We start from the raw sequence: 72,089 nt of genomic DNA, 5'->3' as shown, positions 1-72,089 counted from the left end.
CGCAGCGTACCTGTTCGTCCAGTAGTTGACTTTGTAGACAATGCCAGAATGCCAGGAGTCTTGAGTAGGTGTGCTGGGTGACGCGGGGAACCAGCCCAACTCCTGCCCAAATAGGAACTGGACTGGAGGTGAACCAGCTCCCAACGCCACGGGTGCGCTCTCCCCTGATTAGTGTGGCGTCAGGACAGTGCAAGCACTGACAGGGGGAGCCTTGTTGTTTAGGTTCAAAGTTCTCGGATGACAGCTGGATCAAGATGAAGGCGAGCCGAATTCCAGTGGTAAACTTCCAGGATGATAGCAGACAGCAATGAAGGAGCAGGCCAGAGGCAGGGACACAGGAAGGACTAAGGAACCCAGAGAAGCAGAAAATGAGGGGAACCACCCCAGGCAGAGAGGCGGAAAGCCCAAAAACAAGGAAGCAGGAGGACCCCCAACCCAGGCAGGGAAGGACAGGACCAAGGACAGAAGGAGGGAACCGGGAGCGGGCAGGGCAGACAGGAACAGGAACAAGCTGATACAGGAGCGAAAAACGACGATCCGAATCAAACCGCGTTAAGACGCAATTTGATTGAACTGCCGGCCTCCTTAAATATGGCCCCCAACACCTGGGAGGCTTGGAAAGCAAGCAGTGTTGTTCCCCAGCTGTTGGGAGGCCCAAGGTGAGGCTTGGACAGCAGACCTGTCACAGCCGAGTGCATTAAACACCGCGCATGCGCGGAAAACGGTCGACCGCGCACGCGTGGAACGGCACGCCCCGGGAACCCGGAAGTGTCCGGAACCCGGAGCGGCCGTCCGCGCAGACGCGAGGCTATGCATCCCAAAGGCCCGGCAGCACCTGGTGCCCAAGACCGCCCAGTACTTCCCAGGCGAAAGCGGGGGTACATCCTCCAGGATGTGGCACGCCGCGTCAGGTAAGTGGACTGCGACGAGCCCGGGATGGAAGGCGTGACACCATGCCCCCTCCCAGAAAGACCCGGGGCCCCAGGCTTCCATGGATACCGGAGAAAAAAGTCACGGACTGTCAGAACACTCTGGTCCTAGGCGCAGGAGCGACGCAGTACCAACCACCCCCACTATGGTCGTGGAGCCTGCAAGTCGAAGCTTACGCAGGCCACCCGGACCAGAGCAGGGAAGGAGGGTTAGGGTCTCGTTGATTGGATAGGTTGGGGGGTTTTAGGGAAACCGGATTGAGGATTGGGTAGTGGTTGGACGGGGTATTATAGGGAAAAGGGTTGATTGTTGCACACTTTAGATTGTACTTGGTACCAAGTAGCTATTTGCACACCACCTCCACATAGTCAGACTTAGGCCCCCTTACTGATTAATCTAACGTACGAGTCTAAGCCATGCACCTAATTCTGTCCACAACTAATTAGCATTTTTCAGCATGCACACTTAGCTCTGGTTTTCAGTGTCCTGTCCATGATGAAGCCGTCAAGTCTTGTGGCAGGTCCGTAATGTTCAGTGCTGGTCCAAGAAGCTTAAAAGAAATAACACGAGTTAGGGTTTTGCCTCTGCATTCCCATAACCTTCTCATTCATTCCTCACACACATGCAAACACACAACATTCCTTGCTGCCACCCAAGCTCAGATCACGGGCTTTTGAGTGTGCCAAAGTTTGCCACTCTTCTGAGGCTTTTCCACTTGTTCCCGATGTGGAAAAAATGCCAGTGTTAACTTCCACGGGGGTCTTCCTTCAGACCGCCGCGGTAACTTCTGCCCATGTGTTTTCGCCTCCCGTGCGCCTAGTTCTCCCTGGTCCCAGGAGGCGGGAACACACGTACTAGCGTTTCGTACGCTTCACTTCCCCACTACAAATACAAGCGCGGATTAGCGACGCGCCTAGGAAACACGCCCACTCTTTCCAGTAGGCGCAGGGGCTAGGAATGGGCGGGCTAAAGCCCCCTGCGCTTCTCCCCCAATCCCTCTGATCCCCAAGATGGATTTAAAGACTTATCTTGCGGGAGCGAGGGGCCGAACTGCTTCTCCGGCGGGGCAGGGCCCCTTGCGAATGATTCTGGAGGAGCTGGGCTCTGCACGTCCTCTCCTTCCGAAGTCTCAAGCGCAAGCCCCGTGATGTGCCACACCGTGCTGGACTCCTGATTGGCCCGTGGCGCACCCGAGCATGCTAGGAGTTGTAGGCAGGAGACTGCTTCTGCTGGGAGCTGTAGTTTTTGAAGGCTGCTTTTCTGTAGAAGGGGCACAGCAACCTTTTAAATGGATACAACTTTCTGGACCCAACTCGTACGCTCATCACCGCCCCCACCATGCCCCTCAGCACCCCTTGTCTTGGTCTGGTCTTGGCTTTGGCCCTGACAGCACTCCCCCCTCCCACGGAAGGTAGGCCCTCCGGGTTTATCTGGATAATTCTTATGGAAAGTGCGCAACAATCTCGGAGCATGAACGTGATGTGAGGGCTCCCACGAGCGCTCTTCAGGTCCATACCCCACCCAGTCCACTAAATAATACAATTGGCCGTTAGTGCTCTTTTTGGAGTTCAAAATTGCACGTACTTCATATTCAGGCTCTCCGTGAACAATTATCGGGGGGTTTTTCTTAACGGGAGTTCCATACGGGGCAGGTTTTAGCAGGGACGTGTGGAACGTGGGATGAATTTTCATTTGGGATGGTAATTCCAATCGAATTGCAACTGGATTCACGATTCGTACAATTGGGAATGGGCCTAAGTAACGGGGCTGTAATTTCCTGGGACCATCCAATCGAATATTGCGGGTGGAAAGCCACACTTTGTCACCCACACGATAGGAAGGACTGGCACGGCGATTTTTGTCTGCATAATACTTATAAGAGTCTTTTGCTCTAGCGAGATTACCTTGTACCTCCTTCCATACTTGCTCAATTTCAATTTGCTGTCCCGCTAGTGTGGGCAATTCCACTCCTAAGGACGGGACAGCTACGGGAAGAATACGTGGATGTCGTCCATAAAGACAGTAAAAAGGAGTCTTTTTGGTGGACGTGTGTACGGCATTATTATAGGCCAGTTCAGCTAACCAAGTATGCTGGACCCAAGTGGTTTCCCTGCTTGCAGCAAAGCAACGCAAGTATTGCTCGAGCCCCTGATTCACACGCTCGGTTTGGCCGTCGGTCTCTGGATGATACCCGGATGACAAATGGACTTCCATCCCAATAATCCTACAAAATTCACGCCAAAATCGTGAAATGAATTGTGGGCCTCTGTCGGTAATAACATGGTGTGGAAGCCCGTGTAGGCGAATGACGTTTTGCAGGAAGAGTTCCGCAATTGTACTAGCGGTTGGGACTCCCTTGCAAGGAATAAAATGGGCCATTTTTGAAAAGGTATCTACTATAACCAATATTTAAGTGTGACCTTGTATAGGCGGGAGATCCACAATGAGGTCCATGGTTACAGTGTGCCATGGTACGTCCGGGGTTGGTAAGGGACGCAGAAGGCCTGCAGGTCTTTGGTGACTGGCCTTATTGCGGGCACAGATGTCACACTTCAATACGTGTTGTTGAACATCTTGTCGCCACTTTGGCCACCAAAAATATCTAGCCACCAGTTCTTGTGTTTTTGATCTTCCTGGATGACCTACAAGGGGTGAATCGTGACACCACAACATGGCCTTTTCCCGGAGTGCCGTAGTAGGCAAATACAGAGCATGAGCGTGGTAGGGAAGCCCTGTAAGAACTACGTTCTGAGGGTCCTGTTTGCACCAATGGTGCAGTTCTTACATAGAGATTTCTTTCTGAATTGCTTCAAAGAAGTCAGAGGTCGCTCCAATAATATGAGCGGGAGGGATTATTGACTGGGGCGTGGGGTTCGCCTCTCGAATTGTCGGCTCGGGATAGCGTGATAAGATGTCAGCTTTCTGGTTGCTGTTTCCGGGCCTATATGTGATGATAAAGTCGAACTCCGCGAAATACATGGCCCAACGCAACTGACGCGGGCTCAGGGTCTTGGCGGTTTTGATAAATTGTAGGTTTCGGTGGTCTGTGATTACTGTTATCGTATGACGTGCTCCCATCAGATAGTGCCGCCATTCACTAAATGCTGCCTTTATTGCCAGCAGTTCTCGATCTGCGATGATTTAATTCACCTCGGCTGGCAGCAGCTTCCTTGAATAATAGGCCACCGGATGTAATAAACCCGTCATGGGATCTCTTTGGGACAGAACGGCCCCCAAAGCATAACTGGAGGCGTCCGTTTCAACCACAAATGGTCTGGACAAGTCTGGGTGTTTTAGTACCGGAGCGTCGGTGAAGGCCTTTTTGAGCTGATTAAAACCCTGTTCGGCTGAGGCATCCCAAACAAACGGGCAACCCTTACGAAGAAGCTTCGTGATTGGAGTAACCAATGCTGAAAAATTCTTAACAAAGCGTCTGTAAAAGTTTGCAAACCCTAGAAAGGATTGTATATCCTTTACATTAGCCGGAGGTGCCCAATCTAAAATTGCCTGCACCTTTTTGGTATCCATTTGTTCGCCGGTTGGGGTTAGGAAATAACCTAAGAACTCCACAGTGGTACGATGAAACTCGCACTTTTCCAGCTTTGCGTAGAGATGATGTTCTTGCAATTTCTGCAGCACCGCACAAACATGTCGGACATGTTCCTGGAGACTACTGGAATAGATGAGGATGTCATCAATGTACACAACGGCACATACATCTAAATATTCTCGAAGTACCTCATCCAGGAAATGTTGGAAGGCGGCGGGGGCGTTACAGAGGCCGAATGGCATGACCTGATATTCATACAATCCGAACTTGGTTCGGAAGGCGGTCTTCCACTCGTCTCCTTCACGTACCCGTACCAAGTGGTATGCGCCTCGAAGGTCCAACTTGGTATAGATGACCGCATCCCTAACTTGGTCAAGAAGTACAGGGATTAAAGGGAGCGGATAACGGTTTTTAATGGTTATCCGGTTCACTCCGCGGTAATCAATACAAGTCCGGAGCTCCCCAGACTTCTTCGGTACGAAGAACAGAGGTGACGAAACCGGAGAATTGGAGTGCCGAATAAAACCACTCTTGAGGTTTGATGGTATATATTCCTGGAGGTGGTCATTTTCAGCCTCGGTCAAAGCGTAGATGCGGCTGCATGGCAATACCGCTCCTGGCTCCAGGTCTATCCGGCAATCAAAGGGCCGGTGTGGAGGTAAAGACTCAGCAGCCTGTTTATTGAACACATCCACAAAGTCAGCATATTCTTGGGGCAGATCTTCAGGATGTACCGCTGGTTGACTATTAGCAATGCAGATGGAGCGTATGTCCGGCAAAGCCTTTTTTAAGCAATGTTCTCTGCAATATGGAGAATTCAGGTCTATCGACCCTGAGGTCCATTGAATGTGTGGGTCATGCTTCTTTAACCATGGCAATCCCAGGATAAGCCCAAATTGCGGGGCGGCAATAATGTCAAAGGCAATCTTTTCTGTATGCCCATCTCCACACTGAAGGATCATAACACAGGTACTATGGGTAACGGGACCTGAACTAAGGGGGGTACCGTCTACAGCATGTACCAGTTCTGACTTAGGTTTACATTGCACCGGAATTCCTAGAGTACCCACAAACTGGGCATCGATGAAATTACCAGTCACCCCCGAGTCGATTAACAGTGTAACCTGTTTCTTTTTGGTCAAGAACTCTAAGCAACCCTTCTGAGTGATATATGGGCCATGATTCGAATAGCTTGCAATTGGGGCCCTGCTGACTAGGCTCGACCGGGTGACCCCCACTACCGGCGAGCCGAGGCGTTTCCCTGGGTTTTTGGTTTGGCGGGGCATTCGCGAACGAAATGCCCAGCCTTACCGCAATACATACAGACCCCGTCTTTTCTTCTCTGCTCTTTCTCTTCTTTTGTTAGGGGGCCCCGGATGGAGCCGATTTGCATCGGCTCATCCCCCTCAGATTTGTCCACCGTCCCACGAGATCCTTTAAATTGGTCTAACCGTGGTACAGGACGAGATTCTCCTCTTCTCTTGTCGCCTCGCCTTTCCGCCAAGCGGTGGTCAAGACGCAAGGCTAAGTTTATCATATCCGAACACACTCTTGGCTGTGGATCAACCTGAGCTATAAGATCCTTTAACTCATCTTTCAATACCTGATAAAATAGGGACATCCTTTTTTCTCTGGGCCATTCGGCTTCTGCCACTAGCCGGTTGAACTGTGTGACATAAGTCACCAGTTCCCTATTGCCTTGCCTTAAACTCAGCAATTCCCGATCTTTACAGAGGATAGCTGCCTGTCGATTAAAGATTTTCTCAAATTCCCCTAGGAACTCATCCCAGTCATACAGGACGGCATCGTCCTTTTGAACCAAAGGATTCGCCCAAGAGGCGGCGTCCCCTGTAAGGTACGATATCACAAAGGCAGTACGTGCTTGAGCAGACCGAAAGGCTGACGCCTTGGTGAGAAAGTGGAGACGACATTGGGTCAAAAACGTAGAGAATTTTTGCGGATCCCCTGCATATCGCTCTGGAGGTGCAAGGGGAACTATGGCTTCCGGGGTTACATGTACCTGTAACTGGGTAGACGGTTGACCAGGTAAGGGCGATGCTTGGGCAGCTAGACTCCGTACTTGCGCGGACAAAGTTGCATATTCTTGCCTGGATGCGGCTAACTCCCCTTGCAAATCCTGCAAGGCTTTAGCAATGTCTTCCATGACTGTTGTGAGGGTTGGCTGTGCAGCTCAGGCGCCCGGAAAATACGTGGGCTTGCGCTTCTGTCAGAACACTCTGGTGCTAGGCGCAGGAGCGACGCAGTACCAACCACCCCCACTATGGTTGTGGCGCCTGCAAGTCGAAGCTTACGCAGGCCACCCGGACCAGAGCAGGGAAGGAGGGTTAGGGTCTCGTTGATTGGATAGGTTGGGGGGTTTTAGGGAAACCGGATTGAGGATTGGGTAGTGGTTGTGGATAGGACGGGGTATTATAGGGAAAAGGGTTGATTGTTGCACACTTTAGATTGTACTTGGTACCAAGTAGCTATTTGCACACCACCTCCACATAGTCAGACTTAGGCCCCCTTACTGATTAATCTAACGTACGAGTCTAAGCCATGCACCTAATTCTGTCCACAACTAATTAGCATTTTTCAGCATGCACACTTAGCTCTGGTTTTCAGTATCCTGTCCATGATGAAGCCGTCAAGTCTTGTGGAAGGTCCGTAATGTTCAGTGCTGGTCCAAGAAGCTAAAAGAAATAACACGAGTTAGGGTTTTGCCTCTGCATTCCCATAACCTTCTCATTCATTCCTCACACACATACAAACACACAACATTCCTTGCTGCCACCCGAGCTCAGATCACAGGCTTTTGAGTGTGCCAAAGTTCGCCATTCTTCTGAGGCTTTTCCACTTGTTCCCGATGTGGAAAAAATGCCAGTGTTAACTTCCACGGGGGTCTTCCTTCAGACCGCCGCGGTAACTTCTGCCCATGTGTTTTCGCCTCCCGTGCGCTTAGTTCTCCCTGGTCCCAGGAGGCGGGAACACACGTACTAGCATTTCGTACGCTTCACTTCCCCACGACAAATACAAGCGCAGATTAGCGACGCGCCTAGGAAACACGCCCACTTATCTTTCCAGTAGGCGCAGGGGCCAGTAATGGGCGGGCTAAAGCCCCCTGCGCTTCTCCCACAATCCCTCTGATCCCCAAGATGGGTTTAAAGACTTTTCTTGCGGGAGCGAGGGGCCGAACTACTTCTCCGGCGGGGCGGGGCCCCTTGCGAATGATTCTGGAGGAGCTGGGCTCTGCACGTCCTCTCCTTCCGAAGTCTCAAGCGCAAGCCCCGTGCCTCGGGGCTTGCGCATGCGCGTTGATGTGCCACACCCTGCTGGACTCCTGATTGGCCCGTGGCGCCCCCGAGCATGCTGGCAGTTGTAGGCAGGAGACTGCTTCTGCTGGGAGCTGTAGTTTCTGAAGGCTGCTTTTCTGCAGAAGGGGCACAGCAACCTTTTAAATGGATACAACTTTCTGGACCCAACTCGTACGCTCATCACTGCCCCCACCATGCCCCTCAGCACCCCTTGTCTTGGTCTGGTCTTGGCTTTGGCCCTGACACGGACAAGGCGAGGTGCATGCACGTAATTGTGCGGCTCCCAAGTACGATTACAAGCAGGATAACCCTTCCAATCAACCAGAAACTGGAGCACACCCCGACGAATCCGGGAGTCACATCTCCTGTACCTCGAATTCAGGAACCCCCTGGACTTGGATCGAGGCTGGGCGTGGACTGGAATGCCCAAAATCATCTTTCACAAACGGCTTCAAAAGGGAGACATGAAAGACAGGGTGTACTCGCCAAGACTGAGTCAACACCAATCGAAAGGCCACTGCAGATATTCGTTTGGAAATCCTACAAAGGCCCACAAAATCGGGGTGCCAATTTAGTGGGCAGATTGCGTACATGTAAGTTCTTGGACGACAACCAAACCAAATCTCCCACTTGAAAACTAGGTTCAATGGTCCGACCCCTATTGGCCTGCCCCCTCATGCGCTCTTGTGCTTCAGCCAGGGCGCTCCGAGCCAAGTCATGCTGCTTCTGGATATTGAGGATTAACTGGTCAGCTGACAGGACGGTACTGGGTGGCACAGGACATAAAGGAAACAGCTTGGGATGTTGTCCGGAAGAGCAAAAATAAGGGCTGGCAGCATGGGTAGCATTGTTGTAGGATACTTCCGCCAAATCCAAGTATTTCATCCAGTTTGAGTGGCATTAGCATAGCAACGCAAGTACTGCTCCAAGGTCTGATTTGTTCTTTCGGTCTGCCCGTTGGTCTGTGGGTGATAACCCGAACTCGGAGCACTGCGAATTCCAAGATGATTGCACAACTGATGCCAAAAGGAAGAGAGGAACTGTTATCCATGATCCGAGATGATCTTCTCAGATAACCCATGTAAGCGGCAGATGTTGTGTAGGAATGCCAAAGCCATCTGAGGGGAAGTAGGAATCTTGAAAAAAGGAATGAAATGCGCAGACTTCGTGAAACAATCTACCACTACCATGATGCAGGTGTATCCCTCCGAAGGTGGAAGCTCGACGATAGTCCGTGGATATGGTATGCCAGGGACAGGGGGGTAATTCTGTTGGTTTAAGCAACCCCCAGGGCTTTCTCCTGGGCGTCTTGGTCTGGGAGCAAACTGGACAACTCTCCACATACTGTTTGATCTCCTTAGCCCAACCAGGCCACCAGAATTGTCTGGCAATCAACTCCTGGGTGGCCTTGATGCCACGATGACCTCCCACTTGCGAATCATGGAACCCATGGAGTATTTCCAAATGAAGAGATCTCGAGGGTATGTATAACCGATTCAGGAAGAACAGTAAACCCTCACGTTCCGAGATTTGTGGTCGTTTCAGTAGGTTAGCATGATCTGGATCTATCTGTGTCACTTGGAGGATCTTCTGCAAATGTGGAGATATCGTTAGAAGAAAGTGATTGGGGGATATCAATGGAGTAGCTTGATCAATGTCCTCCACCTCTTTCCAAAGAGCAAGATAAAGCATCGGCCTTTAGGTTCTGGGCATTGGGAATGTACGTGATGTTGAAATTGTAGTGGGAAAAGAAGGCGGCCCATTGAGCTTGACGAGCGGTATGACACTTCAAAGATCGCAAGTACTGCAAGTTGCGGTGGTCAGTACGGACTTCCACAGGAAAACGACCACAAAGCAAACTATGCCTCCACTCTTCAAACACTGTCTTGATGGCCAGGAGCTCCCTTTCTATAACAGCGTAGTTCTGTTCACAAGGAGAGAGTTTGCGTGAGAAATGGGCCACAGGATGTTTGTCGCCAGTTGTAGGATGTTTCTGTAACAGGACTGCGCCAACAGCGAAGTTTGAAGCATCTGCTTCGACTATGTAGGGCATCTAGTCGTTAGGATGACGAAGAACAGGAGCTGTACTGAATGCTGTCTTCAAAGCATCAAATGCTGCTGATGCCTCAGAATCCCAGAGGTAGGGTCTCTTCACACTGGTTAAACGCGTTAATGGAGCTGTGATGCGTGGAAAATGAGGGATGAAACGCTGATAGAAATTTGCTAATCCCAAGAATCGCTGAAGGGATTTCACGTCCTGAGGTTGTTTCCAGTTCTGAATTGCCTGTACCTTATCGGAGTCCATGTGAATTCCTGTGAAATTGATCACATATCCCAAGAATTCCATCTCGCCCCAATGAAAGGAACATTTTTCAGCCTTGGCAAACGGATGATGTTGTAATAGCCGTTGAAGAACTTCACGAACATGGGAGACGTGTTCCTCCAGGTTGTTAGAGTAGACCAAGATGTCGTCTAAATACACCCAAACCGAAATGCCAATCAAATCACCAAAAATGTAGTCCATGAACCGTTGGAAGACGGCCGGGGCATTACACAGTCCAAAGGGCATTACCCTATATTCGTAGTGCCCAAATGGAGTTTTTTAAAAGCCGTCTTCCATTCATCTCCCTCCTTGATTCTGACCAGATGGTAGGCTCCGCGGAGGTCTAATTTGGTGAAGACTTTGGCTGAACGTAAGGACTCCATGATATTCCGGATCAACGGTAATGGGTACCTGTCCTTAAGGGTGATGTCATTCAGTTGGCGATAGTCGATAGAAGGCCGTAAGGTGCCTTCTTTCTTCTTTACAAAAATAACGGGAAACCCGCAGGAGACTTGGAAGGAACGATGGATCCTTTCTGGATGCAATCAAGATAATCCCGAAGGACCTGTTTTTCAGTTTGAGTTAGGGCATAAACTTTTCCATGTGGTATCACAGCTCCGTAAACCAAGTCTATGGAGCAATCAAATGACCTGTGGGGTGGAAGTACTATGTCCTTTGGTTCAGAAAATACTGGCATTAAATCTGTATATTCAGTGGGTGTCTGAGACAAAGAACACAAACTAGATGATTCCCTACCCGGGACAAGAGATGTCGAGATGAACGTCTCCGAGGACGTGTTGGAGCTACATCATGCTTGAAGACAAAAGGAGGAAGTGAACTCAAGAGTGCGTGTCTCCCAATTGATTGTGGGGTTGTGTCGCTGAAGCCAAGGTAGTCCTAACACCACTTGATATGAAGGTGTCTATCACATCTAGCGCAATCTTTTCTTCATGCCCCTTGATGCGTAACAACATACCGATAGTATGCAATCGTATGGGGCCGGAAGCTACGGGAGTTCCATCAATGACTTCCACTGGGATTGCATCTTCTTTGGTAAGCAACGGTATACCGTTGTTGATGGCAAACAGCTCATCGATGTAATTCCCGGATGCTCCACAATCCAGTAATCCATAAATCTCGACTGTCTTATTCAAGTACTTGAGACTGACCTTCAGGATCATCAGGACTGCAGGCTGAATGGGTGGAAACACAGATCCTGAACGGGAAAGGTCTGGAGGAAGAATTGGACCTGTCTGGGCCTTTCCGGTGCACAACAGGTCTCCTAGTTTCCCCCTTTCTTGTTTGGCCGCAGGGGACAAGTACCCAAATAATGACCAGCGGCTCCGCTGTATAGACATAGGCGTTGACTCCTCCTTCGCTTACTTTCTCCTTCGGATAATGGACCCCTTACGGCTCCTAGCTGCATAGGCTCTTGAGTAGTGTTCGATGTCACTGGTGTTCCAGTAGGTGGGATTGGTGGCCTGAGGAACGTCCTCTCTAAACGACGCCTTTCGCCTCTTCTCTCAGCCAGTCTCTGGTCGATTTTTCAATACTTTTTCAAAGGCCACGAAGTCACGGATGATGGGGCTGTTTGTAACTACAAGTGGTGTTGCCCAAGCAAGAGCGTTTCCAGATAAATCGCCCAAAATATATCCGATCTTGGCTTTATCGTTGTTGAAGTGGGTTGAACGGTATAGGAAATGTATCCGGCAATGGTTGCAGAATTCCCCCACACGTCTGGGGTCTCCATCAAACTTGATTGGGGTGGTGTGAGCCATGCCACTTTCAGGTGGTGGAACAACATTTGCGCTCTGTTACCATTTGGCGTAACGTTACGTTCTCCTGGCAGAGTGCAGTCATCTCAGCACGCAAAGCTTGTATCTCATCACGAAGTCCATGGTCCTCATCCATCTCGGATTCTGAAGAGTCTGAAGCCTGGCGTCTCAATCTGTTAAAGATAGCGTCACTTGGACGTAGCGTACCTGTTTGTCCAGTAGTTGACTTGGTAGACGATGCCAGAATGCCAGGAGTCTTGAGTAGGTGTGGTGGGTGACGCGGGGAACCAGCCCAACTCCTGCCCAAATAGGAACTGGACTGGAGGTGAACTAGCTCCCAATGCCACGGGTGCGCTCTCCCCTGATTAGCTTGGCCTCAGGACAGTGCAAGCACTGACAGGGGGAGCCTTGTTGTTTAGGTTCAAAGTTCTCTGAGGACAGCTGGATCAAGATGAAGGCGAGCCGAATTCCAGTGGTAAACTTCCAGGATGATAGCAGACCGCAATGAAGGAGCAGGCCAGAGGCAGGGACACAGGAAGGACCAAGGAACCCAGAGAACCAAAAAATGAGGGGAACCACCCCGGGCAGAGAGGAGGGAAGCCCAAAAACAAGGAAGCAGGAGGACCCCCAACCTAGGCAGGGAAGGAAAGGACCAAGGACAGAAGGAGAGAACCGGGAGCGGGCAGGGCAAACGGGAACAAGAACAAGCTGATACAGGAGTGAAAAAAGACGATCCGAATCAAACCGCGTTGAGAAGCGATTTGATCGAACCGCCGGCCTCCTTAAATATGGCCCCCAACACCTGGGAGGCTTGGAACGCAAGCAGTGTTGTTCCCCAGGCGTTGGGAGGCCCAAGGTGAGGCTTGGACAGCAGACCTGTCACAGCCGAGTCCATCGAACACCGCGCATGCGCGGAAAGCGGGAAGCGGTCGACCGTGCACGCGCAGAACGGCACGTGCCCCGAACGGCCGACCGCGCAGGCGCGAGGCTACGCGTCCCAAAGGCCCGGGAGCACTTGGTGCCCAAGACCGCCCAGTACTTCCCAGGCGAAAGCGGGGGTACATCCTCCAGGATGTGGGACGCCGCATTAGGTAAGTGGACTGCGACAAGCCCGGGATGAACGGTGTGACACATCCACCATTGGAAACCACGAGGCTGCTTCACACTTAAAAATGGCAGCCTTGCTGTTTATTATTTCCTCCACCCTGTGGTAAACTCCCTGCCAGCCCTGGAGCGTTGTGATTGGCCCCATACCTAGCCAAGTAGCCAATCGACACTCGCCGCCAGGCGAGCACCGGCCCACTTGAGAAGGCTCGGAGAAAATGCTCCTGACTGAGCTGACAGAGAACAACCGGCGTTGGTGCTGGCACGCTCCCCGTCAGGAAGCCTAATCCTCCACCAGCATAACTACGGTAAGCACTGGGGCCATCCTCACTTGTGCTAGATTATCCTGCAAGGCGTCTGCTCCACCTACCCAATGTGAACAATTGACTGTTACCTTCCCACATTTCACAGTTATATATTACATTGTACTATACTTATGCCTATTACTGAGCTGTGTGCGTGGCTGCAGCCCGACTCTAGTACACACAGTAATGTTTAACTCCCCATAAGTGTTGCCTCTTATTGCATTACTTCCATGGCCGGTGCCGTACCCCCACGTCACACTACTGCATGCTTGTATCACTGCTTATAAGCATGTTAATGTTAGTGCGTGGTACAAATGTCCTTTAACATTATCACCACCGTAGTGGTCCCTTGGCACTCTGGCGACTCTGAAAGAGGAGGGGAGGATGAGTTAGTGGGAGGAAGCAGGAAAAGTGCAAGAGAGCAGTGATGTGCTGTTGGTGGCCTCAGCCCGGTGGGTCCGTTGACTGGGCCTGGGGTGTTTGCGGCCGGTAGTCGTCGTGTACTGTTTCGCTAGGCTATGTGTTTTTGTTTTGTTGTTGCCATGTAGTGAAGCTTGTGCAGTTTGTTGTGTTGTAGGTTTTGGTTGTGTTTGGTTTGGAGTTTGAAAGGTGTATGCAGAAAGGGAAATTGTTAGTAGGGTTGGTTAGTTTGCGTCTATATCCTGAATTGAAGCGCTCAGCTTGCGTATTCTCCCCTGTTGCGGCTCTGTCCTGATCTGGGTCTGACTGGCATGCAGGTTCCATACTCCTCTAGTCCCTGCCTCTAATATGCTCTCTGATAGCTCCCCTTATCCTCCATTTAGACTCTAGTGGGCCTGCCAATGACCTCTCAGGTAGTGGGGGAGGTTGCCAGTGTCTCGATAATTCCACACCAATGTGGTACCTGGCGGTAATTTAAATTAAGGGGCGGACGAAAGTGTTGGTGGGATTGTCGGGGTTAGTCGATTCAGTCTCTGTGCGTGCCGCCTGTGTTCTTGTCTATCCGATGTCACCCGTCCAGCTGCCGTGGGCTTTACTCTCCCCGGTCAGGGATGTCCGTGTCTTTCCAGTTTAGTTATCCTTTTTACCAGTTTCGTTTTCCAGGTTTAGTCTGTGGTGTTGTAGAGCCAGGTTTTAGTGATTTCCTGAATTTTAGGTGATCTTCAGGATTTCTTATTTCCTTTGGGATGTTCCAGGTTTTTGCGGCTAAGTGGTAGAAGGGGTGCCTCCAAGTTTTTTCTTGAGGTATGGTTTGAGTTCCAGGCGGTTTTCGTTGCTCGATCGGAGGGGCCTCGTTGGTTTGTAGACTGTTATTTTCTTTTGTAGGAATTCTGCTCCTTGTCCGCTGATTGCCCTGTGCGTTATGCACATTGTTTTGAAGGTGATGCGATGTTTAACTGGGAACCAGTGTAGGGTTTTTAGAGCTGGAGTGATGCGATCTCGTCTGGATAGTTTGAGGAGTAGTCTTGCGGCTGCATTTTGGATCCGTTGCAGTTTCTTCAAGAGGTATTCAGGTATTCCGAGGTAGAGGCTGTTTGCATAGTCTACTTTAGACATGATTAGGGTGGCGATAGCGAGTAGATAGAATTCTTCTTGCCGTTCGGAGGAGGAAAAAGCATTTCTTCACTGTTGCATTTATTTGTGGCTCCAGGGTTAGGTTGTTGTCCATTAGGATTCCCAGATTTTTTACTACCTTCAATGGTGTTGGTGCGTTTCCCATTTCCGTAGGCCACGGGATGGTGGTTTTGTTCTCATGGTCTTTGGATACGATCATGATTTCTGTCTTTCCTGGGTTGATTTTCAGGTTGTTGGCATCCATCCAGTCAAAGACTTCTTTTAGACATTCGGTAAGGATTGAATGGTCGGCATCGGTGTCTTTGATTTTGTAGATGATCTGCGTGTCATCTGCGTAGTTGTAACATGTAATGTTGTATTTTTTGAAGATTCTGATGACCGGAGTCTGGTAGGTGTTGAAATATAGTGGAGATAGTGAGGATCCTTGTGGTACTCCACAATCGTTAACTCGTGGAGTGGATTTGAAAGGTTTTATCCATACGGTTTCTGTTCTGTCTGTTAGGAATGATTTGGTCCAGCGTAGTGCTGTGTCTGTTATGCCTATGTTTTCTAATCTTTTGGTCAGGGTGTCATGGTTAACTGTGTCAAAGGCTGCGGAGAGGTCGAGCAGAATAAGGGCTGAAGTAGTGTTTGAGTCTGCGTTAGTTTTGAGGTTGTCCCAGATGGATTGTAATGCTGTTTCCGTTCCTCTCGCTGGTCTGAAACTGATTTGAGCTTGGTCCAGCAGGTGGTGTTTTTCTACGTGTTCTTGGGTTAGTTTATATATGTAGGTTTCTAGAAGTTTTGCTGGGTAGGGCATGTTGTAGATGACCTTTCCAACTACAGGCCGATCTCTGTCACCACTTGTGTTTTTTAAGAGTGGCTTGATGTATGCTGATTTGAAGATCTTCGGTACAGTCCCTGTTGATAGTGATAGGTTTAGAAGGTTTCTGTAGTGTTCTGCTGGCGATCCTTGCGCGAGGCTTGATTTGTAGATGTCTGGGGGACATGGGTCCATGGGTGATCCCGCTTTCTTGCTTCGTTTAACCAGCATTGCGAATGCCTCTGCTGATATTTCAGGAAAGCTTTGGAGTTTGTGTTGTGGTTCTGAGTTGGGTTCGTTGGGTTGTATGTTGTGGTTGGTTGGTCGCTTTTGTATGGTTTGCCGGATGTCGTTGATTTTTTTTTTGAAGTGATCTGCCAGGTCGTTGCATAGTTTTTCTGAGGGGGTTGGGGTGTTATCACAGCCTGGGGGGTTTCTCATTGCTCCAATGATGCTAAACATTTATTTTTGTGTGTTGGTGGCATTGTTGATTCTGTCATCGTAATGTCTTTTCTTTGCCTTTTTGAATTTCATTCTTGTATGTACGGATTTGTTTCTGGTACAGTGTTTTTTTTTCCCTGGGTTGTATTCTTTCCTCCATTCCAATTCCCTCTTTCTGTTTTCCTTTTTCATGTTTAATAGTGGGGTGAACCATTTTGCCATTGCTCCTTTTTTTTGATGGGGTGAACGTTTTTTCCGGGGCGATCTTGTCTATCGTATCTGTGATCCATTTGTGCAGTATCTCTGCTTTGCCGTCTAGGTCAGCTAGCTCCAGTTCTGTAGTTGAGGGTTTCGTTAATTCCAGTTGTTCGAATAGGTTGCTTTTTTTGACGTGTTTCCAGTTTCTTTTGGTGGTGGTTGTGAGTTTCGGGTGTTGGATGTAGGTTTGGGTAGGCAGAGTGATCACGAATGGGATGATGAGATGGTCGCTCCATAGTATTTGTATCGGAGGTGCAGTGGTGATGAGTTTTTCTTTGGCGAAAATTGCGTCTAGGGTGACCTGCTGAGTGCGTTGCTCCTTTGACTAGTTGTCGTAGTTTCATGGTGCTGAGTTGTTCAATTGATGAATTTTGGGAGTTGGCGTGGCTGTCTTCAAACCAGATGTTGAAGTCCCCCAGGATAATTAGGTGTTCGTGGTTGATGGCTAAGTTGGTGATGGCTTCTATGAAGTTATCGGCGAATGTTGCATCATATGTTGGTGGTCTATATACCAGGATGAATGTGATGTTGGTTTTTGGGCTCGCTGTTAGGTGTATTACCATTGTTTCGCAGTTGAGGATGTTGAGTGGTCAGTTTTTATTTTCAGGTGTTCTTTGAATGCTATAGCAATGCCTCCTCCTTTTTTGTTTTTTCTGTTCATTTGTAGGCATTTGAAGTCTGTCGGAAGGCAGCTTTGGAGTGTGATTTTTGTAGTTGTCATCCAACCATGTTTCTGTGATGAACAGGATATCAATGCCGTTGAGTAGGTCGAAGATCTCTGAGTGTTTTGACATGGATCTTGCGTTTATTAGATTGCAGTGAAGTTTGGAGGTGTTTGGTTTGGGTTTTGTCGGGGTCGTCTTCCGCCCGGTGTGGAGGTTTCCTTCTTGGTCGGCCACTTGTTGGGCTGCGGGGGTTGGGGTTTCTGCTGCGTCTTCGAAGAGTTCTTCTAGGTTTTGTCTTGTGTTTTTTTGTGTTTTCATCGGGTTCGACTTCCGGGGGTTGTGGTTGTTGATTGGAAGTTCCTCTTGCTTTGGTGATGTAGGATGTTATTGGGTCGCTCGTCTGTATGTTTTGTTTTGGTCATCCTTCTTCTACTTGCTTGTGTTAGGTTGATTGATGTTGCTGCTTCTGATGTTGGGTTGGATCGCCCTGGTGGCCAGTTGTCTGCGAGGTATGGAGTTAGGTAGAGGGATTTTTCTGTTCTCTGAGTTACTTTGGTTTGGGTTCCTGCCTGTGGCGGTCCAGTCTGGTTGTTCTAGGTTGCTGTTCTGGCGTGTTTGTTCTTTCGTCTCTTCGTCTTTTCCTCGGAATTGGTCGTTTGCGCAGCATTGTAGGATTCAGAATTGTTTAGTCTTTGTTTGGTTACGTCTAGTTGGTCCTGTTTTGGACCAGTTGTCTTGTGGAGTAGTGGCTGGTGAGGCGGTGTCCGCTACTAGTTTGCCTCCGTTTATGGGTGGTATTCCAGCTGGGATTGACCGCTCGTTCAGTCGCTGTCCTAGGAGGGGAAGGGGGGTGGTAAGGGTTATTAAGCTGGGTGTTATCGGTGGCTCTCTTTTACTGTTCGTCTCCCAATCAATGCAGTTTGGGATCACACAATGCACTTTGGGCACAGAGGCCCTGCTAAGTTTGAGGCACCTGGATGGTGGGAGAGAGGCCCAACAATGCAGTCTAGAGATCACACAATGCACTTTGGGCACGGAGGCCCTGCCAAGTTTGAGACACCTGTATAGTGGGAGAGAGGCCTAGCAGTGCAGTTTGGGATCAAACCTAATGCAATTTGGGCATAGAGGCCCTGCTATCAATGCAGTTTGGGATCAAACCTAATGCACTTTGGGCACAGAGGCCCTGCTATCAATGCAGTTTGGGATTACACAATGCAATTTGGGCACGGAGGCCCTGCTAAATTTGAGACACCTGTATAGTGGGAGAGAGGCCCAACAATGCAATTTGGAGATCAGACAATGCAATTTGGGCACGGAGGCCCTGCTATGTTTGAGACACCTGTACAGTGGGAGAGAGGCCCAACAATGCAGTTTGGGATTACACAATGCGATTTGGGCACGGAGGCCCTGCCAAGTTTGAGACACCTGTACAGTGGGAGAGAGGCCTAACAATGCAGTCTGGGATTACAAAATGCAATTTGGGCACAGAGGCCCCGCTAAGTCTGAGACACCTGTGCAGTGGGAGAGAGGCCCAACAATGCAGTTTGGGATTACACAATGCAATTTGGGCACGGGGTCCTGCTAAGTCTGAGACACCTGTGCAGTGGGAGAGAGGCCTAACAATGCAAATGGAGATCACACAATGCGATTCAGGCGCGGAGGCCCTGCTAAGTTTGAAACACCGGTACATTGGGAGCGATGCCTAACAATGCAACTTGGAGGTCACACAATGCAATTTGGGCATGGAGGCCCTGCTATCCATGCAGTTTGGGGCAATGGACGGTAATTACATTGATCGACATTGGTTTTGCCTAGTGGTCGGGTATCTGGGGTAGAGTTGTATCTCTCCCCAACCCAGCATGCTGAAATACGTTCACTACGGTCCCTGACAACCCAGTAGCTACTCTGCACCGTAGTGCCTTGGTTGCCTCCCCACCACTACAGTCTGCAGCTTCCGCCACTCTGCGCCTTGTACCTCCTGTACCGCCACTCTGCACTGTACCTCTTTGCACTGACCTGTGTCAGTCGCCGACTGTCCCCTGCCACGTTCCCTGCCATAGCACGGGCCACGTTTGCGCCTATACATTACTAACATACAGCCTAACCATATGTACTCCAAATGTATTTAATGCTGCCCACCTGTATTCGAATTTGCCTGCTGCCTCAGCTATCAGACTTTGCAGACAGCCCACTGCCTTAATTATTTAATTTGCCTGCTGCCATAGCTATTTGATTTTGCACACCACCTGTTGCCGTAACTATTGAATCTGCCTGTTGCCATAGCCATTTGATTTTGCCCACCGCCTGTTGCCGTAACTATTGAATCTGCCTGTTACCATAGCCATTTGATTTTGCCCACTGCCTATAGCTTCAGTTATTTGATCTTGCCTACTACCTGTTGACTTAACATTGTACCCTATATAGCCACCCTCACATGGCCCTAGTCCCAAATCCCACTCCACTCAGTTACCATACATGCAAACTATGCATTTGCCAATGATCTATACTGTCCTGATGAGGACCATCCTAAACCTAATCCGCATTCTAAATCCCACCATGACACCCACTTTGCCATTAGCAGCTATAACACCCTACCTTGCGACCCATTACAGCAAACTTCCAAGACAGAATAATTTGGACACTAGACCATGTAGTCTCCATCAGAGAAACCTTAAACTCAGCGCTAGACTCCCTAAAATGTATGAACCTCTAGCCAAAACCTACCGTCCTCCCACAAATAACACTACCAGTACCTTGAGGCCCACAGCCCAATTCCAATATCTCTCCACAAAGCGATAAAGACCAAGCACTCACTTCAGCTTAATAGTCGGCTTACTCGAGACATCAACACCTACCCGAAACACCACCACAACACCCAGACACTACCAATGGAACCTACCCAGACTAGCATAAGAGGAGCCCTAATAAATGCCCGCTCCATGGTAGCCCATGCAACGGAAATTGCCGACCTACTCCAGACAGAAAAAATGGACTTCCTTGCCATCACTGAATCATGGCTTCATTCAGCAGCAGGCCCGGGGATTATGTTCGCCATTCCCAAAGACTATGCTCTCCTTAGAATTGATCGCACTAAAACCGAGATGGAGGCCTCGCTATAATTGCCAAAACTAGTCTAGCCTTGAGACTAACCATGCCACAAAACCTGGATTCATGCGAATCCCTCGCAGCCAAATTGCCCATCTCCGACACCCAGACCTTGTCTATCCACCCCATGTACAGACCGCCTGGCCCTTTAGGCTCTTTTGAAGACTTAACTAATCTCCTATCCGACAACCCTAAAGGTTCCTCACAATGCCTCCTCCTAGGAGATCTCAACCTAGGTTTCAATGACCCATCAGACCTCAATGCCATGCACATCGACTCCCTCAAGGAATTGGGCTTCACCCAAAAAGTGATGGGTGCAACCCACACTAAAGGAAGAACCCTTGATTGGATAGCAGAGTATAACTGCCAGACTTCCATTACTTCCATAACTCTGCAACTCTGGTCTGACCACCACCTACGCCTCCACTACCCGCCATTAACATAGCTCCTGCCATTCCCACTAGAAACAAAAGAAACATCACAGCTGAAAAACTCATTCCATTGATTGTTCCCACCTAGAATTTGCTTCCCGCCAACACAGACCCTTTCCCTATGGTAGAGGAGTACAACAAAATAATGCGATCATCATTAGACGTCATAGCACCTCAGAAAACAAGAAAAAGCAAACCTAAAAAACATTTGAACACTTGGTTCTCCGCCCACTTGAAAGCAATTAGATTAGAAAAACATAAAAGCTAACAAATTTGGAGACGAGATCCCTCTGACACTAACAAAAACCACCTCAGCAAAATAGCCACCCTCTGTTACGCTCACCTGGCTCCCACAGAGGCGTCGATCGGAACTGGACAGCTGCGGTCTCCACCAATGTGACACGTAGGGCCGAGATGACGGACTGGACTGGCCCACCTAGCTTCGTTTGCTTGGCCCGTAGGAATATTCTTCTGCAAATGGAGAAAGGGAATTAACCACCCGTGGAGTTAAGCGTAAATCCCCCCCCACCCCCGCTGTTCTCCCCACAGATCGCCTTTGATGTCCTCTCTTATAGTCTTACCTGATGGTTTGAACAGATGAGCTCTCCATCCTGCATTGAGCGCAGGGGCGCGTTGATAACCAGTTGCTTCACTGGCTGGAAGGAATTGGTGAGTTCCAGAACAATATTGACTCCGAGATTCCCCGCAAGACACCATAAGTATAAAGTACTTAAGAGTTCAAATGCCTGACTTTCACTCTTGTCCGATTCCTTGCAGGTTGCAGCTTGACCCTACTGAAGAGTTCCTCGTGACAACCGGTAGTATTCTGGTAAGGATTTGTATTTTCCAACACAGTTCGATAAAATAATGTCAATTTGTAACCTGTTGCTTTCTCCCTTATTCAGGCGCTGAGAGAAAGTATGAAGTCTTGGGGAATAATACCTCTGGCGGTATAATCAGGTAAGTCTATTGTGGTGAGGAGGGTTCCCCTTGTTGGTTTCACCTTGCTGTCCTTTTGTTTCCCCTTAGGGGCCGAGGTTCGGCAAATATGCAGTGGAAGCTGCGCCGACCCGTGAAGAGGAATAGTACCCCCGGTGGTAAAATCAGGTAAGTCTATGGGGGGGTAACTAATATTCCTCTTTGTATTCCCTTGGCTGACCTTGCTGTTATCTTCTCCTTAGGTGCTGGAGTGTGGCGGGAACATGCAAGAGGATGCGGTGGAATATGAAGATGCTGCGAAGGCCGGTGAGTTCAGCGCGGCGCTGCAGCAGGCGAGACGGCGCGCATAAAATAACTTCTTTCTTCCAGCTCGAAGGCGCGATGGATCGGGAATTCAGGTAAGGATTAAAGGTATTGCTCTTGTTCTAACCTTTTCTCCTTCTTTCTCCCTTTTTCTAGGAGCTCCAAACTCGAGGCGGGCGTGGCAGAAGGCTGGATGCAGACTTGCAGGCATGGTCAGGGTTACGCTGCTGGATGCAGAATAACTCGAAGCGTGTGCTGCTCTTCGGGCGTGGTTTAAATAGCCTCCAAAGTAGTCCCAGGTAAGTATTCCTCCCCAGCCCCGCCCGAGTAAAAAATAGTCCCTAAGTAAAGTAGTCCCTTCCAAGCCTCTTTTGGCTTGGAGCTCTTGCAGCATGGTCTGCATCAGGTAAGTTTTAATCTATGAGCCTGGCGCCTATGGCGCCAGGACTGACTCCATATGAGCCTGGCGCCATAGGCGCCAGGACTGGACCCAAATAGCCCCTAGCAGGGGTTGTTGGGCTTGCTTAGGATAACTTGATGCCTGCTTCCGGGGTTGCTGGACGTGGTCTGGGTCCCTGGGGGTAGGGATCATGACAGCCTCTACAAAAAAGAAATCCTCGCCAAACAATCCTCATGCAACTTGCATATTACGCAAGCCAACTCAAGGACTAAAGAATTGTTCACAATCCTTAAAGAGATAGAAATGTCTATCAAAGCCCCGGATACCTGTCGCAAGGACAAATTATGGTGCACCAGTATTCAAAGTGCCCTATCTAACAAGGTAGCGACCCTCCAAGCAAAGATCAACAACAAAAAACTCTCCTTGCCACCAAGCCCAACAAAACCTCCACGCCGCTACCCCAGCCTTCACTGCCACCTCCCAATCAACTCACACCTTGCTTCAACTTTAATAAAGTATCCATCTTAGAAGTTGAAAAAGTTATCCTTGCCCTTAAACGCTCTAACTGCCACGGCGACCCGTGCCCACCCCAATTCATAAAGGACGCTGCATGCAACCTCTCACCATTAATTTCCAAATGTATAAATGCCTCCTCCACCGGCACCATACCCAAACACCTGAAACAGTCGGGGGGGGGGGGGGGTGTGGCTTTGATGGCTGGTGAGAGGACGCTCCTTGGAGGAGCTCCCGCAGATCCGTCAATGAATCTGGTGAAAAGCGTTGGTTTTTGGAGTACATGCACGTCCACAGCAAACCCGAAGGAGCATGAAGACGAGGGGCGAGCACCGAGCGCTAAAACAGCCCGATTGACAGCCAGAGAAACCGGAGCTGTTGCAAGAAATGAATTGCCCGTGACTCGGGGGGGGGGGGGGGGGGGGACTTAAGATGGCTGTTGGGGAACAAAGGGCCATAAACGGACCGCAACGCTGTGGCGGACCAGGCTGGCCAGCGCAGCACAAACCACGCCAATAACAGAGGCCCAAGGTGTGAGATATCCTGCTCCGGAGTTGCCGTGTGAACTAGTGTGACGGTTGTCCCCGCTGGATTAGCGGGTAAGGCAGCAGCCAGCTACATTGAAAAGGGCGACGGTGAAGTTCGGCCCCGACCATGCGGCAGACAGTGGTGAGGCACATCCGAGGCACATCCGAGGCGAAAAAGCCTGGTCCCCATCACGGCGGCGCAGTAACTTGTAGCCCAGGAAGGAAGAACGAAAGAACCTGGGACCCGGTGCGCCGGAGCGTGTGAAGCCCCGAGGCGTCCAGCGGGACCCTGCGATTGCCTCACTGGTGTACGAACAGAGGTACCTTGGGCCAACAGAGTGCGGCATGCACGGTGCTGCGTAGTAAAGAGGGCTACAGTGGGGCCGAGGACACCATAGCAAACGGCCAGGAAAGTGGGACCCGGATCTCCGGGCGGCCTGAGCCGGAGCGGGGCCGCCGCAGAGAGGATGGTACGCGGCGGGTCCCGCGAGGAGTTCTAGCTGGCTGTGCGGTGACCTGGCACTCCTGAGTGATACACAGGGTGGCCTGCGGTGGGGGCCTCTCCGATTGCTGGAGGCTTTATTGGATTGCCGAAGAGCTTCGAAAGTGGTGCCCAGATGAGCCCCTCGGTGACATACACCAGCAACAAATGAAAATGCTTCCGGCCCTGGAGAGGGTGCATGAGCACAAGCCCCCCCCACAGCATGACAACCATGGCAGCTGTGTAGCTGCATCTGGCTAACATAGGTGGGAGCAAAGAGAATCCTGAGCGCTTGGGCCCGGAGACGAAAGGAGGGACACCAGGGCCAGAGACATTAACGTGGAGATGGGGCCCCCACGCAACTAACCAGGTGAGGGAGAAAGTCCAAGGAGCCACCTGGACAGGGTCCCGGCACTGAAAGACCCCGTTACCCATGCAATGAGGTTGAACAACGCAGCTCACCCCGGGACATACGTGGCACTCAAAGGAAGTACACAGTGAGTAGCTAGTGCCGGTAATGGATTTTAAGCAGGTGCCAAAGTCACCATCATGGGTCAAATTGCCGGGAGGCCTTGTCGGGCCCCGGTGCAGGAGTGTATGGAACCGGAGAACGCTCTCGCCCTCTGGTGACTGGGAGGATTACTATGTAAGCCAGTGAAATAACACTGAGAGAGACCTGGTACGTGGGAGTACACAGCCCATTCCAGGACCACAAAGGGCAGTTGGCACACACCCCTAGTATGGCTGAGGAGGGCCCCACACACCAGGAAATGCGGCAGGGGCCGGCAGAATAACACTGAAGGGGTGCAGGCACGTGGGAGGACACGGCCCACTCCAGGGGCACACCAGGTAGTGGGTGTGTGCCCCCAACACAGCGGAGGCGAGCTCTAAACATCAAGAATAGCCCGACTCCACACAGACCCCCATGCGAGAGGTGGCTGGGCTTGCCCACACCCAGTTAGCACAACATAATGTCCAGCAAAGTCGTGAGACTGAAGAGCAAGCAGCCCACGCTAGATGCCTACACCAAGACATCCCCAGGGGCAGAGGGGGTCAAGAGCAGAGACAAAACTACCAATGTGATGGAGGCGGCTCCGGGTACAATCCAGGAGGTGCTGGCTGCGATTGCAGACCTGAAAGTTGCCTGGGAGACTAAACTGGGCCTGGCTATGAACAAACTGAAAGTGGCACTGGACCTTAAGGTTGGAGCGGTTCAGGAAGATGTGGGCTTACTAAGACAAGACGTGAGAATGCTTGCGGAGCGCACCGGAAACCTGGAAAAAGAGATGGCCCCGAACACAGCAGAATGCGCCGCCCACAGATGGGAACTCCATGCCCTGGTGCAGCGAGTGGGCAACTGGAAAACAGAGCAGAAGAAGTGGAAGGACGCGCCAGACGCAATAACATCCGCATTGTTGGTTTGCCAGAAGGAATGGAAGGGCCTAACCCGACAGAATACGTGGAAACCATGTTACTGCAGGAAATAACCGGAGGGGTACTGACCCAGGGGTTTGCTGTGGAAAGGGCACACAGGGCTTTGACAAGGAAGCAGCCCCCGGGAACCCCCCTAGGCCACCGATCGCAAAGATTCTAAACTACCGGGATCGGGAAAGACCACTTGAATTCTTCCGCAAGGGCGGAACGATCGAAAGGGGGCCGGCGAAAATAACCGCATATCCAGACTATACCTTGCAGGTACAACGCAGCAGAATGAACTTTGGTGCGGTGAAAAGAAGATTGAGGGAAACGGGTCATAAATATGTTGCTTTACCCAGCCAAATTGAAGGTGTTTCACAAGAACAAAACTTTTGAAACGCCAGAGGACACCATGGAGTGGATGGATGTAAAGAGCCGCCCCAGGAATCGGGTGTCCAGACAGGAGGCGGAGGAGATGAGTAACATGCTGCCGTGGCACCCTAGGTGGCATAGCGCGAGACACTGGGACTAGAATATAGCATTAAATAAAGCTTGTGGGGATTGTGCTGCTGTGGATGCGCATACTCGCAGGATCTGTTTGAACTGAATAATCCTAATTATACATGTGGGAGCTCCCGGGAGACAACCCTTGAACCCCCATAGCATTAGGCTTAGTTAGGTCGCTATCAGCTTGGTGATGCCCCGCGGGGTCCTAGTCCTCGGTATCACGAGATAGGATAAGATGCGGGTGGGCCTGAGATCCAGGGATGGAGCTGGGCAGTTGTTGGGGTTGGGTAGGGAGGGGGGAGGGTAAGTGTTGTGTGCAGTGGGGTATGGGTTGGGAAGGGGGTAGTTGTTGAGGGTGGGAGGGAAATGAGCCAGGAAACGAGCCATAGAGAACGATATGGGAAGTGGTGGGGAGAAGAACATCAAGTCAATGGAATCGGGTAACCTGAGTCGTGACATGGAATGTGCGGGGCCTCAATAGTTACCTGAAACGTAATAAAGTAATGATGTATCTTAAGAGGATGAGGATTGATATAGCTCTGCTACAGGAAACCCACCTCACCAAGGAGAAATTGGAGGCGATTAGGAGAAAATGGAAGGGTAGCGTTACGGGAGCCACATATTCGGCATACGCAAGAGGGGTGGTTTCATGGGTGGCACCACATGTGCCGTTCCAGCTGCTCCGATCGACGACGGACCCAGAAGGTAGAATGGTGGTGGTGGTGGGACTCCTGGAAAAAAGAGAAGTGAACATCATGAACTTATATGCCCCTTATCATGATACTGCAGCCTATTTTAGGTCTTTATATAGTAAAATTAGCCCTCTGTTGGGCGGCGCGATATTGTGGGGAGGTGACTTCAATTGCACCCTGAACCCTGGAATAGATAGGTCGGATAGCAAGCTAGCAAAGCCTGCGCCAGCAGCTACAGCGTTGGGGACACTGTTGACAGACCTCAAACTGGAGGATGTGTTGAGACGGTTGCACCCAATGGACAGGCAATACTCTCATTACGCAGCACCACATGACCTGCATACTAGGCTGGATTATGTGTTTGCTGCCACCGAGATAGCAGAAAAAATGGTGAGCGCAGAATATAAAGCCAGGGTGCTCTCGGACCATTCTCCTTTGGTCTTTGAGTGGCGACACCACCCCCCGAGGGCACGAATCCCGACGTGGAGGATCAGAGCTGATGCCCTACAGGACCCGGGATTCCGTGAGGATGTGAGGGAGGCCATTGAGGAATATTTTGACCTTAATACTGGCAGCTTACGATCCATGGGAACAGTATGGGATGCATTTAAAGTGGTAGTGCATGGGGTAGCCATATCGAAATCCAAGGGGCTCCAAGGGGGTATAGAGCGAGAATTGCAGGAGAAGGAAAGACAGCTAAAGGATTTAATGCGAAGGGGTGGGGGGACCACCCGAGAGGACAGCACTAGGATAAGAGATTTACAAACGGCTAGCAGCAAACTCTGGGACAGACTAAGCTAAATTATAAGCAATACACAGAGGCAACATGCGGGGGGAGATGAGCCGGGCAGACTACTGGCCTGGTTATACAAAAATGAGACACCTCGTTCAGTGATTAGAGAAGTCAGGGATGCGGAAGGCCGGATCCGTAAAACCCAGGAAGGAGTGAACGAGGAGTTCATGTATTATAAACGCTTGTATGAGGACGCAGACGGAGACGTGGGTCAAGAAATTCTGGATACAATAGAAGATATAGGGCTGCCCACCATAGACGACATAGAACGAGCGCAACTGGATGCCCCAATCACCTCAGACGAGTTGGAGGCGATGATCCAACACCTGCAAACGTGTAAAGCGCCCGGATCGGACGGGTTACCCAGCGAATTATATAAAGCATATAAGCAGGAGTTACTCCAGCCGCTGCTAGCCATGCTCAATGAGGCCTATGAACAGGGGGGGCTGCCGGAATCCCTCCGAGAGGCAGTGATCATCCCGCTCCTGAAACCGGGTAAGCCGAATGTGGACTGTGGGTCTTATAGGCCCTTATCAATGCTCACGGTGGTGCTTGCCAATAGGCTTAAGCGAGTAATTGGCAAATTGATACACCCGGACCAAACGGGTTATGTCCCCGACAGGAACATTACGGACAACCACAGGAGGCTACACCATATTATTGATCAAACTGAGAAAGACCCGGGCGAGCTGGCCATTGTGTCGCTGGACGCGGTCAAAGCCTTTGACTCAGTGAGGTGGCCATGGTTGATGGCGACCCTGAAAGGGTACGGGATAGGACCGGAGTATATTAGAAGGGTCAAGATGTTATATAGCTCCCCGATTGCAAGGGTCAAAACAGGGCTATAATTTCAGATAAATGGAAACTCAGTAGGGGGACTAGACCGGGATGCCCCTTGTCGCCCATGTTATATATTCTTGCGTTGGAGCCGTTGGCAATTTGCCTTAGGCAACAATACGGAGAGGTGGGGATTCGTACGACGGGAAATACACACTTGATTTCACTGTATGCGGATGATATACTCCTCTATCTGCGCTTCGCGGAAGAGAATCTGCAATACGTGCTGGAAGTGATGGATTGCTATGCCGTCCTCTCGGGCATATCGGTAAACCCCGGGAAGTCCAGTGTGTTCCCCCTGGGGAGGTACAAAAGTACTCCACTGGAAAAACTGCCTATTCTGCAGACCAAGACCGTGGCAGACCAAGACGTTCAGATATCTCGGCATAAACATATACCACAACATAGAGGTAGAGCACAAACACAACATGGAGAAAGCTATTGATGGTATAAAAAATAGCATGGTGTTTTGGTCCAGATTACCCCTTGCCATGATGGGAAGAGCAGCGCTGCTCAAAATTGTGGTATTGCCCAGACTGTTGCACTTTTTTGTAAATTTCCCGTTCTTGATCCCCAGACGCTTCTTTGTTGGACTGCATAGCCTGTGCAGGGGCTTCAAATGGCACAATTCCAGGAACAGGGTGGCCCTGTGGAAACTACAAAACTCGTGTGATAAGAGGGGCATAAACCTGCCAAATTTTGAATTGTATTACTTGGCGGGACAGGTATTATATGTAGCAAAGTGGTTGTCCGCAGAGGACTCTGCGGAAGCCAGACTTTTGCAGGGTGACTTTTCCCCATACTTCCTAAAGGAGACAGTGTGGCTGCATAAAACAAAATTGGCGGAGATGGGGAGACTGTTGGTGCTGGGCTGGGAGAACTGTAGGGGACCCTGACCCGCTCTTTCAGCAGGTCCGGCTGGTGGTGATGTGTGGGGAGGACTCCCAACTGATGAAAGGGGTTCTCAGATACTGAGAACCGGTGGGCCTGGCCACTCTTGGAGACATACGGCATGAGGGGGAGGCAATGGAATTCCAGAGGTTGCTGGATGAGACAGGGTTGCATAAGAGCCAATATATCACTTACACCAGGATCATGAAACGGGTGAGGGAAAGGTGGCCTGAAACGGTACTTGCAGAGGCACCCTATGCCACCTTAGAAATGATGTATGATGTCTCGGAGGGCGGGCATGAAATATCTCGAATATATGAGCTCTTGAGTGTGAAGGTGGGGAAGGAGCTGCACCAACTGAGGTTTGACTGGGAGGGGGAGGTGGGTGAACCCATGACAGAGGGACAATGGGATAGAGCCCAAATGTACCATAAGAAGGTGTCTCGGAATGCGAGACTCCAGCAGATCCAGCTATATGTCACACACAGAGCTTACTTGACCCCTGGCAAGATAGGCAGGTTTGGTGGCTCGGCCATACAGAAATCCCCCAGGTGTGCGGGGAGGAGGAGGCCGGGCTGTTGCATATGTTCTGGGCTTGCCCAGAGGTGAAGAGATTCTGGGTAGAACTGGGGTCGAGAATGGCCAGTTGGGGGGTGGTGCTTGACGTGGGGTCTGCCTGGGCATGTATGCTTGGGAGTTTTCTTAGGCCACATAATCTAAAACATATTAGCAAGATGAAAGACCTGACCTATATCTTGGCCAAGCGCAGAATTGCAATGTGCTGGAAAGCTGCCCACCGACCTAGGGTTGAGATGTGGTGGGCAGACCTCCTGAAATGGGCGGAAGCAGAAACTGCGGTCTGGTACAAAGCAGTCACTAGAGGGGGGGGAGGAAGAGGTAGGCCCCCTGATAGCCTCGAGACAACTGATGACCTTGATGGCAAACCCCCACCAGGTCAATCATGAAACGGAAGACAGGGATGAGTTGATAAGTGAGACACCTGTAGACGCCCAGGCAGATGGCACGGATACGGCTCAGGTTTTTGGGGAGGGAGGTGGGAGGATGGAAGAGAGCATTGAATCATGTAATGACTTACCATTGATCGTGTTCGTCCTAAATGGTTGTAATGTTTGGAGTGTTTTTTGTTTAAGATACAAAATTGTTTAAAAAAAAAAACCTGAAACAGTCTTGGGTTCTCCCAATACTTAAAAAACAAACACTCGACCCGTCGATACCCACAAATCGCCCTATCATTACAGTCCCGTTCCTGCTTAAAATGCTAGATAAGGTGGCTTACCTCCAAATTCAACAGTTTGTGGAATGTAACCACCTTTTAGGAGTAAGCCAGTCAGGCTTCAGACCGCAATACGGAACTGAAACCGTGTTAATCGACCTCAAGGCATAAATTGACGCATTGAGAGATGATGGTAAGGCAACATTACTGTTACTACTTGATCCCTCAGCGGCGTTCGACCTACTAGACCACAACATCCTATGTAACCACCTGGATTCTGACGCCCATTTCTCACAAGAAGCGATAGGATGGATCCAATCCTTCCTTGACAATAGAACAATGCGTGTCTTCTCACCCATAGCAGCCGCCAACCCCATACGATCACCTGCGGTGTGCCCCAAGGATCCTTCGTGTCCCCTAATCTGTACAACATTTTCACAAAGCCCCTTTTTGACGATCTAGACGGCCTGGGTATCACCTACACAAACTATGCTGATGATACCCAGATCCTCATCCCGTTGACGGGCGACGACAACAAGGATTTGGCCTTTGTGAATAGAGTGTACCTCATCCAGGCATGGATGGCCTCTCATGGTCTATGCCTGAATGATGACAAAACTGAACTCCTTATCCTTGGCACCCCTGCAAATCTTAAACTAGGCTATAACTAATCCAACTTCATAATAGACGACAATAACATTACAGTAGCCAATGAGGTCAAAACCCTTGGCTTCTACTTTATTTATTTTTACATTTTTATAGCGCACATACAGCCCAAAGGCATTAAGGCACGGTTACTTGTGGCATACTTAGTTTTATAAAGGTTACATACATGTAATGTAGACAGGTTACAGATAATGCAGTAGTGGGTACATACTGTTACATATAAGTGGCATACTTGGTTTCATATAGGTTACATACATGTAATGTGGCAGGTTACAGATAATCCAATTGCGGGTACAGGAGAGTAAATGGTCATGGGTAAGGTTTAGTTGAAGAGAATGGTTTTAATCGCTTTGCGGAATGCTAGGTGAGAAACTTCAGCTCGCAGCTGTGGGGGTAAGGCATTCCAATGTAGTGCAGCTAGGTATGGGAAGCTTGCCCCACCTGCTCTGGTTCTTTTGACTCTAGGGGTAGTGAGCAGGTTTGTGTAAGGAGTTCTGGTAGGCCTGGTGGATCTAGTGGTGTTTGGTGCCATAGGTGAGGGTGGCGATATGATGTTGGAGGTCGGGATGTTGAGTGTTTGCCTGGTTGTTTGAATTTTGGCTTGGAGGGTGTTGAGCTTGCCGTTCATAGCTAATTGGATTTCATTGCACCACGTTTTATATTTGGTGAAGTTCTGTGGTGTTGGTGTGGGGGTCTCTAGGTCTCTGAAGATCAAGATTATTTCTTTAGTATTAGATTGTGCCTCTAGAATTCTAGCTTCGAAGGAAGTGGCTTTGGCCCTGATTATAGCTTTTTTTATACTCTTTTGATTTGGATTTGAAGTTGAGTTTTGCTTCCTCTGTGCGCATGGTTTGCCAGACGGCCAATGCTGCCCCCTTCTCCGAGCGGAGTAAGAGGAGGTGTGGGGTAAACCAAGCGTTGGTGTGGCTTGTGGGTTTAGCCTTGCGTGTTTTAAGTGGTGCAATGGCTTCAACAGCTGCCTTAATGGCTGTATTGTTGGATCTGGCTAGGACCTCGGGATCAGCTGAGAAAGGGGGTCTGAATGCCGGTCCGGCTAGGAATGGGACAAGGTTGTCCTTGGTGAGCTGCCTGGAGCTTCTGGTGAGTGCTTTAGGCATAGGTGGCTCATGCATTTTGTTATTCCTGGTTGTGGGGATGTTAAAGTGGATGGCATGGTGGTCTGACCATGGGATGGGTGTGTTGGTGGTGATGGAGATAGAACAGTTGTGCTGAGCTATCCAGTCTAGGGAGCGACCTTGTATGTGCTTGGGTGTGGTGATGGTGTTTGTAAATCCGAGAGTTTCGAGTGCTGTGTTAAGTGCTTTGGCTGAGTGATCGTTGGCATCATAGAGACCTAGGATGAGGATACCTAGTAGTATGGCTTTGGTGGTGTGTTTCAGGTTATCGGAGAGGAGGTCAGTAAGAGTGGTCTGGAAATCAGCTATGGGACCAGGTGGTCGATAGATGAGGTGCAATGTGATAGTGCAGTGGTCTGATATTTTAATTTTGGTAAGCAGGTAGTCACTGTTTTCGATGTTACCTTTGTCTATCTTCCTGATTGCAAAGGTATTTTTGTCTATAATGGCTACTCCATCACCTAGGGTGGTGCGATCTTGCCTGATAATGGTGTAACCTGGTGGTAGGGCTAGAGCTTCAGTTATCATGAGAATGTCAAGGTCTTGTGTAGATATAAGGTCGTGGATGTCTAGGGCATGAGCATTGATGGAGCTTGTGTTAATGAGTGAGCATTTAAGATGGCAAGGTTTGCTGGCAGTGGTACAATTATCAACATTGAGGTAGGATGCAGCGGTATCAACAGTGCCTACAGCAATTCTAGGTTTGCTGGCAGTGGTACAATTATCAACATTGAGGTAGGATGCAGCGGTATCAACAGTGCCTACAGCAATACTAGGTTTGCTGGTACTCTACGCTAACCTTTAAAATACAAGTCATATCCATGGCATCAACAGCCTACACGTGCAAGCTAATCAGTGCAGCTTAGCCATTCCTCTCTTCTAACAATTGCATCACCATGGCAATAGCCCTTGTTTTGTCCAAACTGGATTATTGTAATGCCTCATATTTAGAGAGAAATAAAAACATTACCAATAAGATTCAGATTCTACAAAATGCCCTGAGAGCAGCCCTCAGTATTCCTAAGAAAGCCCACATTTCTGACTGTAGAAGAGCTAATAACTGGCTATCCACGAACGATAAAATCCTTCTCAAAACAGCGTCCCTGACACACACGTCTCCACCAAGCCGCCCCACAATACCTCATAGCCAGATTCACAAGACAACCCTCCAACCGTCCCACGAGAACTAACGCCAACCTTCTAATGGTGCCCAGATTTAAACATACAAAGACTCGTGGAAACCGCTTCCCAGTCAAAGCTGCCCAATATTGGAACTCCCTCCCCACCCCCCACGCCCTTGAGGGCAGACTTTCCTTACCTTCGCTTTAGGTCCAACCTCATCCAATGGATCAAGGTAAACTACCTCTAACCTCGCATTACATATACAATGTAATTCCTGTTCCTCTTGCATATACTGTATATTTTGTCTATTGTGTTTCTCATACTATGCAACCTGCCAGTTTCATGCAAGCTATCCTGTACAAACTGCCTTTCTTATAACTTACTGTATATAATGTATGATAATGTACAGGAATGTAACCTAAGCTGAACAACCCTCTTATCCTACACAGCAATTTAACCTAAGCAGAACAACCCTTTTGATGCCTATTGCGCCCTGATACCCTTGGGTCTGGCACGCATTACAAATATTAAAACAAACAAAACAAATATACCTTACGGAAGTGAATAACTACCTCTGGCAAATGTCCCTCGAATTGAAAACGATACCCCCTGCTTGCAAGTTATAAAACACAATGGGACGAGGTACTCGAACATCTCGATTCTTTGCCCGAACCTATAAAGTCGCACCTTATTAAAATCTCCAAAGGTGGCCCTAAACATTCTTAAAAATGTTTAACCCCTGAACTCACTTTAGGGAGAGTTATTGCTGAAAGAACCATACTTAAGTGCCATTCGAGGCTCCGAGATTCCGGGTTTAAACCTGAAACTCTAGAATCGCTAATCGACATACCTCTTGAAGATCACTTCTGTTTGGAAAGGCCGTTGACTATCAACTTGAGTCAACAAAGAAAGAGCATGAGACTTGAAAGATATTGGGACAGATCACAGATAAGCCCTTTTACTCTTACGTCCCGTCCCCTTTCATCCATACTGCATGGGTGTCCTTCGCTGGGGACAGAGACAGAACCTTGTTCACCAGAAAAAATGTTACCCTTTAAATCTAGAGGCGTGCCGGCACGGCCCTTGGAGCATGCGCTCCCCTGACTGACAACCGGTGCCACTCCTCAGTCCCCTTTTCCGTGTCGACGGGGACAGGCCGATTTCACCAGCGCTCTTGGGTTTGGCTTCGGCCATGTAATCCCACACGCTGATCCCCAGATACTTTCTTCTGTCTTTTCTCTCTTTTTATCAATCAGGTACTCAGTCCTCTGGCTCCACGCTCCTCCCCAGCGCATGTTGACTTCAGCAGATGTCCAGCCGGCCAGGGCTCTTCCCTACATCGGATCCCCACGCTCTTTGCCTCTGCTGCCTTGGCCCCGACTGTGATGCTGGAAATGCATTGGATGGACAAGGCCTCATATCCTTGTCCTTTATTCCTTATCTATGTTATGTCTTGTTTTCCGCGCAGGAGTTCATGTGGGACTCCTGGCGGTGTGGCTCTTCCTCTTTTTGGTTGTGGTGAACAGACCCTTTGGGATACCCTTATGGCACCCATGGGTGGGAGTACAACCCTGTGCTCCTAGTGTATGTTTTTGGGCACCTGTGCATGGCCCATAGAGCAAGGTATGGGCTGGTGGCAGCTCCATGCTGAATTTGACAGGTGCTCCGAGTAGCCTCCATTTTGGGGATGCCCAGGCCCTGCCATTGGAATCTGTTGATTCCTGATAGGAAACAAGATGGCTCCTGTGGCCTCTTGCTTTCTATTGCCCGTTACCTTACTTTTCCCGAAATCCTGGGAAGCCCGGACGCGGTCCCTTCCCCCTGACTGGCTGTTGGGTGGAAGTTCCATATATGGTGTTGTGGGGAAGTCCAGGCCAGACTGGCATGAGCCTTCTCATTGACTGTATGTTGTGCGTACGCCCTTGGTGTGGGACCTGGGTGAATGGAGTGTGACGAATACGCATTCCGTGTTATGGGTGTCTAGTATCTAGTGTTTGACACATTGATTGAGACAGCCCTTCCCGAAACTTGTATGAATGCAGTGTGTAGTGCTGAATGGTAGAGTGCTTGTCTGAATCCTCATTCTGTGTTGCGAGTGTCTAGATGGAGAAGAATGGCTTCAATGCACTGTGAGCTGATTGGCTGCCTGAATTCCCTTCTGAATATTGGTTGCCCGAGTGTGACCCAGCAGAGTGAATGGGATATCAACAGTATATCTGTGGGCCTCTCCCTGCTAGAAATCTTTCAGAAGCTGAAGTTGAAACTGATGCTTAAACTTTGAAGCCCACTGGAAGAAGAACCACTGCTGCTGTCCTTTGCTAATCTGAATGCTTCTGTGCCGTCAAGCAACTGATCCAAGGGAGGACCTGGATAGGAGTCCTCTTCCCGAGCTACGAGGGACCATTGTCCAGCAGCTCATCTTTGCCAAAGCTCCCTGACCGTCAGATCCTCGAAAAAGGCTGCCGACCGTAGACTACCGCAGCGGAATCATGAAGAGAACCGCCTGGACATTGAAGTCCCTCACTGTCTGACCGCTGCTGCCGACAGGAGCCGCAGTGCTCCTTTGCCTGAGAATGTTGGAACAAGGACTCCCTTGCTCATCCTCGTCGATCGCTTTCGTCCTGCCAGAGCAAGTCAAGGCTGCCGACGACTGAGGAGAATCTGCCGGTGGGTTTCCCGCCACCTGAAGACCGCAGAGATGCTGACGACTCAACGCCCTTGCTGTGCCAAAGTTCTTCATTGACGACTCCTTGGCAACGAACACTGTTGAGGTGCACTGCACGCCTCAGCCTGCAGGACGTTTTCGACGATCGTCAACGAGCACCGCAAGAACCAAAGCTGCTGCCGCAACAACCGTTTTCATCCTTTTTCCTCGTGGGATCTTGACGATCCGTGGCTCCTGCCTTTAAAGGGAGCCGCTCAAGAAGGATCAGTCGATGACTGGACGTCTAACTCTGCTATTCCAGGTATATTGGGGTTGTAGAACTATTTAGAAGGAAAGAAGACTCATATTGAACAATATATGGACTGGGCTTGTAGTATATCTTTATTTACAGGTTGTCCAGGTGGGGGGGGATCCTCACACAGAACTGTCTAGGTGCACGGGGCCAGTATTCTGCCAATTCCTCCAACCGACTGCTTTCCTCCTATGTCTATTGTTGGTTCCCTTTATTAATTTGTGACATTTGACCAAAGTACAGTTAATGCACTTTAATGAAAGCTGATAGTAATTGTGGTACCACGTAGAACTGTGTATATATTTGCCATTGTAGATTAACTGAGCACAAAGTGAGTTATTGTGATTGTGTATATAACCTTGAACCTTAATTATATAAAGACTGTGTTTTCACTAATACAGTGTTTGGACATTTCTTTGTGGGTGCTTAGGGACTACACTGTACTTAAGAACCAGCCTGCATCACCTCCTGAGAACTAGGCCTTGATTGCTTTCCCACGTTTTACCAAATAGAGAATCTTGGCTGGGGTCCACTGTGCCTCTCCTCTACCATATAGAGAGCAGGAGTATAGATACCCCCCTCCAGTCTTTACACCAACCACAGATGTGAGGGTTGCACCGCGTGGAACACACTGTCTTTGTGTGTTTTGAAGAACAGACTAACTAGGTGGTGGGAGCTCTTCGAGAAGTCTCCTTCACAGGACTTGAAGGACTTCGTCAGACATAAGTCTAGGCCCAAGGGAGGGCCGCTCTTTTCCAGCACACCCTGCAAGGGTGACTCCGTTCCCAAGAAAACGCCCAGACAGGTACTGAAGCTAATTCATCTACCGGCCGCCACACCGAGGGGTTCTGTAGATCCTTTCGGAGACAGTGCCGAGGGGTCCGCAAGGTTCTTTTACCGGGTGTACACCAGAGGTGCTACGCCCTTATACCAGCAACATGGCCGAGGGGGCACCTGCACGCAGCACTACCAGCAACTCTGCTGAGGGCGACATGCCTAAGAGGCCGTCGGCCTGTGGTGCAGGGAAGGTCTCGTGCTCCATCGCCGAGAGACTTGGAGGAGGCCAGGCCCAGTGAGCCAAGCGCCACGACTTCGGCACGTGGTATGCAGCTAGACAAGATGGCCGCTCGTCCAATACCGCCCTGAGGAACGCAGCAGGAGGGAGAACAAGTTACAATATGGGACTGGTGTCATCCAGGTACATGGCCTACAGTTTATCCATCAGCATCGCAGGCAAGGTTTACCCCTCAGCCATCTAGATAGTCTGCCCCGGCCCCAGCAGCCGCCTGCTACACCTCCAACATCACCTGCCACCCCACTGGCCTGCGAGGACAGGTTCTTTGATGGGTTCCTCACACTCATGAGATCTCCTCAGATGGGGTCCATCCTTAGGGATGTTATCAGGGACATGCTCCCTATGGCTCCAGTGCCACAGGCCCCGGTGCAGCCCCTGCTGCCCATACTGGCCCCTTCGATTCCGGCTCCCCTGCCTCCCACATTTCAGGCAGTTTCGTACCAGCCGCCGCTGCTGCCTCCAGCTCCAGTTTCCACACCTCAGCCCTCGGCGCCCAGCACTCCTCCACCTGTTCCGGACCAGCTGAGGAACAAGACCCTGACGCACCATCGTCAGCCAAGGCCTTCCACGAACGACTCGCAGCTCTGGCAGAGTACTTGGGCCTTCCTCAAACAGAAGTTGAATAACCAGAGGCGGGGGTACTAGCTGAGGTCCTCACTCTATACACCGTGCTAGACCGGGGATACCGATGCAAACCGGTCGTTGTCGCCTTGGCCAAGAAGGGGTGGCTCAAACCCCACTCTGCCCAACCTGTCAATCAGCACCTGGATGCCAAGTGTAGGGCGAGCCACTCTTGCTGTCGGCCCACTCTCAACCACACGATTCGGTGATTGCTGCAGCGTCACTCTACTCAAAGCCTCAGTCGTCCTCGGCCACCTCGTGCCGAGCGCTGCTAGGCAAGGAGAAGATCTTGGGGGCGTACGGGAAGAAGCTTTATTCCAACACTTCGCTGCATCTTCATCAATCCAACGCGGATGACATGCTGGCAGCCGTTAACTAGAGGCTTTGGTGGGAAATAGACTTCCTTCCAGAACTTCCGTTGCTGAGCCAGTCACATTTCAAGGCGGGACTGGCAGAGGCAAAAATGGTGGCACAAGACATCATGGAGCCCACCGTGGCCCACATTGACACCTGTGGTCGGGCCATATGCATCCCATGGACTTGAGGACTGCCTTGCTTCGGGCTACTAAATTTGACACACCACCACCGATGAGGAGCTAGATAAAAAGAAACAGTTTACAAACTGCGAAGGCTTTATCCATACGAAGGCCACCCCCAAGGTGTACACACAGTCACATCAGTGCTCCGACAAGGGGCGATGTTCGGAGGGTTCCGCGGCTTCCAAGAATGGAGGTCCAGGCAACCTGACCATTTTCCATGTCAATCCAGCGCAAACAAAAAAAGGGAGGGGGGGAATAGGGCTTTTTTCAGTCTCCCTCCTCTACAACAGCTTCAGAAGGAAAGAAAGCATGATGTGTTCCTTTGGGTCCATGTGTCTCCAGTGGGGGGCAGGCTTGCCCTCCACCACAGTTTTGGCATCCAAAGTTAGCAGACCCATGGATCCTCTCTGTAGTAGCCATGGGCTACTGTCTACCGATCCCTTCCTCTTCACCCTCCTCTCCTCCACTGCCACAGATTGGGACAGCAACTCTATTGGTGGAAGTTCGGTCGCTTGTCGAGAGCCAGGCCGTGGAAGAAGTCCGAGCCTCCCAGCGAGGATTGGGCTTCTATTCCAGGATTTTTGCCATACAAAAGGGCCACCAGGCTGGCCTGAGAGTTGTGTTGGACCTCTCCACCCTCAACCTCTCCCTCCCTTTTCAAAATTTCAAGATGGTTACGCCAGCACTGATTTCGGAGGCATTGTGCAGGGAAGACTGGATGTGCTCCCTGGATCTGAAGGACGCTTATCTACACGTCCCGATTTGGCCGCCTCATTGCTCCTTCCTACGATTCAGGATCATGGGCTGCCACTTCCAATACAAGGTGCTACCCGTTGGCCTCAATTCAGGCTCCAGGGTATTCACCAGGCTCATGAATGCGGTGGCAGCACTCAGGGCCACCACGTCTACTCGTACCTGGATGACTGGCTCTTCAGGGTTAGATCACCAGAGGCGGTTCATAACACATCCACCACCCTTATGATCACACTCCACGAGCTGGGGTTTTCAATGAACCTCAAGTCTCTGCTGCAGCCTACACAGAGCCTGACCTTTCTGGGCTTCATATGGGACACAAGCTCCGAGAGAGTTTTCCCCTTGAAGGACAAGGTCACGGCCATCATGAGGGCCACAACTCACTTCCTCACCCTAGAAGTGACCTCGGTGTCATGGCCAGCGCCCCGGAAACACAGACCCCGCACCATCAGGGGACAAGGGCAAGGAGTAACAACTTTTAATTGTCCCTTTGGGACAATACAGCATAGGGAGCCCAGCTGTACTCAGACCTGGTGCCTTTGGCGCCAGGCTCATAAACAAATATAAACTGACACACTTTATTTTGTGCAAAGTACTTTATTTTTCCAGCAAGAACCTCCACCTGCGTTTAATTGGGCGTGGCCGCTGGGGGAAGCTGGATTACACGTGCAGCATCCTTTAGGAGTGGCAGGGTGGGGCGGGTGAGCCAAGGCTAATGGCCAGAGCTAGACTATTTAAGCCCGCCCAGCCTTCATGCAAGCGCTTCACGTTATTCTGCACTGATGGCAGGGTAACGCTCACCACCGCCTGAGCGCATCTTACCTTGTTTCCAGCGACCAGCCTCAGCATCTTATCTTTGTTTCCAGCGTCAGCACTTACCTTGGAACCTTCTTTCATCAACTCACATCGTTGTTGACTCTGGCATGCATCATCCATCTCCAGACCTCCGGAAAGCAGTACTCCAACCCCGACATCGTGGCACGTCGAGCAATTCATCTGAAGACAGTGCCTGCAAGAGAAAAGGATAAGGACAAGGTTAGAATTTGCTAAAAAATAACGTTCAAGGTCGCGCTTTTGACAAATCTTCACGCTCAACCCTAAACCAACATTCACCTTCTGTCGGAGCATCATGGACTCCATTCTCTTCCAATTTGGCCTCACTTCATGCACCGCAACTACCGCAGGGCCGCATTTCACCTATTGGGAGAAAGAAGAGGAAAGACCTCCTTAAAAGATATCAGGAATCAACATCACAATATTTTAAAGCCATAAGACACTTACCATCAGGAGTGGTGAAGCCACAGCTGGTCTAGGCTGCCAAGTACAATGGGCCAGTGAAGGAACTCGGTCCATCAAGAAGTGCCCCTGCAGTGAGAAGCAGGACGGAGAGCTGATCATTAATCAACAGGTGAGACTATATGGGTCGGCGCATGCTCACCACACTTTGGGAAGAAGGGTTCGAGAGAGACTGCAGTCACATAGCAGCATTCTCACGATCTCTCATATCCACGCAGGAGCAGTGTCACCAATTGTTGTAGCCCACAGCATATGTGCAAGGGAAGAAGCCTGACCAGAGTGATCCACTTCCAGGGAGGGCTGCAACTGTGCCCCTACATCCCCGCAGAGACCAGGTGAGCGTAACACTCGGCCTGGCGGTACCAACACAGGCATCATGGCAGCGGTCCTATTGGCTGTACCCTACACGAGACTCAAGATGAGGAGATTGCAGCTGCACTTTGCAGCCTCATAGAATCAGGAGCGGGGCTCCCAAGCGGAGCTGGTCAGCATTCCATCATCTCTACACCTGGACCTCACATGGTGACTGCAATCTGCAGAGGGGCAGGCCCTTCCTGCAGCCAGCCTGCAGGTCACCGTTACTACGGATTCCTCCCTGGAAGGCTGGCTGGGCAACTTTGGACAACCAGTGTCCACGGAATCTGGAACCTGCAGGAGCAGGAGTCTTATCAATTGGCTGGAGTTGAAAGCCATCTGGCTAGCTCTCAAAGCTTTCCTTCCGCTCATTGTGGCAAGGTCATCCTCATCCAGACGGACAACTCCACCAGCATGTACTATGTGAACAAGCAGGGTGGTACCAGGTGCCTGCCACTGTGCAACCTAGTGGTCAGCATGTGGGAGTGGGCCCTGGGGAATAATATTTACCTTAGGAGGGCCATCCACCTTCATGGGGAGTCCAACCTGGAAGCCGACAGACTCAGCAGACTGTGAGCAGACAATTAAGAGTGGCAATTGTACGATCAGGTGCTGCTGGAGATCTTCAGGAGATGACGGCATTCTCAGGTGGATCTCTTTGCCTGCTGGCACAACAAGAAGTGCCAGCAGTTTGCGTCCTGGCAGGGCCTGGCTCCCTGAGCGGCTCCTTCCCAATTCAGTGACAGCGTATGCCTTCCCTCCTACACCCCTGATCCACAGGGTGATCTGCAAGATAAAGGAATTGTATCACCTCAGAATCATTCCTATTCGCTCCGTGGTGGCCCACGAGACTCTGGTTTGTGGATCTTCTCAGCCTCTCGGACAGGCCTCACATTCACCTGCCGCTGGGCCCAGTTCATCTCCTGGCGCAACAGGGGGGGGGCAGTGTTATCCACCCCACAGAAGTTAGCCCTTGCTGTGTGGTTCCTAAGCAGGTCACGCTGAAACACCTGGGTCTATCACAGGCTAACCTAGAATCCATTCAGGGCGCTAGGAGCAAGGCTTCTAGGAGCCAGTACAAGAGTAAATGGTCTAGGTTCTGTCACTGGGCAGGCTCTAAGGAGATCAACTCGCCCACCCGCTTACGTGCACATTGGATGACATACTCTCCTTCTCTGCAAACCTTGCCCACTCAGGCGTGCAGGTGGATACATGCCACCCCTATCTGGCAGCCCTAGGGGCCTACAGAAATCGGAGGACATTTTCTCCTCTTGCAACCCGGTGGTCAAGCAACATTTGGCGGGCTTCGCCAGGCTCTTCCCTCCCATCAAGAAACCACACCCTGTATGGGACCTCAGTGTAGGGGTACCTTGGCGCACAAACCATTCGAGCCAATGGCGTCCACAGATATCAGGCTGGTCACCATTGAAACAGTTCTGTTAGTGGTTCTCACCTCTGCTCAGCGAGATCCAGGTGCTGGTGGCTTCAACACCCTATACTACTTTTCACAAGGATAAGGTGGTCCTGAGAACACACCTGCATTCCTATCTAAGGTAGCCTCCGCTTTCCATCTGAACGAGGAGATAGTCTTACCTACGTTTTTTGCCAACCCTAAGGACGAAGCTCATAAGGTCTTGCAATGTCTGGATGTCAGACGTGCTCTGAAATTCTACCTGGACATGACTAAGGGCTTCCGCAAGTCAGACGCTCTGTCACCTTCGAGGGATCAAGGCCTGGTTATCAGGCATCCAATTCCTTTATAGCAAGGTAGATGGTCTTGGCCATCAAGGAGGGGCAGCACAAACCGCTTCCAGCTAACATGCATGCCCACGCGGTCAGAGCCAAGGCCACGGCCATCGCATTCCAGCGGCAGGTGCCGTGGCAGGTTATCAGCAGGGTGGCCACCTGGGCCACTCCTTGGCTTTCTGTAAGCACTACTTTTTGGACGCCGGCTCGAAGTTTGACGCAGCTTTCGGACAGGCGGTTCTAAGGAACCTGTTTTCTTAAGGAGGGTCTCCTCTCCGCCCTGCGGCTACATTCAGTTGTAATCACCCATGCAGTATGAAGGAAAGGGGACTATGGACTAAGAGTATGTTCGACACTACGGTGAGTAACTATTCATTTTTCAACACCGCACCTACAACACACTGCACTTTTCGCAGCCAAGGCTTCACAAGATCCAATCAATCTGGTTTTGGGACATCTGCCTCTTCTTGCAGCAGTCCCCAGGGACAATCATCTTCTTATCAAACCAACAAAGAGGATTTCGCTGAGACAAAGGGCGGGGCAGAGTTGCAGCCTCTAGATGCTTAGCTGCCACCACCAACAAATGATTCACATTCCCTCCCATCCATCCCTTGTAGGGTGGGGGGGGGCACATATCAGCATTCACCCACACATGGAGGGGATAATACCATATTGCTGGGTGCCCATTACTGTGGCCAAAGGATATTCAATTGAGTTTCTCAAAACACCAGGCCACCATCCTCCTCGTACAAGAATGTCTACAGAACATTACCTAATTCTACAAGAGAAGATTTTAACTTTACTGAAAAAAGGAGCAATAGAGCCGATACCACCTCTAGAGGAAAATGAAGGTATTTATTCAGTGTATGTCCTTTATTCCAAAGAAAGATCTAACAATGCACCCAGTTCTGGAGCTGCACCCTGCAAACACATATGTTAAGCCACAACAATTCAGGATGACTACGCACACTGTTAAACTGTATTCGTATAATACCGCCGTGATGTGAATATTGGCCGAAGCCCATTTGCGTTGCACAGAAAACCGTGTTTCAAATGCTTGAATTTCTAATTGACTTCGCCGTCATTTTGATTTTAACTCTTGCTTTGTGTTCTAAAATGGTAGCCTGTGTTTTCAACTACAGCCAAGCCGGACGACCTGTGAGTTGTCAACATTTAGGCTGACCGAGAGCAGACTGTTTGTTCTATGCAAAGAAAGCTTGTGACTCGTTTGAACTGCAATCCAAGTGTTGTCTGCGCTCACAAGCCTCATCCTCATCTAAACAACGGAACAATGTACAGCAAATTCAAACCGTGTGCTTTGGTTGTAATGCATTGTGTTCTTTCTTAAAACTAGGCTTACTATGAGCCGGAGACCCAATACTACCATTGTATCTTCATGGACAAGCAAACTTGTAAAATCTGTTAAATAATATTGTCATATTTGTCATATGAACTGGTCACAAACCCTAGCATGTAAATTAGTTTGGAGAGGGGCTGGACAATGATTGGAAAAATTTATAAAAGAACCAGTGTTAAGATGTCCAGCACTCTGACCCCTCACTGTGTCTGCTGGTACACACTGCAAGGTGTTGGGAGCCAGATAGCTTTCTGTTTTACTTTGAATTCTGTACAGAAATAAAGATATTTGAATCTTTCGACCCGTGATTGGCTTATTTCATTTTGTGGTACTAAGCCTCGATATTTCTTTGGTCTGTCAACGATGCAGAAGGTAATTCCTCTGCTAAAACAGGATTACATGGCAACATTGGACATGAAAGATGCATACTTTCATATTTCAATTTTGCCAGCACACAGACGAAACCCAAGATTCGAAGTGGGAGAAAGGGGTTTAGATCTATTTGATCGGAAAAAAATTGACATTTTCCAAATTGACCCGATTGTTTTATGTTCTTTTTTTAATCTGAAAAGCGGCGGCAGGCCCACCTGCCCCTCCTCCCCCCACCTTAACCTATTCCCTTATCCCACCCCACATATATATTTAATTAAAATTGACTGAAATACCTAAAGAATTAGAACAAAAAATGTCAATCAATTTGGAACAGGTCTATTGGGCCACGCTCAAGTATTCTAATACCAGAGAAAAGCACTACCAGTTCCGAGTGCTACCTTTCGGCATAGCCTGAGTTCCCCGAGTGTTTACAAAGGTTCTAGCAGTAGTGACTGCACACATAATAAGGCAGTCCATTCCAGTGTACCCTTACCTAGACGACTGGCTAGTAACGGGCAACACACCTCAAATGTGTCAACAAAACGCCCATCAGTCAGTCAACCTACTGTTTGAAATGGTCTTCTCCATCAACAAGAAAAGTCTAGTGCCCAGCCAAGTGAAAGTTTCTAGGGGCACCAATTCAAACAAACGACTTATTAATCTTCCCCTCCAAAGGGAGGGTACAAAACATGCTATTTCAAACCCCTCAATACATAGCTGCTCATCGGGTAAATGTGTGAAAGGGAGTGTGCCTTCTGGGAAGGATGGCTTCATGCATTTACCTAGTGCCACAAGCACAATTGCACATGCGTCCTATGCAAGAGTAGCTGGCGAAACAATGGTCGCAAGCAAATGGTCTATGGGACGATCTAGTGGTGGTTTCGTAACCTCTGGTTCTATCGCTGTAGTGGTGGTCCAAAGAGAATCTTGTAAAGAGAGAACCTTTCAGCACACCAGCTATCGAAGCCACTCTCATTACAGGTGCATCCTTAACACGGTGGGGAGTCCACTTTCTCTTTCAAACTGCGTACTGTGTGGACACAGGCTTCAACCAGAACACATATTGACCTTCCGGAACTGCTAGCGGTCTTCAAAGCGCTTCAAGCTTTCAAACCACAGATAGTATAAAAGACAGTCCTCATTCTAACCGACAGAACTACAGCCATGTTCTACATAAACAAAAAAGAAGGGACACCTTCTCCAGGGCTGTCCAAACTAGCCCAGAAGATTTGGTTATGGGCAGTAAAACACATGTTTCTTCTAGCACAACATGTTCCAACTCAATTCTCTAGCGGACGCTCTAGGCAGAATTGCCGTGCTGCCCTCTGATCACGAGTGGCAACTAAAGGTAGACGTGCTACACAATGTCTTCTCAAATTGGAGGTTCCTAGACATAGACCTCTTTGCTACACAAGAGAATTCACAATGCCAAGACTACGCATCCAGATTTCCCTAGACAAGATCCACTAGAAATGCCCTGGTAATGAATTTGTCAGGGAAATTTCCGTATGCTCCCCCCACATACCTCTTAACAGAATAGTCCACAAGTAACACTTATCCTAATAGCTCCTATGTGGGCACGGCCAACATGGTTTTCACATCTACAAATGATGCTTCTTTGTCTGCCCATGAAACTACCACGCCAATTTAACATGTCACAGAACCAAGGGACAACACTTCACCCATGCCCTCAACCACTGAATTTAGCAGCCTGGCTCCTGAAGACATAGAATTTGGTCATTTAAACCTAGACCAGAGGTGCATGGACATTCTAAACAAGGCACGTTAAGCTAACCCTGGACATTGTTATCTCAACAAAAGGAAATGTTTTGTGTTATGGTGCAAATCACGTATAATCAATCAAATAGTCTCTTCACCTTCGCATATAGTACACTAATGTAGTGTCTTGATTCAGGAGTGGTAGACAGGATGCAGTGAGCACACAGGAGCCAGCAGGTACAAAAGGTATGTGAGCTTTATTATGATTTCAGGGCAACAGGCTAGAGCGATGGGGAAAGCATAGGTAGAGGCAACCTTCCAATCATATCTCCCATCCTGAATGACCCAACTGTCCTCTGTGGAGCCCTGAAGGAACCAAGGGTTTCATCACCAACTAACATTCCATGACTTGCACTGCATAAGGCAATACAAGCCGCACACTACACATCCCTCTTCCTTAAAATACCATAGGAAGGGGTCAGCACACACCAACCCAGGCACGATCCCATGCACAGCAACGCACAACAATCTTACAGTAGCAAAACCACATTCCTAACTGTTTGGTAGAATTCTCATAAATGTGCCAATTCCTGCCACCTTTGAGCCCTCCTGCTTTTTTGCTAGACTTTGGGACTTTGAACTTTATTATTCTGTTTGTTTTCTGTGTTTATTTCTTTGATTATGGAGTTTTAGACATCTCCATAGACGACATCCTTTCATTTGTGTCACACAACACCTTCAGTGCAGTGACACACAGAAGCCTTTTTAGGCTCTCCCAAGGTTTAAACGCCTTCCCTGGGATAAACTGTTTCCCAGAGAAAGTAAAGTGAAATGGACTTTACTAGTCTTTTCAAATTCCTAGACCCAGCACACACTTTCTTACAATAGAGTGCTGGAGGGTTTACCTAGTATCCCTTATGTCTAGAAACTCGTGTAGCAGTCCAATGCTACCCTTTCCTCTCGAAATGGCTGGTGGCAGTGGTTTTACAAAGAACTACCATGATTGATCCCGACCACGAACACTGGTAGCGTTAAATCGCGGGAGCCATGTTTTTCAACATGGCGTCTGAGCCCTTTTTGTTTAAACAGGGCCCGTTCTTCTTTTTTCGCCATTTCTTTTTGGAAAGGTCCTCTAGAGATTGTCTCTGCGTGCCAAACCATGTTTGTTTCCTTTATTCCTATGGCTTTGGCGGGCTTCAGTACTGAAGACCGCCTCTGGCACCCGAGTGTCTGGGGTGGGCAGGAAGTGAGGGAGATGCCCAAAACTCACTGTGCTTAGTCTCCTAGAAGACCCAAATGCACTCTGGCGTGATTGGCTGGCTGACTGTCCGGCAAGGACAGTCACCCTATTGGGTGAGTGGTAGCTAGGCTGGAATGAATGTGAGAAAACTGTTTAAAAGGTGATTCTCTTGGCTTGGAAGGCAGAGTTGACCACTGGAACGAAAGAACTGAAGACGAGCTGGAAGAGGACGGCTGCTGGAACTCTTGGACTGTTGGTTTGCCCGGTGAAGCCCTGCTGCAGGTCTGAATCGCCAAGTTCATCTCGACAGAGGAGCCCTTCAAGGATGACTTCTCCCTTTGAGTTCATGGGACCAATCAACTTGTAAGCCACCTGGATACCATTCTCGGAGCTGGTTGTATTTTCCTCAGTGTGCTGCTGGAAACCGAATAACCAGGGAGAAGGACACCAGTTTATGTGCTTGAAGACAGCTACGGGAATCGAAGATTTGCTAGTTTGCCAGCTTTGTGACCAGTCAATGTGCAGTGTAGGAGTCCCCCAATGTCCTCCCCCTTTTCCACACGATTGAGGTTCAGGAACAGTGAGATCTGCAGGATCTGCCAGGAACAGAAGTCTTCAGCTGAATCTTTTTCTTCAACATAAAGTGCTGTGAAAACCAGACCGAGAGAACTTACCGCTCGCTACCTGGGAAAGTTTGTAAAACTTTGGCAACTTGCAGGCCTAGTCAGCTTGTGACCCGACATATGAATCTTTCTTTTATGCACTACTTCTGAGAAACGTGGCAAAGACTTTTCCGTTTAACTGCCAGTACCGTTTTTACCTATACAAGACTCTAGCCCATTGACTTTGGCCTGCCTATTGCATTGAATCAACTCCTCTGGTGAACTCAAACTATTTGCACGGTTTAAGAGTAACTGTAATATTCGTTTTATTAACGTATGCCTTTTTGCTCCTACTTCAAATGCTCTGAATGCCATTTTGCTCCTCCTAAGTACTTTAAATGTCACAGAACCGGATAGTGTGAAGTACTGTAGTATATTTTTGTGTGATATTGATTGCCTCCTTTTTAGTGAATGTTTTCTAACTGACTGCGTAATAAATGAATAAGTGTTTTACCAAGAAACCTTGAGTATAAGTGTCTATCTGAATACTTGTGATTGTAGACCTCTGTGTAACACCTTACAGCTCACATTCCCTCTTGAGATAAGCCTGGCTGCTCAGATCGCTACCAAAAACTGTGTGGTACAGACTTATACCAAAGGTTGGTTTTGCTTACACCTGTAGTCCTAGTTGTGTGTAGTGGTCCCAGAGGGTACAGCATGCAAGCTTTGCCTAACAGTAACCCTCAGAGCATATACCGCAATTGCGTAACTAACATTCCAAACCATCCCACAAACAGGCCCCCATTTATCCTGGACTGCCACCCCTAGAACTCGAAGTTGCCGAGCACAAACCACACTACAACATTCAGAACCATCACAGCGTAAACTCCTCTTACCCTGCCTGCCACACTGGTCTCAGGCCTGCCACGCCCGAGCACAATCGCAAGGCATGCTCGCAACCCACACATAATCACACACATTACTCGAAAACCGAGACATTCGCAACCTTCTGCAGACAAACCAACACATCAGTCATACCACCCACACCGGAAACCGCCAAGCACGCCAAACGCACACTACCACACTACTTCCCCAAAGAGCACAAAGACATAGCACTCAACTAACAAGCTTTTGGCGGGTGTCACCCGCCTTGTAAAGGGCTGACTCACCCGCCAAGCCTCCTGCACGCCCATTCATTCCAATGGGCGTCTCACCCGCCAAAAACAAAATCTGGTGATTTCACCCGCCATTTGAAACACAAATGGTTGAGGGCTATGCGAAGAGCATGTAGAAACAGATGTCACTTGGAGAAACCGGGCATGATGAAGATGCACAGGTTAATTACTCCTGTGGAGCCGTGTAAATAAGATGGAATATTTTGCATGCATGCATAAGACTAGTATACCACTTTTTTACATGCACCAGAACAGCGCTTCAATGTAAACATCCATTCTGCCCAATGGCATTTAAAATTACGACTTCTCACCAGACTCATAGCTTGTACCGCAGGCTTAAAAACATTGCCCAACTACTCACAGCAATGGCATAACAATATTAATATTTCTGGAGCTTGTGGATCTGCTTAGATCACATACTCTGCATAGTCTGACATCTAGTGGAAGTCGCAGAGTATTACAAGATTTGTTTTCTAAACTCATACGGATCTCGACAGGGCATGTTTAGTAATACTTTCCCTAGTGTGACGTGTACTGTACCCATGGTCCTTCGCACTTCGAGGTCCCTCAGATTGTTTTTTCCGCCATTGAAGTCTGTCGCAAATGCAGAGTTCTCTTCCAGGCAGATGCCTTTGATTAGCTAAAGTTGTACTTATAGATTTTCTTGCTTTCCTTTGTTTGGTTTGCTGCACGACCGCTTGACTGCTCCCGATGAACACCATCCTCGTCGACAACTGAATGATCGACCAGACGCGGCCTTCACGGGCCTCTTCAGGCTTCGGCCCATTACAGTAGGGAGAGGGTAGGGAGGTTCTTCATACTGACCTCTTTTAGAGAATGCTTATTCCATCATCCCCTTCTTGTCTCGCCAATCTTCCCTTTTAAAATATAATGGACAAAACCCCATTTAAATTTTGTCACTCCTGCCACTGAAAATTCCAGTGGAAGGACATGGAGCAAGTGTGCAACCACTGTCGTTTTAGGGATCACGTCGAAAAGGTTTGTAAATTCTGTAAACTTTTTTTTTTTATACTTTGGTTTTATTAGCATTTTCTTACTGTTACAAACAGGGTCAATGCAGATTTGAAATGTATACAATCAGCTGGCCCCTTAAACCCCTGCCATCCCCAAATACCCCCCTCTCCCAACACCGACCCTCCCCCCGAATCCTCGCGCCCAAACATGAACTTTGATCTTGGGAGACTCTGAATGTTCTCTTCGTTTCCTGTACTGAGGAGATGTGATTGGTGACCATTTTTGCCGGCTGAATTGAGGCCGCCATCCCCCGGGCCGTGGGTACTCGGTTTGTTTACAGCACGTCTCTGGCCTTTACAGCACATCTCTGGCCCGGCCCCCCCTCTCTCACTTCAGGGCATCGTCCTGGTGTTAGTGGACGTCCCATCCCCAGGTCTGCTGCACCCCATACCAGTTCGCTAGAAATGAACCAGAGTCGTTATTCACCATTGCAGTCAGTTTGTCCATCAGGAACATGTTCTTTACTTTTTTCAGCCAGTCCTCCTTGGAGGGGGTCTCCGGGCTCTTCCACTTCTGTGCCAGAGCCACCCTACCTGCCCTCAACATTGTTTCCAACATCCTTGGGTATCTATGTATTTCCGTTTCCTCCAGTGGGAGGCCTACCAGCATTGTTAGAGGGTGTAGTTGGAGAGGTTCGTCTGATATCTCTGCAATCCAGGCCCTCCCCCTCCCCCAGAAGTCTTGAACTTTTGGGCAGTTCCACCACATGTGGCTCCTAGTGCCCACCTGGCCGCATCCCCTTGGGCACTGTAAACTCTTTTGACCTTAAACCCTAAAGAATCGGTTGACCAAACGCTGGGCTGCTCACGCCATGCAGGCCGAGGCCTCCATCGACGTGACGGAAGACTCCAGCGACGGCAGTATCGGGGTCATGAGTGACGCAGAGGGCGAGAGGGGTTCGTCGGAACCCCAAGTGCGGGGCCCGACTCAAAGAAGCAGGCCGACGGTTCTGTGATGAAGACACCCGGCAGCCAAGGTGCAAACCAGTACAAACACACCAAGGACATAACCCACGGACGACTCAATGGTACTGTCTAGCATCCATGCCCATATGGTGTCCGTGAATAAAGCCTCAGGTTTTTCACTGTTCTCTGGGCCATTGTGCACGCTTTCGCCTCACGACAGTTCCCTTAAAGTGAGTCTGTTCAGACACTGCACATAAAAAGGCCCTTCTTTCACGTGCTGAAAAACAGGTGGTGAAAGGCGTTTCGGCATCCCCCAAGAAAACGCCAAAAATGCAAGAACTAGTTAAGAGACACGCTAGTGCTTCTCTGCTTAAGGCAGGTGGCTGAAAATCATTTTTTGACGCCCTTTGCCCCAATAGGCACACAGATCGGTTTTCCATCCCCTTGGACACCCTCTCAGGGGCCATGCACCACAAGGATGTCACTGCCTCCCAGGCCACCCCTGTTGAGGATATCACTCCCTCCCAGGCCACCCCTGTCATGTCAGGTTTCCCGCCCACATGCAAAAATACACCTGAACAATTCAATAAAATTATAAGGAAAATGTCTTGTTTCATAGACTTTATGGACAGACATCCTGACGAATTAACATTTCTTAGGTGCCTCACAGCCAGGGGCATGTAGCACAGCCACCTCCTGCCAAAAGGTCTCTTCGAAGGGATTGGTTCCTCCGATGTATTCCACATCTGACAGGTAATCACCACGGGCTGTGCTGCTTCGGAAAATTTTCGGTGTCTGCGTCCTGCGTCGTCTACGTCGATACGCTATCCTCTAGGGCCTCCGTCGAGCCGACGTCACTGGATGTTATAAGTAGGACGCACGACGCCCGTAGCCTCAGTGACAATTTTTCTGCAAACGTGTTCCCTTCGGAGATCTGGCCGCGCCTCGGTTCTTCTGAGTTATTCTATCGGTTCTTCGAACTTGTTTGTTTGTGAAGATATCATGTCTTCGTCTACCCCGCGGTTGGGATTCAAGAAGTGTCGGGACTGTGGTTCCAAGATGTCGCTTACGGACCCGCACAATGCCTGCCTCGGTGAGGACCACGCCACGGATGACTGTGACGATTGCCAGTCGTTAACTGTCGATAGGGTTTCCAAGCCCCGAAAGTCAAAATCCACTGGACTTTCGACCGACGATTCGAGAGGCGACTCTCCGTGTCATCGGCGTAAATCCAGGGGGGTCTCAGTCCCGTAGTGGTTCCTGCCATTCCTCTGCCTCTTTGAGGCACTCGCGGAAGCGCCGTCACCCGTCGCTGCCCCCCGTCCTCATCTGAGGACTCGGCCCATCGGCGGGTTGCTTGTCCCAACAAGCATTCCACTCCTGCGGTATGGGATGCATTTTGTACGGAGATTATGGCGATTTTCCAGTCGCAGGGCTTCGTTCCGTCCGCGCCTTCAAAGGAAGCCGGCAAGTAACGTGCTAGGGCCGCCGCTTGCACGCCTTCGGGCTCGAGTGGTCGACGCGATCACCGGGAACCTTCGAGGTCCCAGTCGGACAAGGTGGATCGCTCTAGCCATGCCCACTCCAGGTCCCGGTCCTCGATGCCCTCGAGACCGGTAGAGCCTGTGAGGTCTTCTAAGAAGATGTCGACGCCATCAGCGCCATGTCAGTCGAGGGACTCTCTCGAGGCTCCTCCTCCGAGGAAGTCATCAATGCCATTGGCACCGAGGCTGTCAAAGGACACGCTCGGGGCACCGCCCTTGAGGCCTGTGTTGAAGCCATCTGCGCCACGCTCGACGTCGACGCCCTCAACGCCTTTTGTAGAGGCTTTAACGGAGGTACCCCGTGCTGCGGTGAGAACTCTGAGGAAGGCCCTGAAAAAGTCAGTGAGGCCTGTTTTTGAGCCTTTTTCTGTGCCCTCTTCCAGGGATTTGTTCCAGCCTCTGGATTATATTTCTGAGGTGGAGGAAGGGTCTGAGAATGGTTTGGTTCCTGATGAGGTTCCTGATGACTTATTGTCTGGTCATAGCCAGCTGGAAGACCTGTGTCAGTCTTTGCACGATGCCAGTGGTCTGGACACCTCTCCGGAGGTTGAGTTCGGCAGGTTGGAGCCTGGCACGCATGCCAAGTTTTCGTTCCGGCGGCTGATGTCGAGGGTGACTGAGTACTTGGGGTGGTCTGCGCCACCAGTGGATTTTCTGCAGGATGACCTGACAGATACCTTCGACCAACGTCCACCAACTGACCGGGTACTGCCATTCCATATGGCCTTGCAAAGAAGGGAGGCGGTGGCTTGGACTGCTCCGGAGAGTCTCCCGGCAGTGGGTAAGTCATTGCCGAAAAAGTACCGCCCAGCCAGTGGCGACCCCGGCTACTTGTCCATGCACCTTACTCCAGAGAGTTTGGTGGTGCAGGCGGCTAGGGCCCCCCAGCAAAACAGGCGTCGTACCCTACCATCCCTCCTGATAGGGACGACAAATGTTTTGACGGGTGAAGAAAGTCTTTTCTTCAGGGGATATGGCTTTGAAAGCAGCCAACTCTGTGTGTGCCTTAGCACGTTTCACTCACACTCTGTGGAATTGTTTCGTTAGCAGCTGAACATATTCCCGAAGGGGAGGAATGGGATGGCTTTCTTGCCCTTGTACAGGATGGCAAGGATGCCATGTGTGAATCTGTTCAATCGGGTCTGGACGTGGCAGACTGTGTCAGCCGGTCCATGGCGGCGAGCACTGTGATGCACAGATTTGCGTCGTTGTGGAAGTCGGGGTTTGCTCCGGATGTGCAAGCCTGGCTTCTCAACATGCCCTTTGATGGTGACCATCTTTTTGGCATCAAGGCTGACGAGAGCCTTGAGAGGTTGCAGACCTCCAAAACTGTAGCAAAGTCATTGAGCGCTGCAGTTCGCCAACCTCCACCTTTTCGTCCTAGGGGACAGCAATGGAGGGGAGGTTCCTTTCGATACTACTCTACCTTTGGTAGATCGAGGGGAGCTGCAAGTCATAGGGGCCAATGTAGCAGTACCAGAGGTGGAAAACAAGGTACTCTAGGTGCCAAGGCCGCTCGGGCAGTTGCCTCTTTGACCTCAGGTACTGCCACAGCCGCTTCAGCTCAGTCATGAGGCCATGTCCCATGGTTCGCCGGTTGGGGGAAGGCTGGCGCAGAATCTCGTAGAATGGCGTGCCATTACTTCAGAAGTGTCGGTTCTGGAGATCATAGCCCACGGCTACTGTCTTCCTTTCCGGCAGAGGCCTCACGACAATCCACCAGGGAATCTCTCTTTGAAGAGTCTGGATCTGCTCCCTGCGCAGGAAATCAAATCCCTGCTGGAATAAGGCGCCATAAAACTGGTACCTGTAGCGGAGAGGAACAAGGGATGGTATTCCCCATATTTTTTGATCCTGAAAAAAGACGGGGGATTGAGACCCATCATGGACTTGTGTGGTTTGAACAAGCTCCTCAGGAAGGACAAGTTCAAGATGGCTACTCTCTCTCAAGTCCTCCAGGCCCTTCAACTTCAGGACTGGTTGCTGTCTCTCGACCTTAAGGACGCTTACTTTCATGTGCCGATTCATCCCAAGCACAAGAAGTACCTGAGGTTCACGGTTGGTGACTCGCACTTTCAGTTTCGGGTCCTGCTGTTCGGATTGACTTCCGCCCCGAGGTTTTTCACCAAGTTCATGGTGGTGGTGGCAGCGTATCTCAGGAAAGTGGGATTCAAGTCTACCCCTACCTGGACGATTGGTTGTTCAGGGCACGCTCTGCCGAGCAAGTCCTGGATCATGTGTCATTCACCTGCCACTCCCTTCACAGGCTGGGCTTCACACTCAACTTAAAGATGTCCCACCTGACACCAACCCAGAGGCTGCAGTACATCGGAGCATTGCTCTACACATCCCTGGGGCAGTGTCCCCCCTCCACCCAGGTGAGGGCTTATCACATTCAGCAGATGGTGCACAAGTTTCAACATGCCCAGAGTCTCCCGGCATTTGAGTTCTTGATGTTGCTTGGGCTCATAGCATCCTGCATTCTTCTGGTGCCAGAGGCCAGGCTGCGGATGAGATCTCTGCAGTGGGCTCTCAAGATGCAGTCGTCACAGTCCTCCGGCAGGATGTCGGATCCTGTTCAGGTGCCGCCCTCGGTCGCCCAGGATCTCCTGTGGTGGGCCGTTGAAGGCAATCTGATGAAGGGGGCTCCATTTTGGCTACCCTGGCCGGAGGTGACGATCATGACGGATGCATCCCTGATGGGATGGGGAGCTCATGCCAACCAGTTGAGTCAGTGGTCGTTGGTCTCCGTCCGAGTCCAGACTCCATATCAATCTGTTGGAGCTGAGGGCCTTCAGGCTAGCTCTGAAGGCTTTTCTGCCAACTGTGCGAGGGAAGACTGTCCTGAGTCTGACGGACAACACCGTGGCCATGCACTACCTCAACAAAAAGGCGGGGGCAGAATCATTCCCTCTGTGCAGAGAGGCGATGCAGCTCTGGTTATGGGCCATCCAACAGGAAATTTCGATCTCGGCAGTTCATCTGGCCGGAGACGAAAACGAGGTGGCGGACGCTCTGAGCAGGCAGAGCACGGTCTCTGAGTGAGAGCTGACTCAGGAGATTCTCCTGGAGATCTTCGCCCTTTGGGGGACGCCACAAGTGGATCTCTTCACCACCAGTGACAACCGGAAGTGCGAAAGATTTTGCTAGCAGGAATTTCCTCCAAGAGGAGCCTTAGGGGACGCGTTCGTAGTGGAGTGGTCCTTCCCACTGCTGTACGCGTTTCCTCCAGTCCCCGTCATTCCGCAAGTGCTGCGGAGGTTCGGTTCCTGAATGATCCTCATTGCTCCGGCATGGGCCTGGAGAACGTGGTACCCGGACCTTCTCGACACGTCCATCTGTCCTCCACGCTGTCTTCCCTACTGAGACGATCTGCTCTCACGGGAGGGGGGGGGGTCAGGTTCTCCATTCAGAGGTCAAGTCTCTCAACCTTCATGCTTGGCTTCTGAAAGGTTGAGGTATAAGGATTGGGACCTCCCTGAGGATGTGATGGAGGTGTTGCTTTCGGCCAGAAGGCCTGCAATAAAGTCCCTGTACCGTTGCCGTTGGAGAAAGTTCTTCGACTGGTGCAGGGTTAAGAATGTGGATCCTTTTTCATGTGCCATTCCTGTGGTTCTGTCTTTTTTGCTTTCGTTAGCCCACAAGGGGGTACCTTTAAAGGATACCTGGTGGCGCTGTCTATATTTAAGCGCTCGTCTGAGGAGTGTTCTTATTTTAAAATTCCTTTAATTTCTCAGTTTCCGAAAGGGCTCACTAATGTGTTCCCACCGTCACCTTTCCAGGTGCCTGGTTGGGATTTCAACATGGTTCTAAAATTCCTAATGGGTGCTCCATTTGAGCCTTTGCATTCTTGTCCTTTGAGACTGTTTACCTTTAAAACTGTATTTTTAGTTGCGGTTACTTCCGCTCGCTGAGTGAGTGAGTTGCAGGCACCATCTGCTAAGCCACCCTTCATGGTGTTTCACAAGGACAGGGTTGTCCTTTGGGTTTGTCCTTTTCTGCCGAAAGTTGTCGGAATTTCATTTAAGCCAGAAGGTCATTCTTCCGGCGTTCTATCCTCCTCCACATCCTGGTAAGGAAGAGGAGAGGCTCCATAGGTTGGATCCTAGGAGAGCTTTAAGTTTCTACATCTCGCGCATGTCCCAGGTCAGAGTGGACGATCAGCTCTTTGTAGGATACGCTGGAAGGCGTTTGGGACAAGCTGTTACTAAGCAGACTTTGTCTAGATTAATTATCTTGACAATTTCTGAATGTTACTGCTTGGCGGGTAAGGACCCTCCGGTGGGCTTACGGGCCCATTCTAACAGGGGTGTGGCTGCCTCTACTGCTCTGCAGAGGGGTGTTCCTATTCGTAACATTTGTGAAGCAGCCACATGGGTCTCTGTCCATACTTTTGTAAAACACTACTCCCTGGATTCTATCCATGGGCGAGATTTGACCTTGGGCATTCTAAAATTCTAAATTCTTTTCCCACCGCCAAACGTTGGTACTGCTTTGGGAGTCTGTCATAGATGTGGAATACGTCGGAGGAACCAATCCCTTTGAAAAACAAGTTACTTTCATACCTGGTAACGTTCTTTTGATGGGATGTTCCGACGACGTATTCCACATCGTACCCTCCGAGCCTGCCCCGCTACAGAATTTCTTATGCGATTGCAGCTTACGTTTCCGCAAGGCTTTCTGTGGTCATACTGGCAGAAGATTGGTGCCACACGTTCTGGGGAAAAACTACAACTGAGGCTATGGCGTTGTGCATCCTACTTATAACATCCGGTGACGTTGGCTCGACGGAGGCCCTCAAGGACAGCGTATCGACATCGACACAGGATGCAGACACCGAAAATGTTCCAAAGTAGCACAGCTGTGGTGATTACCTGTCATAGATGTGGAATACGTCGTCGGAACATCCCATCGAAAGAACGTTACCAGGTGAGAAAGTAACTTGTTAATCTTGAGCCACAGCCTAGCACCTCTGCCCTAGGCACTCCTGCCTCGATACCAATACCCCTCTCAGGACTCGTATTATGATGACCAAGCAGACCCTGGGTCTCAGGGGGACCTCTATGGCTATGACCAAGACCAGTTTTATGATGACATTTACGTGATAGTAGCAAGACCACCAGGGCCGGCTGGTAGCAGTTTTGCCTATTGACAATCAACTCCAGTACACTGACCTGCTACAAAAGGTGGCACAGCATTTTAATATCCACACTCCGGAGGCATAGGGCCGACAAGGACTTTCTGGAATATATTCTGGGGAACAAAAGGTATACACCCAGTTTATACCACTCCTGCAGTCTGTCCAAAGACTTATCCAACCATCCCTATTGGTGCCTAGTCTCAAGGGCGGTCAACCCTAGAATAGAGAAGCTATTAAGGCCCACGCCCACAGACCCCCTGTATATCAGGGGTCAACTGAAGCCAGATTCCCTAGTGGTCATCACCAACAGGAAAAGGGCAGGCACTTCCCTGGCATCGGCAGAAGCAACGCCAGACAAGGAGAGCAAAAAGATGTATACTTTCGGGAGAAAGATCTCCTCCTCTGCAGCATACCAGACCAGAATCGCTAATGCTACCTTGTTAGCTAGTTACGGCTGCCACAAATGGGATGATCTGGAACGGCAAATCTAAACCGTCCCAGAACCACTAAGGGCTAAATTACTTACAACTATCTCAGAAGGCAAGTAGATCTCAAACTGCAGCCTAAAGAATAACATTGATGCGGCAGATAATGCAGGATGCATCATAGCGGAGGGAATTCTCATCAAGTGCCATGCTTGGCTGGGATAGTCAGGGTTTAAGCTAGAGACACAAGCAATCCTCTTAAACATGCCAGTGGAGCCAAATATGTTATTCGGGAAGGCTGTAGAAGATGCCCTCAAGAGTGCCAAGGAGGAGTACGACCCTCTTAAATCCCTTGGACAGTTGATAAACCCCATTCCCAACGGGGCTCCCCAAACTCTAGGAGATTTTGGTGCCAGGGTGCACAACGTTCCTCAAGCTACTCTCAAGGCGGACAGTCCTCGTCTTGGGGCCAGGCACAAGGCCAAGGTTCCTCGTCCAATTTTCAGAGAGGAAATTAAAGGGGCAGAACCCCTCCCAAATAATGACACACCGTTTCAGGTCCCCTCCCATGCCACTCCATTTGGAGGCCGAATTTCTCACTTCACCCACGAATTGGAGGGGATAACATCGGGCAAGTGGGTGTTGTCCACCGTGACAGTTGGGTATTGTATTGAGTTGCTACAAAAACCACCCTATTGCCCGCCGAGACAGAAGAAAATGACAGCAGCAGAAGAACAAAGCATACTGCTGGTGGAAATAAAGGCTCTGCTAGAGAAGGAAGCCATAGAGATCGTGCCAGCAAACAAGGTAAAAAAGGGTATAAATTCAAGGTACTTCCTTGTGCCAAAGTGTTATGTACAAAGGGAGGCTTTCACATAAACAGTAGTTTAAAGGTAAAGAACCTTTTATTTGCAAGTTGATGACATAAGACGACCCCCAGCAGGAGGAGTACAATCTTCCCACTAAGGCCCTGCTTCTTCACTGGCTCTCCTTGGAACCCTGCTACATAAGATGCAGTTCTATGTTCTATAGTATCTAAGTGACAATAGACATAGAGAAGGAAATATTATACACTCATGGTTTAACAGGTAAACATTGGAAACACTGCACATCCTAACACAAAGAAAGACCTTACCATGCGCCCAGTATTAGATCTGCGCCCTGCGAACAAATGTCAAACCCCAGAAGTTTCATATGACCACGCTCCAAGAGGTAATTCTACTCCTATAACGGGGAGACTACATGGCAACTTTGGACATGAAAGATGCTTACTTTCATGTGTCAATGCACCCTCTGCACAGTAAATACCTTTGTTTCCGGTTTGTGGGAGTACACTACCATTTCAAAGTACTCCCATTCGGCATCGCCTCGGCACCAAGAGTATTCACAAAGCTATTCACAGTAGTGGCAGCACACCTGCGCGGAACGTACATCCCAGTATACCCTTATCTGGATGACTGGCTAATCACTGGGGAAACTCCTCAAATTTGCTAATTAAATACGCAAAAGACAATAAACCTTCTCTTCAATCTGGGTTTCTCCATCAACAGAAGAAATCTAGCCCCCAGCCAAACAAAACAATTTCTAGGGGCTAAACTAAACACAAAAGAGGAGCTAGCTTGCCCTTCAAACGAGAGAGTACTGAACTCGCTGTTGCAGGTACCTCATTATAAGGTTGGGTGCCAGATAACTATGCAAAGCAATGTGCTCCTCAGGATGATGGCTTCATGCATTCATTTGGTTCCAAGTGCGCGCCTCGGTCCAATGCAGGAATGGTTAGCGAAACAGTGGTCTCGGGCAAGGGGACAGTGGGACGGTCTAGAGGTTGTTTCGCTAACCCTAGTTCAGGCTCTTCGCTGGTGGTCCTAGCCAAAGACTTCTCACTCGCCGGATGGGGGGGGGCCACTTCCTCCACCACACAGCCCACGTCCAGTGGACACACGCTACTGCCCAAAGATGCACCAACGTCCTAGAACTATTGGCAGTCTTCAAGGCTCTTCAGGCTTTTCAGCAACATCTCAAGGGTCAAACGGTGCAAGTCCTCACAGACAGCACCATGGCCATGTTCTATCTGAACAAGCAAGGAGGCACACACTCGCAAAGTCTGTCCGTTATCCCAAATAATATGGAAGTGGGCACTCAAGCGGTACATGTTCCTAACATCTCAACATGTTGTAGGAGAACTCCATTCATTCTCTGGCAGACACTCTAAACTGACGCCCTCTACCAGAAGAACACAACATATATCCTAGCAGAATATTCTCACTATGGGTTCACCCCACACTAGACTTGTTCACCACAAACCTAAACGCACTATGCCTAGACTTTGTGTCCAGGGTTTCCCCAACCAGGGTCCAAGGGGAATGCCCTGTGGATGAACTGGTCAGGGAAATTTGCTTACGCTTTTCCCCTCCGACGCCACTCCTGAGCAAAATAGTGCACAAGATGCACCAGGAACAGGTAACTCTGATCCTGGTTGCTCCTATGTGGGCCAGGCAGCCTTGGTTTCCACATCTGCTCAAACTGGCGATGTGCAACCCAATCAAGCTCCCATGTGGTAAGAGAATTCTCTTCTATGGCTAATTTTCCTTACCTATAGAGTCCCCCAGCAGCTTTGCTGGATTGAGGGGTTTATTTTTTTCTCCTGCTTAGAGTGAGACCCTTTTTTCCCCACTCTTAGGCAGATTGCTTGTGTGTGTTTTAGGCTATCTGTGCTTATGGTCTATGGGGTTTTTGTCACCCTCATAGGAATCATCTTTTTCATGTGTGGTACACAGCACCCTCGGTGCCGTACCACAGGGGTGTCGTAGCGACCCCCAAACATAGACTCCGTACCCTGGGATTGACTACCGTCTCCCAAGGCATGTAAAGTCCCCATTGACTTTACTAGTCAAATCTTATGAACAAAACCAGTACAACCCATCTTACTATGGAGGTACTGGGAATGGTTAATAGTTTTTCCATGGTGTTCATTTTCGAGGGGGTACTGTACAGTCCCTCTCTCAAATGTTTCTGGCTGGTGGCAGTGGTTACTACCGAAAATATTCGACCTCAAATAATTTTCCTATGGGATTTTCCCATTGTTCGAGGCTACCACTTTTACTGACAGCCTCTAACATGCCACCGGTTTATTTTAATATTAACTTTACTCCGGTAGGTTTTTATTGCCAGAACTTTGATTTTTCTTTCTCGTGTCTTTTTCTATAGTCCTAACCCAAGTCGGGGTTCCTTTGTTCGTCCTTTTGGCGGGCTTCTGCACAGAAGCCCTCCTTTTGGCACCACTGAGTCTGTGGTAGACAGGATGTGTGGGAGAGGGAATAGGCACCCTGGACAGGGTTGCCTACGCAACCCAAGTCGCACTCTGCCCTGATAGGCTGTGGTGTTCTCCCGCCAGGAAAGCCACCCTACTGTGTGAGTGACAGCTAGGCTGTATGAATGGGGGTCTTGCTGCATAAAAGCAGGGTCCTGAGGACTGGAGGACAAGACGTCGCCACTGGAACTAAGAAGCCGAAGAGGAGAGAAGCCAAAGACATCTGCAACGACTGAACCACCGGTGAGCCCTGCTGCAGATCCTCACTACTTTTCTCCAACGACTCGAGAAGATCTTCACCTGCAAGAGTCTTCTTCCCTTGAGCTGGTGGGGCCAACCGGTTCGCCAATCGCCTTCCCAACCTGCCTTGGTTAAATCGCCCGTGCCAAGCACTAGGAGACCGGATAGCCAGGCACCAGTCCACCCAGACCGCGATTTAAAGGAGCCTACCTTTTATTTTGTTTGGCAGCACCGCGGCTGGTTTCATCCCAGGGCAGTGCAGTAACTCGAACCTTCCTCCACGACGTGAGCCTCTCTTCCTCTGCTGGATCTCCCGAACGGCAGGAACTGCCAGGAACTACCACCACCACAGGAGCCTCTTCTACATTTTAAGGTACATTGCTCCGCCAGGCCTCCCTTTCCATTGGGTATTGTTAAAGGTGTTTTAAATCCTTTACCTACCTACTGGGTTGGCCGCCCCTATCATCTAACATTGTCTTTCACCTTCTGCAACCACCTTTTCGAATTGTTTAACAAAGACTTGACTGCAGCTACAAGAACATTTTGCTCCGGGGCACTTTGCCCTGTACCACTGACTCTGGCACAGGCCTATTGACTCTGGCTAAATCTGTTAAAACTGCCTTCTCTAGATTGCTTCTCACCTAGAAATGTGTTGGTGCACCTAACACTTATAACCACCCTTTCCTTCCCACTTTTTAAACTTGTGAAGTGCCATTCTGCTCGTTTTTCACCTCAGTATTATACATGCTTAAAGCACTGCCTTGCCTAACTTGTTCACACTCTTCTTGGGAAGTGTTGCTGGTGTGGTTAAGAGTATATTCCTGTATAACTTGGCCTTTCCCTCCCTTTTGAGAAATTGATAGTGCCATTTCTGCTTGGTTTTCACTGCGCAGTTTTGCTCAGTTTTCACTCTTGCTCAAACTTGTCTACAATTTAAATAGGGAGTTGTGTATACTTTTCTTGACTGATTTAACTTGCTTTTATAATAGTGATTTGTGTGTGAACATCCAAGTGTGTAAAATAAATATATATTCTTTTTGATACCAAGCTTTGGTCAGTGTTTCCTTGTTCCATAGTATTGTAGTCCTAATGTGTAAACCCTGAATACTGCTCTTCTCCCTCTTGAGATAGGTCTGACTGCTTAGCCACAGCTACCAACTAAATCTTTGTGGTACAGACTGATACCAAAGGGGATTTATTGCTCATACCTGTGGTCTTAATCTTCTGTAGTGCTCCCTAAGGGAACTGCACAGGATTCTGCCTAACACCGTGCCAATACAACATGTTGACACAACACAAAGGGGCATCCCTCCACCCATGCCCACAATCAATGAACTTAGCAGCTTGGCGCCTGAAGTCAGTTTGGCCACTTAAATCTTCAAATCAGAGGAGGGTCTGGGAAACTCTCTACCAGCACGAACACAGCCCATCGACTTGTTCTTGGGTGGATGGCCCCTGGGAGAGTCTCACCCAAGTCTTTAGCTCACTGTTCTTTTCACAGAGAAGAAATGTCCCCGCATATCAGTCTTTGTCCTGCCCAGGGGCAGTCCAGCACCGAAATGCTAGGCAATTCTCCTCTGAACAAGAGTACCACAGCAACCCCATACATGTGTTTCAGCCTAGCTGGGCATCATCAGTGAGGTGAAGCTCTGCCTCTCTAAGAGCAGTGAGCAAGGGGTCCACGTCTGGATTCTCCTGGTAACTTAGGGTCAGAGCCAAAGTTACTTGGTATGCAAAATAGAGGGGGCTCTGGGAAACTCTCCCAGGGGCCACCCAGCCAAGAACAAGTCATTGGGCTGTGTTTGTGCTGGTAGAGTGTTTCCCAGACCCCCTTCTGTTTTGCATACCAAGTAACTTTGGGTCTCAACTCCATGCACAAGACCAGTCTCAACATATTACAAGACTGCATTCCTAGTACCGATCACCTCTATAAGACGAGTCAGTGAGCTACAGGCTTTGTCTGTACAAGACCCCTTTTTCTTTATATACAAGGACAAGATTGTCTTCCGAACACATCCTAGGTTCTCACCTAAGTTCATTTCAAAGTTCCATGCAAACCAATCCATAGAACGTCCTACCTTCTTTCAAAATCCATCACTCTGCAAAAAGAATCCTGCATACATTTGCTGTATGGAGGACGGTCTTGTACTATGTGAAAAAATGAAATCTCTTAAGGAAAACAAACTAACAGTTTGTTTCCATAGCGCCTGGTAGAGAGGGCAATCACATATCAAAGAATGCCATCTGCAGGTGGATAGTCGAGTGCATACAGCTCTGCTATTCCCTATCCAAGAAAGAATTGCCGTTCACCCATAGGGCACACTCTACCAGAGGTACAGGAGCTACCTTAGCTTTCATTGCAAATGTCCCTCTAGGCGCCATCTGCAAGGCTGCTACATGGAGTTCCATCCATACGTTCACACAGCATTACTGCATTGACACACTAAAGCAGATTCACAGGTTGGACAAGCGGTTCTAAAACTTTTCTTTGCCACTGTACCGTCTAACTTCCCACCTCCTCCAGATACTGTTTGCTAATCTGTGCAGTAATTGTGTTTCTGGTGCTTGTATCTGCTTAGATTCACATGCGCCCACACTTCCTCCCCTACTGGAGTAGAAGGCGCATAGATGTTTTTTGGGTGTTTCTGCTTTACCACATCTGTACTGGCACTACACTTCATGCAACCGCATGTCAGAAACAATCCGAGGGACCTCAACGCGTGAAGGACCATGGGTTCAGTACAGGTCACACTAGGGCTAGTTTTACTAAACACGCCCCGTTGATGTCAGTTTTCGAGGTTGGAAAACAAATCTTGTAATACTCTGCCACTTCCACTAGATGTCAGATTATGCAGAGCAAGTGAATCTAAGAAGATACAAGCACGAGAAATACGATTACGGCAAGTAATGTATCCCATAATGGGTTAGGCCGTAACCCATCCATTCATCAACACCGACTGACCTAAGCAATGGCACACTGTGCGTTTTCGCATAATAATCTCTCTCCTCTTCTACTGGCAAGTCTCCATGAATACTCATCACAATCCATACTGTAATGTCCACCAACACTGAAATAAACTTGAAATGAAAATCCCATCATCCTTGCTTCACTTCCTGTCCAAAAACGAGATCCATCCAGTATGAACAGTGTGCACAAGTTCTCACAATGAGGAAGTGTTTGCCCTGGACCCAGCACGCAGGAAAGGAACGCTAATAAGCTGGTATTCTACTTGTTCAACATGGCCCCAGTCCTCCAATCTGACGTCATTTTGCCAAAGCAGGCAAGGACAGCTGAGCACCTGCTGTATAACGGCCACACTGGACAGAAAGGAGCCACTGCCATATTTACAATTGTGCAGATGGCAAGGGGAGCACTCCCAGTGAGAAACCACTGGCATTTCATTTCCCTTTAGTAAACAAGGGAGCTTGTCACCCCTGAAAGTAGTACATATAGTGAAAGGCAGTCCTGTGCAATAGTATTTTTGGGACTACACCCATAAAGCAGTGCTCCATGTAACTATAGCATCCTGGCCCTGCACCGGGGTCTTGCATGATGCCCTGTTTCCAATTTGTAGTGTCTGTACCCAGGAATGGTAGACGGGACGCGTGGAGCACACAGGAGCCAGCAGGTACAAAAGGTAAGTGAGCTTTATTATGATTTCAGGGTAACTGGCTAGAGGGAGGGGGAGAGCATAGATGGAGGCAACCTTCCAGTCATATCTCCCATCCTGAAGGACCCAACTGTCTACTGTGGAACCCAGGGTTCCATCACCAACTAACCTTACATGGCTTGAATTGCATAAGACAATGCAAGCCCCACACTACAACTAACTATTTCTCCAGAATGGGGTTTGGCATGGATTCATGCTCATGAATATTCCCCGTCTTCAGGCTCGGAACCTTTTGTAAAAGAAAAAACAGTTTCACTTTAAAACTGCATTTCTCCTCTAAATCAATCACTGTCGTGGGCCATACCTCCCCCATCCAATACAGTCCTCTTCCCTAAGCTCCACCCCTGGTGGCCATCTTCAGATTTGTACTACCTGCTTCAGTGTTGGGAGTCCTCAAGTTGCTCTCTGAGCTATGTTTGTGTTTTTTCAGAGTTTTATCCAAAATAGTTTAAAATGTGACCGATTTGTTTGCTTATATATCTTTGAAGGACAGAGGCCGGCAGTAGGCGTCCGATACCGGTGAAGATATTCTTCTGTCTGATCAACATCAAAGTTTTGAAAAGGTCCAGCCTTGGTCCTACTTTGCGCCTTTTCAACCATGATTGAGGAGGAGGAAAGTCAAAGCCTCTTCAAACTCTGCGCAAAGTGGCTTAAGGAACATATTTGTGGATGATCAGCATCATAAATGCTTGTATTTCCTGCATCTGGACCACGATGATGAGAGATGCAAAGTATGCCATGGTTTCTCAAAGAAAACCAAAAAAGACCACTACAGCAAACTGGCGGCATGGCTCAAGTTGACCCAGGTCACTGACTCAGCCACTGGGCAGTGTCATGCCTCATCTATGACCGGCTGGTCCGAGGAGCAAACTCCCTCCGAGAGGAGGTCGAGATCCTTTTGAGGACGCCCCTCTTGCGGGGTCCAAGGGAAGGCCAAGTTCCGCAATGCTTGCATCGCTAGGTTTGCAACTAATGCGCATCCCCAGTCGAGCAAAATGCAATCGCCATCACCATCGACCTCTACGGTGAGCTAAACATCGAAAGGGTATTCAAAGAGGAAGTCCCCAAACACGGTAAAACTGTGTGTCTGCGAATAAGCCGACGAAAGACAAGTCCAGGGAGGACTTGTCGAAGCTGGCAAAGACATTGCAGCATGCCAGGTCAACAGTCGACTACACCGTCAACAAAGGTGGCGACAAGCTCATTGCCGTCTAAGTCAACAATTACCGGTGAAGGAGAGTTGGTCAGCAAAGGAGGCGGCAATCCATCCAAGGGTGTCACCTACCCCTGAGGTGAGATACAGCTGCGGCGGCAGCGACTAAGGTGGCGTCCATTCTGAGGTCAGGGATGACCCGTCAAAACAGTCCTGTCGGTGGAGCTTCCCCCAGGTATGTGGATCAGGGGGCTGTCCCAGACAGGCCGCAGCAGATCTAGTAGAGTACTGATGAGGACAATGATCTGCAGGACGATTGCTACACAAATCACGAGGGGTCACCTGCTCGCCAGAGGAGGTGCGTTAGCCCAGACCCAACTCTGCTTGCTCTGTTCCCCCGTACACAAAGGGATGTGTTGCTGGATATTCTAACAAAGCTGCACACTGGTCACTGAAATCCAGCAGATGATGCCTCCAGGACCTACGCCTTCACAGGACATGCAGGAATCTGCAAAGCCTAGCACACCTCCACGAAAGAAGACTAAAGGGGGTGCTGGTCCTAGCCATCACCCGACTCCTCCACCACCACCTCATTGTGAAAAGACCACAACCAGAACCCTGGACTCGCATACGGGCACAGCCATGGATGATTACTTCATTGTGGCAGACTAGGAGACTGCATGCGGACACGCCCCATAGGGCTCGCCACCAGACTAAGTTGGATCCTTCCATTAAGTCATATCAGGTTGCCTCAGAGTTGTTTCAGTTAACCTCTAAGGAGACCAAGAAGGAAGACTTCCTATGCCAATGGTGCAAGTCGAGAAGAAAGACCATTAGGTCTGTTCTCTTCCTGGACGACATCTGGGAGGAGGGCCTGGCGCTAATGAAAAACTACATTATGGCACTGACCAAGCGGGACAGACTCAAGAAGTGCAGGGGCCTGGATTGAGCCCCCAGGTGCTTATGGTCTCAGCCCTCTCCCGACTCGATGGTCTCGGCAGCAGCCAGGAAGCACTCTGCGAACCAATCAGCAGCCATGGTACCTCTGAATCAGGAGGGGAAGAAGCTGGATGCAGTGGGCAAGAGAATAATTTACATGGCAGCCTCTACCATCAAGGAAGCTAACGCCCTAGTCATCTTGTCTCAATAAGACTGGCAACTATGGTTCAAGTTGGGTCCTATTCTGAACTTCCAGCCCAAAGACAAGAAGGTTGAGGCACTGGAGCTCTTTCAGGAGGGGGAAGTGGCCTCAGATCACGCCATCGCAGTGGACATCGTGGACACTGGTTTCCGCCAGATGGGGAACTGGGTGTCCCTGCATCGTCAAAATTGGTCGAAGGCAACTAACCTCCGCCTGGACATGCAGACTAAGGTACTGGATATGCCATTCAATGGGGAGAACCTCTTCAGAAGGGCGGTCGACTAGCCTTTACAAGCAATAAAGGCTGACACGGAGAGGCACGGTCCTTGGGAACCTTGCAGCAGTGACGGCCATCATCATTTTGCTCTTCCAGATGAAAACTATGAAGAGCGTCCAAGGGATATAATACGCGGTACCGACAGCCTCCACGCTCCTCCTCTCAGGAACTGTACTGGGGTTGCTCTCAAGGAGGCAGAGGACAGTGGCTGCAGCGCCCACAGGGCAGAGCTCTGACCCCAACTAGGCCCCTCGGTGGGAAGCCGGCTGGCGGAGTTTGTCGGCACGTGGGAAAAGATCACCACAGACAGATGGGTACTGGATGTTCTTGGACGGGGGCACCTTGGAATTCCAACACAGGAGTCTGCGTATCCTGCCAATTCAGTAACAAGAACAACACTGACCACAGCTTCTGCAGGAGGTGCGTGCCATGATTCAGAAAGGAGCAATAGAACCGCCCCCCAGCGTCTCTTGGGCTCTGAGTATACTCTAGATACTTTCTGTATTTGAAGTCCCAAAAGTTCTGGTTGGTAGCGTTGCAACACGTGCTCTGCCAGCTGGAACAAGGAGATTTTCTGACGTTATTTGATCTGGAGGACGCCTACTTCCACATACTCATTAACAAGAAACACTACAAGTTTCGTAGTTCAAGGTCAGCGTTACCAGTTAAAGTCTCTGCCTTTCGGCCTGAAATCGGCCAGAGGGTGTTTATGAAGTGCCTGGTGCCGGTGGCGGCACATCTTCGTCTGCAAGGCATTCTACCTGGAAGACTGGCTGGTGCGTTTCACATGAGACAGCTCCAGGAGTTCCTAGATGGATGCAGTTGTCGGGGAATTTTTCGACAAGATCTCGCTCAACAGGGAGTTCTGTCAGGCGATTCAGTGGTGTGGCATACGGTCACACCTTCTCCAGAGAGCTCAGTTTGTTGTTCCTCCTTACCAGGAGACGGTCCCCACGGACGCCCCCCTAGAGGGATGGGGAGCCCACACCGGACAGTTGCACGCCAGAGGACCAACACATAAACATCTTGGAAGTTTGTGCAGTATTCTGGGCCCTCAAGTCTTTTCTCCCGCCGTTTAAAAGCAAGGTGGTGAGGATCCTCACAGACACCACCATGTTCTACATCTGGACACATCTGGGGGACTCGCTCACTTGCGCTTTCCAAGGAAGCCCAGGACTTGTGGCACTGGGCCATTCATCAAGACATGTTGGGAGTCAAGAACCCCATTGCGGACTCGCTCAGCAGGGAACTGCGCTCTTGCCACAAGTGGGAGCTTTGCCAGGGCCAGGTGGATTTTCTGTTCGGCTAATGGGGCCAGCCCCAGATTGACCTCTTTGCAGTGGTGAACACCAAGTGTTGAAGGTTTGCCAGCAGGTTCCCGCAACTGAGGAGCTTGGGGGGGGACGCGTTCTTGGTCCCGTGGGAGGGACGGTTCCTGTACGCCTTCCCACTCCTCTTACGTGTGATGAACGCACTCACAGTGCCACTGCAGGATTATACCTGTCGCCCGGGCGTGGCCAAGGCAGATCTGATATCCGTACTTACGTCTGTCAGTGGCCCTGTCCATCGGCTGCCGCTGTCCCTGGACCTTCTCGCCAGAGAAGGGCGGGGTGGTTCTGCATCATGACCCGGAGTCCCTGAACTTGAGGGCATGGCTCCTGCAGCCCTAGAGTTTGGAGATTATGCTTTACCAGCAGAATGTAAGGACATCTGGGCCAGAGCCTCATCAACGTGTAAGTGCTACTGACATAAATGGAAATGCTTCTCCGTGTGGTGCGGGACTCAGAAGATTACCTCTCTACGTGTCGCGGCTTGGCAACGCCTACCATACCCGCTTTCCTTGGCCAAAGCGGGACTGGCTCACGCCTCGATCAAGGTGCATCTCGCTGCCATATACAGGTACACCAGGCCCCCGGGTAGACCCTTTCTGTGGTCTCACTGGCTAGTCAAGGAGTTCAAGGGACTCTTTAGGACTTTCCCACCAGTGAAGGCCCCAGCCCCAGCTTGGGAGCTCAATGTTGTGCTGACTAAACTCATGGGAAAGCCTTCAAACCTATGCATCAGGCCCCACTCAAGTTTCTCTCATTTAAAACTGCTTTCCTCATGGCTATCACTTCAGCCAGGTGGGTCGCGGAGTTTCAGGCCCGTCCATGCAAGCAGCCTTACTTGTCTTTCAATGCTTCAAAGGTGGTACTGCTTACACACCCAACCTTTATGCCCAAGGTGCCGTCGGAATTCCACCACAACAAACCTTTTGGTGTTACCGAGCTTCTTCCCGAATCTGTCGTCTCCAGCGGAAAGGGCCTTGCATTCGCTGGATGCTGCCGAAGAATTTTCAGAAGATTTCTCAGTTTGTCAACTTTGGACCTGTAAATCAAGGAAAGGCCTTGTCGAAGGCTTCCTTCCCCAGGTGGCTCTCTGGCTGCATCATGCACTGTCATCGACTAGCTAGCAGGCCGATGCCAGGCTGCCCGAGGGCCCACTCCACCAGAGCCATAGTAGCAACAACAGCATTTCTCTCTGATGTGCACCTGCTCGACATCTGCAGGGCTGCGACTTGGAGGTCCACGCACACCTTCACAAGGTTCTACTGCATCGACAGGAGTTATAGGAAGGAGTCCTTAGTCAGCCAAGTGATGCTACGAAACCTGTTTGCTTGAGGTGGGTTTGTTCCAGAGGTAAGTGTTATTGCTTCTGTTGAGCCTTGCCACCACCCGTGGTTGTGTATGTAGATTGCTGTGTAATTGTTATTTATTAGCATGTTAATCCATGCCAGACCCCATGATGGAGAAGGTTTAAGTTACTTACATGTGACTTGTTCTACAGCATGGGTCTGGCATGGATTCTCATGCAACCCCTCCCGCCTTCCCCTCTGTGGCTCTTCTTGGTTCATACTGACTTTGTGCTTACCAAATCTGAAGATGGCCATCCGCGGTGGAGCTTGGGGAGAGGACTGTCATTGGATGAGGGCAGTATCACCCAGAGGACAGTGATTGGTTTATAGGAGAAATACAGTTTTAAAGTGCAGGTTTAACTTTTTTCTTTTACGGAGGATTGCCAGCCTGATGCCAGGGAATATTCATGAGCATGTGAATCCGTGCCAGACCCATGCTGGAGAACAATAGCTACAGGTAAGTAACTTAAACCATTTGTTTGACTCGAACTTGTAATGAATTGAAGACTAAGCCTATTTAGCTTCTCTCTCAGCCTACACCACATCACAAAATAAAGTTTCTTGGTGGAAAGTGCCTGTAGTTAAAGCTTTCATGGAAGGTGTTAAGAAATTATTCCCTCCAGTTTCTAATCCTACTTCGGGCTGGGACTTGAATATTGTACTTACAAAGTTCATGGGGGATTAGGAGGGGGGTATTAAAGCCTATGCACAATGCCAGTCTTCAGTCTTAAACATCTCACTTATTAGACAACTTTTCTTGTTGATATTACATTTATTTGCAGGGTCAGTGAACTCCAAGCATTGTCAGTACAGGGTCTCTTTGCAATTATTCACAAAGACAAACTTGTGCTTTGCACACATCCTTTTTGCCAAAATGTATCTCTAAGTTCCATGTAGATCATCAATCCATAGAACTTCCTGCGTTCAACACCCTACAAAATCAGCAGAAAAAAGCCTTCGTACCGTAGATGCAAGAAGGGCTGTCATGTATTACATACAGAAGACACAAACTATCAGAAACCAGACCTTTTTTTGTATCTGTAGCTGCAGGTAGAGAAGGTGACCCTAGCTCTAAATCGGCTATTTTAATGGATTGGCAAAGTTGGATGCAGTTGACATTCTCTTTCTAAGAGAATGTTGCCATTCAAGCCCAGAGCACACTCAACTCTAGGCACAGGGGCAACTCTGACTTTCATAGCAAATGTGCCCTTAGATGCCATTTGCAAGGCTGCCACTTGAGTTCACACTTTCACACATTACTGTTTAAATACACATTCTAAAGGAGATGCACAGGTGGTCAGAGAGTGTTAAAAAAAATCTATTTACTGCGCTACCTTCAAATAACACACTTCCTCCTTCAAGTACTGCTCGCTAATCTATGCAAAGCATGTCATTCTAAGCAGATCCACAAGCCTCAAATGGCAGGCATTACTTACCGTAATTCTATTTGTGATGTTTGTATCTGCTTAGGTTCACATGTGCCTTCCCTTCTTCCCCTCTTGGAGTTGAAGGTTTTTGGTTAAACCATAGATTTTTTTTTACACCTCATCGTAATTTACATAGTCTCAAACCTATATGGTCTTCCCCATCTAGTCGGAAACAAATCATCTGAGGTACCTCAATGCGTGAGGCATCATGGGTACAGTTCCTTTTCAAAATTCGAAAGCATGTGCAATACGCTGCACCTACCAGTAGATGTCTATGCAAAGCATGTGAATCTAAGCAGATGCAAGCATCAGAAATATGATTACGGT

This window comes from Ambystoma mexicanum, chromosome 9 (assembly GCF_040938575.1).
Source record: "Ambystoma mexicanum isolate Mex_15411 chromosome 9, UKY_AmexF1_1, whole genome shotgun sequence".
Classification (NCBI taxonomy): domain Eukaryota; kingdom Metazoa; phylum Chordata; class Amphibia; order Caudata; family Ambystomatidae; genus Ambystoma; species Ambystoma mexicanum.
This window is presented reverse-complemented; position numbering follows the sequence as displayed.